The sequence below is a fragment of the Lactuca virosa genome, chromosome 5 (genome assembly GCF_052849685.1).
Source record: "Lactuca virosa cultivar CGN04683 chromosome 5, Lactuca_virosa_CGN04683_v6, whole genome shotgun sequence".
Lineage (NCBI taxonomy): Eukaryota > Viridiplantae > Streptophyta > Magnoliopsida > Asterales > Asteraceae > Lactuca > Lactuca virosa.
This window is the reverse complement of record NC_136430.1, coordinates 338,740,912-338,813,000: the sequence shown is the minus strand read 5'-3', so window position 1 is coordinate 338,813,000 and position 72,089 is coordinate 338,740,912. Positions and strand designations below refer to the sequence as shown.

The window sequence follows — 72,089 nt, the reverse complement described above, 5'->3', positions numbered from 1 at the left end:
TACGATCACTTATCTAAAACGGTACGTCTAAGTTCGACAAAGGCATTTAAGAGCCACGATTGCTAGTCGGATCCTGAGGTCATACTTGCAACTATAGTTACTAGGCTTATCCAAGTTTGAGAATGTTGGATAAGGTGTCTAAGTCCATAACTATATTTGGTATGTACTTGACCCGAGAGTAGCATCGTCTATTTAGGTTGCATTTCACTGGAACAATTTGTAAGGATGGACTTTTGAGAAGAGGTTATTTATGATTTATTAATATATTATAATTTCTAATATATTAATATGAAATCATATTATTTAATTAGTATTGATCAAGAACTAATTTGGAATTAATTTTGTGATCAAAAGAGACTAATTAAATATATGGGGATTGATTGTGTAAATCATTCATTCTTATAAAGTGGGCTAATGATCCATGATTACTTATGTTGGGCTAAACCCATGTGGTGACCCATGGATACTCCATGGAGGTTAAACCCATGGAGCATGAGGAATGTGGAAAGTCATGCACATTAGGGTTTGCATGGTGTAACCCTAATGTAGCCACACTATATAAGAAGCCCTCTATTGCATGAATACGACTACTAGAGCATATACAAGAGTGCTAGTCGAAATTAATGTGTGCAAATAACCTCTCTTTAGTTCTTCCAATTGTTGGTGGTGATTTGTGGTTCCATTTGAGGCATTCACATTATTGGTGCTAGGCTCTTAAAGCTTCAAGGTTTCAACCACACCAAAAGGTATGTCATCTAACTAGAATTTTGTAGTATAGACACTCCATTATATGCTAGTTAGGATGATGCTTTGGAATTTTGAAAGTTTGCATGTATATTAGAGAAAACATAGATCCAAAGCATCTAGGGTTGCATGTACAACATAGGAGTGTTAGAATGCTCAAAACCCTTCATTATATAGAATACGTAAGAGACAAGATAAGAATAAAGAGAGTAAGTATTTAATGTGTTAAGTACTAGATAGGTAGAAAAGATCTATTGATGAGATAAAGAGATAGAATGTCCATGGAACATGTGTAGAGAATGATCATGAGAAAAGTAGAAATATGATTCCTTCGGGAATAAGAGTATGATTCCTGCGGGAATGAGATTGTGGTTCCTTTGGGGACGTAGATAGATCATTCTTGCAGGAATGAGGTTGTGTTGTGGTTACAAAAGATAGAAGAAAGGTTCCATGAGTGGAACAAAGATAAGAGAGTTTTAGGGAACTTAGAGAAAATCCATGATGTATTAAGAGTAAGGAATTCATGAGGGGCGAGAGAAGAAGAAGAATGATAAGGGATCCATGAGGGATCAAGATGAGGGGTTATGTTCGGATGGTTATTCCCGGTAAAATTGGAGGTAGTTTGTCCCCATATGTGATAAATGTAGTTATTACATGTATTTACATCATTGGGGGTTTAGATGAGAAGTATGAGTTGAAGTAAGAAGAGTATGAGAAGGCATGCTAAGAGTAAGAGATATGAGAAGATCATAGTAAGAATATGAAAAGAGCATACATAGAGTATAGAGAAGGATGAGATGGGAAAGATGTAAGAGAAAATATATAAAGATAAAGTGAGAGAGTAGAGAAGAGATATAGGTAGAGACAGAGGTAAACTATATGCAGAGCATGAGATGAGCCTGAGAAATGACTAAGAGAAAGTAAGAGAAGAGGTTGAGAAAGAGTAAGAGATGAGAAGAAAATAATAGAGAATAATAGTAGAAGAAAGAGTATGAGAATGAAAGAATATAATTCTAAGGCATGAGAAGAGATAAGAGAAAAGAAATAGATTAGATGAGAATGAAAAGAAAAGTAGAGATGAGAATAGATGAGAAAAGTAAAGAAGAGATAGATAAGATGAGAAAGAAAGAGAATAGAAAGATTTATAAGAAAAGATAACAGCAAGATAGAATATGTGGAATAAAGAAAAAGTTAGAAAAAGAGTAAATAAACATAAAATAGAAAGAATATAACTCACATGACATTGTTGTCTGATTTTGTAGAGATGTTTCATGTTTTGCAAGTTCAGGTAGCAACTGATGTATAAGAGTAGGAACACATGGACTTTGACTAAAAGAATAATTTTTATTCTTTTTATTTCCTTGTTGTTCAAATTTATGTGTATGTTTTTTTGTTCTAAACCAAAATGTAACCGTGGGATGTAACGTGTTTTAAAAATAATAGAATTCCGCATTTCGTAGAAAACTCATATATATATATATATATATATATATATATATATATATATATATATATATATATATATATATATCCCTTAGATGTATGTGTAGAAAAATTTAGGTCGTTACAGCAAAAACATTAGTGATCTTTCCGGAGAAAGAGATAGAAGGAGAAGATAAGAGGTAGAGAGAGATATACTCGTCGATCTAGTATTAGAGAACGTATAGAGAGACGACCTTTTTTATTTGTTGTAGTTTGACTTAAGGTTTGAAAGGGTATTAGATGCATTTAAAACTATTTATATTAACGGTATATTAGTCTAACTAATTTATTATATATATTAAATAGAAAGTGCTTGTGAATAGATTATTTTTATGTTTTTATATTTTGGCGACATATGTTTTTTATTTCATTTAGCCACAAAAATTCATATTTCTTTTATATATTTGGTCCATAAACCATAGTTTTACGGTTTCATACTTTGCCTACAAAACTTTTTTATTTCACACTTTGACCATAAAAGTTTTTTTTGGTCATAGATTTGATTCCTACATTTTCATATGTTGACACTTTCCATCCTTACTTTGTACAATGTAACTTTCGACTACTCTACTTTGTAAAATATTACTTTTAGATATAATAAATAGAAAGTGTTTGTGAATAGTTTATTTTTATGCTTTTATACTATGACAACATATGTTTTTATTTAATACTTTAGACACAATTTTTTTTGACATATTTGGTCTTTAAACGGTAATTTTGTGGTTTCATACTTTGGCTACAAAACTTTCTTATTTCACATTATGACCATAAAAGTTTTTTTTATTGATAGATTTGATCCCTACACTTTTGTATGTTGACACTTTCCACCCCTACTTTGTAGAATGTCACTTTTAACTACTCTACTTTGTAAAATATCACTTTTATCTCCTCAAATTTAAACATCAGCATTTTCCGCCCTTTGAACTTTCATATATTGGCAAGTTTGTAGGATTTGTCCCTAAATTTTTGCATGTTGCAAGTTTGGTCCCACTGCAAATAAACCGTTGTTTTGTATAAATTAATACCCCCCCCCCCAGCACACACAAATCGTGCATATGAAACAAACCATAGTAAGCAAAACCTCGGCTCGCGAACAATTTCTAGTTAAAATAAAGATTAAAAGTGATTATAAAATATTTAAAAATATAAAAATAAGGATTTGAGTAAATATGATATTTTTAAATTTTATAAATGATAAATACGATATTTAGAAATAAAGTTGGATAAATATGATATTTTGATATTTAAGAAATGTATATACGAAATTCTCCCTAAAAATATTAGGGTTATCATGTCTTCTAAAACTTGAAGCTTCACATTATCAATACGGGGGTCTTTAGGAGTGTTTTTTGAAATCCAAAAGTGTTTTTTTTTTGGCAAATATACTATTGACTTATGGTAGTTGTAAAATGAGTTTTCCATAAAAAAATGTTTAGATTAGCTTTTGTGGTGAAAAAAAGTCAATACATCAATAAGTTCAAAAAATGTTTGGTTTACAATCTCTTTTTGATGCTATTATGGTTTAAAAAACTAAAAGGGGTTTTTAAAAATCAAGTTTTACATACTTTTTAAATCTCAATTTTGAAGGTTTTTTAAAGCTAATGATAAAGTTGTTTTGAAAAATTATTTAAGATTGTCAAACACTTGTTTTGACTTATTGACTTTTCAAAAAGTCAATAAATTAATACGCAGCGACGGAACAAAGCAAAAAATCCAAAATGCACCACATGTGATTTTAGGGTACCACGTTGGAAAATTTCCCAAATGTTTACCTTTCGGAAATTTTAAGAGGTGGCACCAAATGCAACCCCTTGGTTCTGCCTCTATCAATAAGTTGTTTTGAAAGCGATCCAAACACGTTTCCTATACGTAAAATAAAAATCATAACAAATTACTGAAATCGTACATGTGGTTTGGTCAAATTTGTGTTTTTGGTCCCTATGTTATTTTTTTTACACTCGGGTCATCCCTGTTGTTTCATTTGGTTCCATTTTTCATCCCTCGCAAACATGAAAATACTATATTACCCCTGACCATTTTTTTGATGAATTTTTTATTTGTATTAAAAGTAAAAATGTGGCTCCTTCACCCCATTATCTCTTCCCCGTCATCACTCATCACCCTCATTTGCCTAACAGTACTCTCTCAACATCGTTCTCTCCTCTTCTCACCAGAAGCCACAATCCACTATGAAGACCATAATCACCATCGCTGGAAACATCACTGGAAACACCATCAGAAAACACTAGTCGCCACTGTAACTACCAGGAAACGTCATCGGAATATACCAGGAAACGTCATCGGAATATACCAGGAAACCAGACACCATCAATCTGCACCATTAACCACCGGTCTACACCACCAAACGCGTTGGAAGCCTCCAACAACCAATACTGTCACATTCTCCATCGTTGGAAGGAGATCTGAAGTAATAAAGGAAAGAGATCTGGTTCATCCTGATGGATTTTATACAAACAATCTTATGTGTGCATGCAACCCTAGCTTGGATCTTTGTTTTCTCTATTAGACATACAATCATTGAACACAAAAGGAAAACCCTAATATGCATCTAATAATTCGAAATCTACATATGAAAGGTTAGATCACGTACCTTTGTTGCTATATAGTAATAACAACCAAAAATTTGAAGATCCTTGCTTTTGAGAACAAGTACCACAAGTGTAGTACCTCTAATGGCTCACAAACACACTAGGGCAAGAGGACGAATATGAGAGAGAGGAGAGAGGAGTCACTTGCTCAAAGTTTTAGCTCTTCTAGGGTATCAAGAGGGTGCCCAAATTCAAGAGGCTAAGGGGTCTATTTATACTTGAGCTAGCTAGGGTTTTGAGGCAGAAACCCTAATTCCTTAGCTTAGGGCCTAAGCAAGTCCATAGACTCCCTTACCTTAGGGCTTGGACGAAAATCTCTAGAACCTTCTAGGGATTTTCGGCCCTCCCTAATAAGGGTGATCCAATGGCCCAAAACCTCAACTATCAAATATTTACAAAACAGCCCTTACACTTTCAATCCGTTCCTTTAATCCCAAAATTAATTCCAAATTAATTTTTGATTAAATACTAATTAATAATATGATTTCTAATTAATATAGTATTCTTATAATATATTAATAAATCATTTTTATGCACTAATTTATTATCCAAATAATAAACTCAGTCTCTCTCTCAAATAGTCATCTTGTCTAGTTTCCAGTGTGAAGGCAACCCAAAAGGACCATGATACTATCAAATCAAGTACATACCAATTATAGTTATGAGCTTAGACACCTAATCTAACAGTCTCCCTCTTGAGTAAGTCTAATAACTATAATTGCAAGTATGACTTCAGAATCTGATTAGCAATCGTAGCTCTCAAAAGCCGCTCTCGAACTCTGACTTAGTCAATGATGCGTCCTTTAGATAAGGGATCATATAATCCTCCGTTCTGCAAGATATCGTGTGGACAAAGACATGGAACATAATCATTCTCATTGTCCAACAATTTGTTTCCCGATTTCTGATTTGTTTGACAACGAACTTAATTGAACACATCAATTCAGTCCTGACCGGGCCCGACACATAAGTCAACACAAAATCATCGAGTGGCCTAAGATATCGCTTTTCCCGTTAGGGAAAAAGGAATAAATAAACTTTGACTTATATGCTTGTACTATTTACTCATTAAATCGTACACAACAATACATTTTATAACATCAAGTTACGGATGCGTTCACGCATTATCAATGCACAACCAACTCATAAACAACAAGTCATATATCTCGGTTTAAATATTATACAATATTATCGTCTCACAATTACTCGTGATAAATTCCATGAAGTAATTCAAATGAGCATGGGTTAAAGCCAATACTCAAATCCTATTTCAGGAGTACTCATGAACGTCGCAACAAACTTTTGCTATTTCTAAGCACTTAGAAAATCTACAAGCCAATTCATGAGAGTCTTACCTCATTATTTACTTCCAAAGTATGATCGACTGTGGATAATTTGAATAATCCAATTATTCAGGAAGTAAAACATGCAAAAGTGAAACAAAAAATAAACAATTGACAAAAGATAGTAAACTTTACTCATAAATAAATCTTCCATTACTTAATCATCAAATGTAAATTACATTTATAATGTTACAAGTTTCTAAAGTATCTATCTAATCACTAAAACTAATATCGTACTTCAGACCAATGCTCCTCGCATGCTAAACGTGCTTAATCCTACTCAAACCCTTTGTGATGGGATCTGTAGGATTTTCTTCTGACGATACCCTCTTGACAACGAGGAGTCATTCTTCTACCCGATATCTGATGAAGTGGTATTTTCTGTCGATATTTCTAGATCTGCCATGATCCCTTGGTTTCTTGGTTAAGGAAACCGCTCCTTCATTATCGCAAAAAATCTCCATGGGCTCCTTTATGGCTGGTACAACTCCAAGGTCTCCAATGAAGCTCTTCAACCATATAGCCTCCTTTGACGCTTCACTCGCAGCTATATACTCAAATTCGCACGTTGAATCAGCTACGGTCTCCTGCTTGGAACTTTTCCAAGTAACTGCTCCTCCATTGAGGGTAAACACCCAACCTGACTGAGAACGGAAGTTGGCTAGGTCGGTCTGAAAGTTGGCGTCACTATACCCTGTCACTCTCAAGTCATCACTACCACCAAGTACAAGGACCCTTAGTCCTTCGCAGATACTTAAGAATGTTCTTAACTGCTATCCAGTGAGCTTTACCCAGGTTCCCTTGATATAGAATTACCATGCTCAACGCAAAAGCCACATCAGGGCGAGTACATGTCATAGCATACATGATCGAGCCAACGGCGGAAGCATATGGCACTCGACTCATTTCCGCTATCTCTGTATCAGTACTCGGACTCTGAGTCTTACTCAATTTGGTATTGCTCTGGATAGGTAACCCCCATTTCTTGGAATTCTCCATGCTAAAACGTTTTAACACTTTATCCAAGTAAGTACTTTGACTAAGTCCAATTAGTCTTCTACTCCTATTTCTCAAGATCCTTATCCCCAGAATATAAGCAGCCTCTCCTAGATCCTTCATAGTGAAACACTTTCCAAGCCAGGACTTAACCTCCTGCAAGGTTGGAATGTCGTTTCCTATGAGCAGTATGTCATCGACATACAATACTAGAAAGTTAACTATACTCCCACTAGCTTTGACATATACACAAGACTCATCCTCACTCCTAAAGAAACCAAACTTTTTGACTTTCTCATCGAAGCAAAGATTCCATATGTGACATGCTTGCTTCAATCCATAAATGGATTTCTCAAGCTTGCACACTCTATTGGGGTATTTAGTATCCACAAAACCTCATGGATGACACATGTAAACATCTTCAGCCAGCTTCCCATTAAGGAAACCAGTTTTGACATCCATCTGCCAGATTTTATAATCATGAAACGCAACGATGGCTAACATAACCCTAATAGACTTGATCTTGGCCACTGGTGAGAAGGTCTCATCATAGTCATGTTGGGTTTTGAGCACTATAACACTCATATGGTGCACATGCAACCCTAGATGCTTTGGATCTATGTTTTCTCTAATTATACATACATTTTTTCAATTTTCCAAAGCATACACCCTAACTAGCATACAATTGAAGCTATATAACATAAAAACTAGTTTACATGATTACCTCTTATATGTATGGTGTAGTTCTTCACCTTTGAACGCTTGAGCACCTCAAGTGTGATGCCTCTAATGTGTCACAAACACCAAATGCAAGAGGAGGATTGAGAGAATAAGTTACTTAGCACAAAATCAATATCACTCTCCTAGAATGAATGGTGTAACCGATTTTGGCTCTAGGGGTGTGCTTTTATAATGTGGCAAATGCTAGGGTTACATCCATGCAAACCCTAATGCACCATGACCTTTCATATTACTTAGGCTCCATGGGTTAAACCTCCTTTGACTATCTCATTGGTTTAGCCCATCCTAAATAACCATGGATCATTAGCCCACACTATAAGAATCATTTATTTACATAATCAATCCTCATATATTTAATTAGTCTTTTTTGATCACAAAATTAATTCCAAATTAATTATTGATCAATACTAATTAAATAATATGATTTCTCAATTAATATATTATACTTATAATATATTAATAAATCATAAATAACCTTATTCTCAAAAGTCCATCCTATCAAATTGCACTGGTGAAGGCAACCCAAAAGGACCATGCTACTATCGGGTCAAGTACATCCCAATTATAGCTATGGGCTTAGACACCTAATCCAACAGTCTCCCACTTGGATAAGTCTAATCACTATAACTGCCAATGCAACTTCAAAATCCGATTAGCAATCGTAGCTCTCAAAATCCATTGTCGAACTCTGACCCAGTCAGTGATGCATACTTTAGATAAGGGATCATATATTCCTCTGTTCTCAAGATATCTATGCGGACAAATACATGGAACATAGCCATACTTATTGTCCTGCAATTTGTTTCCTGATTTCTGATTCGTCTGACATAGAACATAACTGAACACATCAATTTAGTTCTGACCAGACCCGACACATAGTCAAAACATAATCATCGAGGGGCCCAAGATATCGCTTTTAATCCTCTTAGGATTAAAGGAACATATAAACTTCTACATTATATGCTTGTACTAACTACTCATCAAATGGTGAACAACGACACGTTTTATAACATCAAGTTACTGATGCGTTTTCATGTCATCAATGCACAACCAACTTGTAGTCAACAACTCATACATCTTGGTTTGAAGATTATATGATATTATCGTCTCACAATTACTCGTGATAAATTCCATGAAGTAATTCAGGTGAGCGCGGGTTGAATCCAATACTCAAATCTTATTTCAGGGGTACTCATGAATGGTGTAGCAAAATTTTGCTATGTCTAACGCCTTAGACAATCTACAAGCCAACTCATGACAGACTAGCCTCATTACCTACTTCCAAAGTATGATCGACTGTGGATGGTTTGAATAATCTTATTATTCTGGAAGTCAAAACATGTAAAGTGAAACAATAGTAAATAATTGACACAAGACAGTAACTTTACTTATAAATAAAACTCCTTTTATTTGATCATCAAATGTCAATTACAATTTAGCTATTACAAGTTTCTATTTATCTAAACACTAAAACTAATATCGTCGGTTAGCCCAATGCCCCTTGCATGCTGCAAGTGCTTAACCATAGTCAGTGCCTTCGTAAGGGGATCTGCTGGGTTGTCCTCTGACGATATCCTCTTCACCACGAGGTGTCCTTCTTCTACTTGATGTATCATGAAGTGGTACTTTCTATCGATATGCCTGGATCTACCATGATCTCTCGGTTCCTTGGTTAAGGCAACCGCCCCTTCATTATCGTAGAAAATCTCCACAGGCTCCCTTATGGATGGTATGACTCCAAGGTCTCTGATGAAGTTTTTCAACCATATCGCCTCCTTCGATGCTTCACTTGCTGCTATGTACTCTGATTCGCATGTTGAATCAACTACAACCTTCTACTTGGAACTCTTCCATGTTACTGCTCCTCCATTCAGGGTAAACACCCAACCCGACTGAGAGCAGAAATTATCTGTCGGTTTGAAAGCTGGCGTCACTATACCCTATCACTCTCAAGTCATCACTCCCACTGGGGTTAAGGACCCAATCCTTAGTCCTCCACAGGTACTTAAGAATGTTCTTAACCGCAGTCCAATGAGCTTTACCAAGATTTCTTTGATATTTGCTGACCATGCTCAAAGAAAAGGCCACATCAGGGCGAGTACAAGTCATAGCATACATGATCGAGCCAACTGCGGAAGCATATGGTATTCAACTCATCTCTGCTATCTCGGCCTCTGTACTCGGACTCTGAGTCTTACTCAGTTTGGCATTGCCTTAGATAGGTAAGTCACCTTTCTTGGAGTTCTCCATGCTAAAAAGCTTCAACACCTTGTCCAAGTAGGTACTTTGACTAAGACCTATTAGTTTTTTACTCATGTTTCTCAATATCCTTATCCCTAGGATGTAAGCAGCTTCCCCAAGGTCCTTCATAGCAACACACTTCCCAAGCCAGGACTTAACCTCCTGCAAGGTTGGGATGTCGTTTCCTATGAGCAGTATGCCATCTACATACAATATCAAAAAGCTTACTATACTCCCACTAGCTTTGACATATACACATGACTCATCCTCGCTTCTCGAAAATCCAAACTCTTTGACTTTCTCATCAAAACAAAGATTCCATTTGCGAGATGCTTGTTTCAATCCATAGATGGATTTTTCAAGCTTACACACTCTATTAGGGTAGTTTTCATTGACAAAACCCTCTGGCTGACTCATGTAAACATCTTCAGCCAACTTTCCATTAAGGAAAGCGGTTTTGACATCCATTTTCCATATTTCATAGTCATGAAATGCAGTTATGGCTAGCATAACTCTTATAAATTTAATCTTCGCTACTGGTGAGAGGGTCTCATCATAGTCAACTCCATGAGTTTGAGTAAAGCCCTCCGCAACCAGTCGCGCCTTATATGTGTGTACTTTCCCATCCATGTCGGTCTTCTTCTTGAAGATCCATTTGCACCCGACTGTCTAACGACCCGATATATTGTCAACCAAGTTCCAAACTTGATTGTCATACATGGACTGAATCTCGCTTTCCATAGCCTGTTTCCATTTTGTAGACTCGGGGCCTGTCATGGCTACCTTGTAGTTGTTAGGTTCATCCAGATTTACCAGTGTGCTATCAATGATAAATGTATCATCTTCAGTTGTTATATGAAAACCATATAACACAGGTGGAACACTAACTCTACTGGAACGCCTCAGAGGTACGGACTCGTCAATTAGCTCAACCGTAGTTTCTTCCTCGGGTTGAGTGCTAGTGTTTGGGTTTCCTTCATCACTTAACTCTTGAAGCTCTTCAAGGTCAATTTGCCTCCCACTGTCCTCTTGGCGTATGAGTTCTCTCTCGCGAAAGACTCCTCTCCTCGCAAAGAAGACAACATCGTTACTCGTTCTATATAAGAGATATCCAAAGGACTTCTGTGGGTAGCCGATGAAAATACATCGCTCACTCCGAGGTTCGAGCTTGTCGTGAGTCTCGCATCTCACGAAAGCCTCGCAACCCCAAACTTTGATGTGCTCTAACGAGGGAACCTTTCATGTCCACATCTCGTGAGGTGTTTTGGAAACCTTTTTGGTAGGGACTAGATTAAGGATATGGGCGACAGTCTCTAAGGCATACCCCCAGAATGAGATAGGTAACGAAGCTCGACTCATCATGGAACGAACCATGTCTAGCAAGGTTCGATTGTGCCTTTCAGCCACACCATTAAGCTGTGGTGTCTTAGGTGGCGTTAATTGTGAAACAATTCCACATTCCTTAAGATAGTTTAGGAACTCGATACTAAGATACTCTCCTCCTCGATCGGATCGCAACATCTTTATCTTCCTGCCCAATTGATTCTCCACTTCTTGCTTAAAGTCTTTGAACTTTTCAAAGGTTTCTGACTTATGCTTGATTAAGTAGATATAGCCATGCCTACTGTAATCATCAGTGAAAGTCACATAAAAGCGGTTAGCATCCCTTGTGGCGGTTCTGAATGGTCCACACACATCAGTGTGTATGAGATCCAACATACCTTCACCCCTTTCATAAGTACTAGTGAAGGATGACTTGGTCATCTTTCCAAGTAAACAAAATTCGCAAGTTTCATCCGACTTCAAGTCGAATGACTCCAAGACTCCATCCTTTTGGAGTTGGGCTATGCGCTTCTTGTTGACATGTCTAAGACGACAATGCTACAAGCATGCCTTGTCCAAAACATTGGACAAATCAATAGTCAACACATTATTTCCTAGGTTATCTACAACCATCACAGTTTCATATATACCATTGCAAGGTAATGCTTCAAAATAAAATACACCATTATAATAAACATTAATACTACCAACTTCATTATTAAAAGAAAAGTTAAAACCTTGTTTATACAAACTATGAAAGGAAATAGTGTTTCTCGCCATATCGGCCGAGTAAGAACAATTATTCAAATCTAAATTCAAACCATTACTAAGCAATAAAGAATAAACTCCAATCTTGGTTACAGGCGACATTTTCCTATTTCCCATGATTAAGTTTATCTTCCTATGCTCCACATCCCTACTTCTTTTTAGTCCCTGCAAATCAGAACAAATGTGAAATCCACAACCTATATCAAGGACCCAAGAATTAGCATGTGATGAGTTATTAGATTGAATAGTTAAAATACCTACAAATGAGGGCCTGATCTTGCCATCCTTTATGTCCTACAAGTACTTGGGGCAGCTTCATTTCCAGTGCCCTTTTTCATGACAGTGGAAGCACTCTGCATCCTTCGGATTGGAAGATGGATTTTCATAACCAACTTTCGTCCCACTGGAAGAGGATCCATCAAGAGACTTTCCCTTGCGGCTCTTGTAGGGAGCCTTCCTCTTCTTTCCCTTCCCATGTCCAATTGCCAAAACAGGGGCAAAAGTAGTAGTAGTAGGAGTAGACACAACCGACTTGCCTTTCAAGTTGCTTTATGTAGTTCTTAGAAGGCCTTGAAACTTGCTATGAGAGACCTCCTCCTTGTTCATATGATAGCTCATACGAAACTGATCATAACAAGAAGGTAAAGAGTGTAGAATAATATCTATGGCCAACTCTTCATCAAAATTGACATTCAATTTAAGCAAGCGGTCCACATATCTCTGCATCTTTTGCAAGTGGGCCGTGATGGGTTCTCTATCCTTCATTTTGGTTTTGATCATGGAGGCAATGATCTCATACCTCTCCTTCCGAGCACTTTGATGGTATCTTTCCATCAAATCTTGATACATTTCAAAAGGATAGTAGTCCTCATAGGACTTCTGCAGCTCAGCAGTCATGGTAGCAATCATTAGACATGACACCTTTGTCGCATCCCTCTCATGAGTAGTATGTTCAGCGATCTGTTCGGGAGTAGCAGTGGTAACATCAATCTCCTTAAGCTCTTTATCTAGGACACATTCTTTGTCCTCATAGCAAATAGCCATTCGGATGTTTCGAATCCAGTCATTGAAGTTCGAGCCATCGAAAATGACCCTCCCACATAGGTGCATGAGGGAGAAAGAGCCTGAAGGGATTGGGTTGGAAGCATTGTTTGGGATAGACATCTGAAAAAGAAGAAGAACAAAGTTTAGATTAGATGATAATCCTTAATATTACACCCAAATGACATATTAAGGCTAGGACCCAACACAATATTCTGCAATTGCGAAAAGGGATGTCGTAATCCAATTGTAAAATATTTGAAGGTAGGTAAATGACGATTTACCAATTTCCACCATGAAAAACGAAATAGATTATTAAGTTTTAATTGGATTGAAATTCTTAGATCCTTTGAGATTCATTGAACTTTTCAATGGCATGTTTAAATCTCAATTGTGCCCTTCAAGTTTATGACTGGGATGCCGAGGATCACAAACAAGGTGTGAATAACCATGCAAATTAGCTTCGTACACTCAATGTTACAAATCACCTAATCAATGTGTCGGTTAACCACGCGCGCTCCATTGATCTATGATTAACATCAAGCTACCCTTTGCCACACATTGTCAGTCCCAGATTAGTATGTCGGCTAACCACACATGCTCCACTAACGACTTAACAAGGTGCAAAGTGTAATTTCATGGATTAGCACAAAATTCACATTTTTCTAAAGTAACTAGATTGGGAATTTAATAAAAGTTTAGTTACTTTATATTTATCATTATACTTTTAGTGAGAATTAATGTCCTATCCTACCCATTCGGCTAACGACCCTCCACCAGTCAAGGAAGCGGTGGGTGAGAGTGGACACCCATTAAACCACCATTTTATAGGCAATAACCTTATACCCCCTTATAGATCGGCTTCGTGAATGAAGCCTACTAACGGTAAGACTGACTTGTCTTATATATATATATATATATATATATATATATATATATATATATATATATATATATATATATATGTATATATATATATATATATATTATTAAACTTATAATATTATAAAGTATAAGGGTTGAATTTTAACTTTTGAAACTCTAGGGTTTGGAATTAAAGTTTCATTAGTGAGACTTTACAAATTCCAAAACTTGAGGGCAAGTTTTGAAACTTGTCAAAACTCTTCATTTCTATATCTTATGAGTTTAATTGCATTTTAATAGATGAGACCTTTCATTTTCCATAACTTGAAGACAAGTTATGGAGGTCATTAAAAGCATTAAGATCAACATTTTAACTTTAAAAAAATAATCAAATAATTTATCTATGATCTAGTTAAACTCATAAGTCAAGACAATTCATATCAACAATTTGCAAGAAATTAGCCTAATCATATAAACTAATACAAATCTTGAAATTTTGACAATTATCTTTTAATTGGATGAGCATGATCACTACCATATCAAGAAAACAGATTTAATGCTTCAAAAAAGAGTTTGTGGTAATGATCCTAATCCAATTCTGGCCAAAAACTCGAAATTCTGCACCCAGATCCATCAACTCGGTGAGTGCATGAACCTGACTCGTCGAGTTGGTCATTTACTGAGTGGACTCGTCGATTCAGCCAGTGGACTCGGCGAGTTTATCAGTCAGAAGCCAGAAAATCGATTTTTTCAACTTGGAAAACTAACAAGCATCAAGTATAACAAAAAACAGTCCTAGGCTCTGATACCACTGTTGGGTTTTGAGAACTATAACACTCCTATGGTGCACATACAACCCTAGATGCTTTGGATCTATGTTTTCTCTAATTATACATGCATTTATTCAATTTTCCAAAGCATACACCCTAACTAGCATACAATTGAAGCTATATAACATAAAAACTAGTTTAGATGATTACCTCTTATATGTAGGGTGTAGTTCTTGACCTTTGAAATCTTGAGCACCTCAAGTGTGATGCCTCTAATGTGTCACAAACACCAAATGCAATAGGAGACTTGAGAGAATAAGTTACTTAGCACAAAATCAATATCACTCTCCTAGAATGAATGGTGTAACCGATTTTGGCTCTAGGGGTGTGCTTTTATAGTGTGACAAATGTTAGGATTACATCCATGCAAACCCTAATGCACCATGACCTTTCATATTACTTAGGCTCCATGGGTTAGACCTCCATGGACTATCCATAGATTATCGCATTGGTTTAGCCCATCATAAATAACCATGGATCATTAGCCCACACTATAAGAATCATTGATTTACATAATCAATCCCCATATATTTAATTAGTCTTTTTTGATCACAAAATTAATTATTGATCAATACTAATTAAATAATATGATTTCTCAATTAATATATTATACTTATAATATATTAATAAATCATAAATAACCTTATTCTCAAAAGTCCATCCTATCAAATTGCACTGGTGAAGGCAACCCAAAAGGATCATGCTACTATCAGTTCAAGTACATCCTTATTATAGTTATGGGCTTAGACACCTAATCCAACAGGTCAACCCCCGGGGTTTGAGTAAATCCCTTCACAACCAGTCGTGCCTTGAACGTGTGCACCTTTCCATCCATGTCGGTCTTCTTCTTGAAGATCCATTTGCACCCAACTGTCTTTCGACCTGGTACATTGTCAACCAAGTTCCAAACTTGATTGTCATACATGGACTGGATCTCGCTGTCCATTGCCTCTTTCCATTTGGCAGACTCAGGGCCCGCCATGGCTTCCTTGTAGTTATTAGTTTCATCCAAATCTATCAGTGTACTATCACTGATAAACGTATCACCTTCTGCAGTTATATGGAAACCATATAATACAGGTGGAACACTAACTCTACTGGAACATCTAAGATGTAACGACTCGTCAACTGGTTCAACAGGAATCTCTTCCTCAGGTTGAGCGCTAGTTTTAGAGGTTCCTTCACAACTTGATTCTTGAATTTCTTCAAGATCAATTGTCCTCCCACTGTCCTCTTGGCATATGAGTTCCCTCTTGCGGAAAACTCCTCTCCTTGATATGAAGACCACGTTATCAATAGGTCTGTAGAATAGATATCCAAAGGATTTATGTGGATAGCCGATGAAAATACACCGCTCACTTCGAGGTTCAAGCTTGTCGTGAGTCTCTCGTCTAACGAAAGCTTCACAACCTCAAACCTTAATATGTACCAACGAGGGAACCTTCCCTGTCCACATCTCGTGAGGTGTTTTGGCAACCTTCTTTGTCGGGACTAGATTAAGGATATGAGTGGCAGTCTCTAAGGCATAGCCCCATAATGATATAGGAAGCAAAGCTCGACTCATCATGGAATGAACCATGTCCAACAAGGTCCGATTACGCCTCTCATTCACACCATTGAGTTGTGGTGTCCTAGGTGGCGTCAATTGTGAAACAATTCCACATTCCTTAAGATAGTCGTGGAACTCGATACTATGATACTCACCACCCCTATCGAATCTGATCATGTTGATCTTCCTGCCCAATTGATTCTCGACTTCATGTTTGAACTCTTTGAACTTTTCAAAGGTTTCTGAATTATGCTTGATTAAGTAGATATATCCATATCTGCTATAATCATCAGTAAAAGTCACATAAAATCAATTTGCATCCCTTGTGGCGGATCTGAAGGGACCACACACATCGGTGTGTATGAGATCCAAAAATCCCTCACCTCTTTCACAAGTACCAGTGAAAGGTGATTTGGTCATCTTTCCAAGTAAGCAAGATCTGCATGTATCATCCGACCTAAGGTCAAATGACTCCAACACTCCATCCTTTTGGAGTTAGGCAATGCGCTTCTTGTTGACATGTCCAAGACGACAACGCCACAAGCATGCTTTGTCTAAACCATTAGACGAATCAATATGTAACACATTATTTCCTAAGTTATCTACAACCATCACAGTTTCATATACACCATTACAAGGCATTACTTCAAAATAAAATAAACCATTATAATAAGCATTAATAGAAGCAATTTCATTATTAAACGAAAATCTTAAGCCTTGTTTGTACAAACCATGAAAGGAAATAATATTCCTCGTCATTTCTGACGAGTAGCAACAATTATTTAAGTCTAAACAAAATCCACTAGTAAGCTCTAAAGAATAAACGCCGATATTGGTAACAGGTTGCGATCTCCTATTGCCCATTATCGGGTTCATCTTCCCAAGCTCCACATTCCTACTTTCTTTTAGCCCCTGCAAGTCAGAGCAAATGTGAAAACCACATCATGTATCAAGGACCCAAGAATTAGAATGCGATGAAATTTTAGACAAAATAATGTAAATACCTGCTGAGGTCGGCTTGATATCGCCGTCCTTGATATCCTGCAAGTATTTCGGGCAGCTTTTTTCCAATGCCCCTTTTCATGGCAGTAGAAACATGTTGCTTCTTTCAGATCAGAGGAAGGAGGGGTAGAACCGATTTTTCCTTTGGATCCACTTGAAGAAGATCCATCATGAGACTTTCCCTTCCAGTTCTTTGAGGGAGCTTTCCTCTTTTTCCCTTTTCCTTGTCCAATAGCCAGGACTGGAGCAGCAGCAGGAGTGGGAGTGGATTCAACACTTTTCCCTTTTAATCCACTCTCAGTAGTTCTTAGCAGGCCTTGAAGCTTGCTCAATGTGACTTCCTCATTGCTCATATGATAAGTCATTTTGAACTGATCATAGCAAGGAGGCAAAGAGTGTAGGACTATATCAATAGCCAACTCTTCATCGAAGTTCACATTCAACTTCAAAAGACGATCCACATATCTCTGCATGCGTGGCAGGTGGGTCGTGATGGACTCTATATCCCTCATCTTGGTGGTGATGAACGAGGTGACTATTTCATACCTCTCTTGACGCGCTCTTTGATGGTACTTTTCCATCAAGTCCTTACACATCTCATAAGGTCAATAGTCCTCGTAGAACCGTTGTAGCTCAGAGTCATAGTGGCTACCATAATGCAAGACACTTTAGTAGCATCCTTGCAATGAGCCCTATACTCAGCTATCTCTTCGGGAGTTGCTTTGGTTTCGTCTATCTCGTTCAACTCCTTGTCGATGACGTATTCCTTGTCCTCGTAACGCAAGGCCATTCGGATGTTTCGGATCCAATCATTGAAATTGGAACCATCGAACGTGACCCTCGCGTAAATGTTCAAGAGCCAGAAAGAGTTAGCAGAGTTGTTAGAGGAACCGAAAGCGTTATTGGAAGCTGACATCTGCAAAAGAAGGACAAGTTTTTGATTAGATAATGAATCCTTAATATAACACCCAAAATGAAATATTAAGGCTAAGACCCAACACAATAATCCACAATTCGGAAAAGGGATATTGTAATCCAATTGTAAATTATTTGAAGGTAGGTAAATGACGATTTACCAATTACACCACGAAAAACGAAATTAAAAGAATTAGGTTTTAAATGAAATGAAATTCCTAGATTCTTTGAGATTCATTGAACTATTCAATGACATGTTTAATCTCGATTATGCCCTTCAAGTTTGTGACTGGGATACCGAGTATCACAAACAAGGTGTGAATAACCATGCAAATTGGATTGGTATTCTCGATGTCATTTACCACCTAATCAATGTGTCGGTTAACCACACACGCTCCATTGATCAATGATAATTTACGATTTACCCATTGCCACCCTTATTAGTCCAAGTTAGTGTGCCAGTTAACCACACATGCTCCACTAATGACTTGACAAAGTGCAATGTGCAATTTCATGGACTAGCATCAAATTCACATTTTCCTAAAGTAACTAAGATTGAGAATTTATAAAAAAATTTAGTTACTTTATATTTATCATTACACTTATTAATGAGAGAATTAATGTCTTATCCTACCCGTTCGGCTAACGACCCTCCACCAATCAAGGAAGCGGTGGGTGAGAGTAGACACTCATTCAACCGCCATTTTATAGGCAATTTTCTTATACCCCCCTTATAGATCGGCTTCGTGAATGAGGCCTACTAACGGTAAGACTGACTTTTCTTATACATATATATTATTAAACTTTTAATTATATATAGTATAAGGGTGTATTTTAAACATTTCAAAATACTAGGGTTTTTAATCTAATTTAAATTTTTTGAAATTAATACATTTTAATTTAAAATCTTAAATATTAAAAACCTTGATTTAATAATTATCCAAAATTAAACAATTAATTTAAATTATTAAATCTCATAGGATTATCCATTAAATTAAATAAATAATTTAACCTAATCCCTTTATCCCCTAGATTTCGAAATTTTGTGAAGGGATATATCAAAATCATCAATTATCCATTTAAACAATTAAAAGATAATACCTACCCAAAACCCTAGATTTTCGAAATTTAATATTGGGGAAGTATTTTTGAAATTTCTAGGGTTAGCAAACCCTAAAAATCGAAATCATGAGGGTCAAAGGAAAGGGTTCAAAAAACCCATAATCAAATTTCGAACCTAGGGTTTTGAAACCCTAATTTCGAAAAATCCAAGCCCTAGGGTTTAATTGCCATAAACCCTAATTTTTCAAGTTCAATCTATTGTATCAAATCTAATTGAAAACAAAACCAAATGCTCTGATACCACTGATGGGTTTTATATAAACAATCTTATGTATGCATGCAACCCTAGATTAGATCTATGTTTTTCTCTATTAGACATACAATCATTGAACACAAAAGGAAAAACCTAATACGCATCTAATAATTCGATATCTACATATGAAAGATTAGTTCACATACCTTTTTTGCTATATAGTAATAACAACCAAAAATTTGAAGATCCTTGCTTTTGAGAACAAGTACCATAAGTGTAGTACCTCTAATGGCTCACAAACACACTAGGGCAAGAGGATGAATATGAGAGAGAGGAGAGAAGAGTCACTTGCTCAAAAATACGGCTCTTCTAGGGTTTCAAGAGGGTGCCCGAATTCAAGAGGCCAGAGGGTCTATTTATACTTGAGGCTAGCTAGGGTTTTGAGGCAGAAACCCTAATTCCTTAGCTTAGGGCCTAAGCAAGTCCATGGACTCCCTTACCTTACGGCTTGGACGAAAATCTCTAGAACCTTCTAGGGATTTTCGGCCCTCCCTAATAAGGGTGATCCAATGGCCCAAAACCTCAACTATCAAATATTTACAAAACAACCCCTGTACTTTCAATTCGTTCCTTTAATCCCAAAATTAATTCCAAATTAATTTCTGATTAAATACTTAATTAATAATAAGAATTTCTAAATAATATATTATTCTTATAATATATTAATAAATCGTTTTTATGCACCAATTTATTATTCCAAATAATAAACTCAACCTCTCTCTCCAATAGTCATCTTGTCTAGTTTTCAGTATGAAGGCAACCTAAAAGGATCATGATACTATTAAGTCAAGCACATACCAATTATAGTTATGAGCTTAGACATTTAATCCAACACATCCGTCCCTTCTCTTCTTCTTGCCGCCCTCATCAGCTCCCTCATCGCTCCTTTCTCCTCATCCCTGTAATGGTGGTGCAGGTGGTCGTCACCGGCATCGGTTATGTAAAGGGCTCGCCGTTGATTTCCCTCTACTCCCCTCGATTTCTCTTTACTCCATCGATTTCTCTCTATGTCGTTGCTTCTCTCTACCCTTCACCAGCTTCATCTTCTTCGGAGGTGGGTCTGCTCGAAGGAGACGAATCTGAAGACGATAGAGAAGGTAACGTCCCCGACAACGTCTCTTATTCACGTCACGCGGTGGTGACCTTCGATTCAGCTTCAATTACAACGGTAAATTAATATTTTCGCCGAAGAAGGAAGTGAATAAGCAAAGGGGATGGTTCAAGCAGTGGATAGACAAAAATAGGTGGTTTAGGCAGCTGAGAGGCAGACGCATGTGGTTCTAGAAAGAGGACAAACAAATGGAAATCATTTTCTAGCAGTGGTGGGTGATGACAGGTGGCCGATGGTGGGTGGTGGTCAGTAACTGGTGGTCGGAGTGGTCGGAGTGAGAGTGCAAGTGGGTCCCACTAGTCAACTAATCAATTAATTCATTTCTTTAATTGAAAAAAAAACTGAAAAAAAAATGTTAAGGGCATTATAGTTCTTTTCTATTAGGTAGAGAGTTACACCGTAACAAAATCAAAACCTAAGAACGGTCCGAATGTAAAAAAAAATAAAAAAAAAACATAGAGACTAAACACGTAAATTTGACCAAACCACAAAGACGATTTTAATAATTTGTTCTTAAAAAAACAATTGATTTTAAAAAAATAAAAAAGTAAAAATAAAAAACAAAAATAAAAATAAAAATGAAGTAACCCGAACACCTACCAAAGCTTACCTTTCCCATTATCAATACATATCTACACACTTCCCAGTTCCCTTCCCACACACTGCCACACAAACAGTATCAACTAAGAACTAAGAACCCTTACCCAACAATGGCGAACCAATTAGAAGAGTTGATTCTGCTGGATTTCTGGCCGAGCATGTTTGGGATGAGGGTCAGGATCGCACTTGCTGAGAAGGGTGTTTCATACGAATACAGAGAAGAGGATTTGAGGAATAAGAGTCAGCTTCTCTTGAAGATGAACCCGGTTCACAAGAAGATTCCGGTTCTCATACACAAGGGCAAACCAATCCGCGAGTCTAGCATCATCGTTGAATATATCGATGACGTCTGGAAAGACAAATCTCCATTGTTTCCTTCTGATACATACGACAAAGCTCGTGCGAGGTTTTGGGCTGACTTTATTGATAAGAAGGTAACTTTGACCTTTCTTGATTCTTTTTATCTACTAGTAATAGTCTAATATTATATTTACCAGGGTTTATAGTTGACGTTTTGATTCCCCTTCAAGACAATTACAAATTACTTAATTTTGCTTAAATTATTTCTTAACATAAAAGACTCTAAATTCCATCCGTGTAGAACAATTGGGTTTAACTTTGCATCTGGGATTCTTGTATCAAGCAAGGTTCTTTCTTTCTAAAAAACGCAAGGGGAAAAGATGAGTACCCTTTTGGATTATATTCGCGAAATACTTTGTGCTCTTAGATTATGAAATCTTTTGTGTAAATTATTGTATGAAAATGCAGTTATACCAAAACGGGAGGACTTTGGTGTTCACAGCAGAAGGGGAAGAACATAAGGCAGCCAAGAAAGAGTTCATCGATTGCCTTAAACTGTTTGAAGAAGAGCTTGGAGACAAACCTTACTTTGGAGGTGACAGTTTTGGCTACGTTGATGTGTCTTTGATCCCATTTTATTCATGGTTTCATTCCTATGAAATCTATGGAAAATTCAACATAGAACAAGAGTCCCCAAAACTGATCGCATGGGCCAAAAGATGCATTCAGAACAACCAAAGCGTGTCTAACACCCTTCCAGACTCGCTAAAGATCCTTGGCTTTGTTCAGATTGTAAGGAACGCATTTGGACTCTGCGACTAGAACTTTGAAGCTATCAAAGCCAATATGTTGTTGAACTAGTTTCACTTTCTTGATGGAAAACACTTGGATGTGTTTTTCTTGTATTAATAAATGACGTTATATTTACATTTTGATTGTTACAATGTGTATCTTTACATATTTGTGCTTTTTGAATCTACTAAACAGAAGCTGATGTAGGGGGTGATATAGTTCTTGTAGTCGAAAGCTTGGAACCAGCAGAAGTTTCATCACATGCTTCTTTTTTTAACTTGTGGTTATTGTATGCAGCTACACCACCAATGGCTGCACCAACAACATTGTTTCCAATCGTTAGTATTTTCTTGTGTGTAAGATTTAAATAGATAGACTAGTCATAAATTTTCAATCCAAAAGAGCCTTTAGTGAGAGAAAACAAACCCCAACATACTAGAGTCAGATGAGATTATGTTTAGCTGACATCTGTCCTAGATTTTTTCTCCAAAAACCAAAGGAAGAATGTGTAAACCTCAACATATATAGAGGTAGATGAGACTGTGTTTAGACGATGTAGGACATTAATGTGTCCCTATGCTAATCAACAATCAACTAACTGACATATGTTTTAGATTTTCTCTCCAAAAGCCTAATGAATAGTGGATAAACCTCAACATATATATAAGCAGATGAGATTGTGTTTAGCTGATGTCTAGATGATGTGTCCTTATGCTAATCAACTGACACATGTCCTAGATTTTCTCTCCAAGAGTCTAATGAGGAGTAGGTAAACCTCAACACATATAGAGGCAGATGAGACTGTGTTTAGCTGATGTGTAGATGATATAGGACACTAATGCACCCCTATGCTGCTAATCAACTGACACATGTCCTAGATTTTCTCTCCAAGAGTCTAATGAAGAGTAGGTAAACCTCAACATATATAGAGGCAGATGAGAATGTGTCTAGTCATTGTGAGAATAAATGTAATCAATTTTTAATAACCAAAGAATTACCTATAGCATAACCGAAGAGATTGACCATGGAGAGCTTTGTATCGGCAAAAAGGATGGCAGACAACAAGACAACCACCCAATCTTTAACAACTCCAGCAACACGAATAGTTAAAGCACTTGTATGTTGTATCACAAGAAAAACCGATAAATTGAGAGCAAAAGTAGAAAGGGAATTGAAAGCTAGCACCAAAGGCCGAAAGCTCCATGACTCCATCTTTGGCATCTCCAAGAAGATCCATGGAACAAACAAGCATACAGCGCTGCACAGCGAACCAAAATTCTGCTCACATGGGCAGAATTTCTCTATATATAAACATATAGACAAGATGTATATAAAAACAACATACTATATTTGGTAACTTTAGAAGTTAAAAGATATATACATGCCTGCATGGGCTGACGTAAAACATCATGGAAATGGGGTTTAGTCTAACACCCTTTCTTTTCACCAAAATCTCCATGAATATGAGCCTCAATGCTTCACCAACAACACCTCCCATTTGATAAACAACACCAACCCAATTGATGTTGATTTCTCCATAAGATGCCACTAAAACTCCAAAGCTTATTACAGACATTATAAGAAGCATGCTGCAACTCATTGCTTCAAGTCCAACTGCTACACCAAGAGCAAAAACGACTACGGGCACTGTGTATCAAAAAGATTTTTGGATGTATATACGATTCATTAGATCTTGTATATATGATAAGATTAAACGTTTTATGTATACTTACTTATTGCTTTTAACATTTGGGCAAATGATACGGATATATAGAGGTATGCAGTGTTTCCAAGCCAAAGAGTCACTGCAAACATTGCACCAATTGGAAAGACTGACGTGGTGTATCTGCATGCAAATTAAGTAGTGTTATATATTCCTTTTAACATTTGGGCATATGATACGTATATATAGAGATTGTTTCTTGTTTGTTGCTCACATTTCGAGAGTCATTCCTTTTTGGACTTCCATAATCTGACAAGATACAAGATAGTGTTATAGATTGTAAGAATGTAGAGTAAGTGCAAAAAATGGTCATTTTTTTGGTTCTGAAATGAAAATGGTCCTTACTCATTGCCCAAAACGAGAATAAAATTACACTCCAATAAGGACTATCGATAGGATAAGATTTTATCATAGATCATTTTTGCAGTTTACTGAGAAATGTATAAATGTGTACATTATTAAGGTTTCATTACCTTGGTAACTTTGGTGAGTACAAAACATATCACAGAGGAGAATACCATATGAAGTAGCGTTAGGCCGAGAGGATATGGAAAGTTAATCTCTTTCGATGACAAAACCCACTGCATTCCAATTGTTTCCATGAAAAATAAGGTCAAAATTTTATCCAAGTAAAACAAATACATATACAACCGATCATGCAAATGAATGAAACTTTATTTATCGATAACTGATAAAATGATTGTATAAATATAATATATATTCTTGCTTTAATCTTTAAAAGAATAACCAAACAAAGCAAACATTTTGTCGTATTTCTTGATTAATTTATACGACCCTGTTGTCATAAGAACATTTAAGACGCCATAATGGCATTACAGGTTCGTAATTCTATGCTTCTTTCTGCAACATTACCAAAAAAACGAAATGGAACAACAATCAATGGAAAAAAGCAAGCGAAATTAATGTCTGTTACAGGATATACATCACATATCCAAATGTAATAAAAAATATCTTCATAGAGATGAGAAAACCTTGTTAAAGAAAATTTGACCGCTAGAGAGGGAAATGTAAATAAGAAGATATGAATATGTTAGCATTTCTTTCCTAGATGAATTTCTTATTTGATCTGCCATTGACGGTGATATATTTCTTTTCTTGTTTCTTTTGAAAAACCTGTATGGAGTATGGTATATACATGTACAAAATTTGGGGTGGAGGGGAAGAGAAGGAAGGAACGAAGGTTTTTTTTGGCTAGATCACACCACTGATATTAAGGAAATAAAAAGGGGTAAAATTAGATTTGATTTAGTACGTTGGTTTTTTTTTCCGTAATAAGTGGATTTATATGTGAATTATGCGTTTGAAAAAGAGATATACACAGAGCAACTAGATTTTAAAAAAGCTTTTAGCTTTTATCGGCAAAGGTATGCAACTCGCTTTACCATCGGCAAATGCAATGACATCAAAATGGCATGGCATGGTGGAGCCTAGGTGGCGACTATGATGCACAAAAAGTTGGGGCTTGGAATGTCACTACTCTCTTTAGTCTAACTTTATGTAATTTTGTAATTTTAAAAGCTAACAACTAGTTTACTGAACACTTCTATACAAATAAAAACTATAGTTTTTAAATTCCATATTCCAAGTACCAACTAGTTTTACCAAACACATTGCATTTTAGTGATCATATAGTGTTTTGTTGAAATCATCCTCATATTTAAGAAATCAAATGAAGGGGTTATTGGCTCATGATAAAAAGGTTCAAAATCATGAATATGCTGTACTATTTTTAAACAGCGATTTTTTTTCATACACAATAATTTGTGTTTTATAGTGTTGTACTACAATACAACATTTTAGCACAATTTGTTGTTTGTAGAAAAAAATTATTGTATACGAATCAGTTTCCATGGTTAAATCAATTTAATTAGTTTTAAATTAGGATAGTCATAATATATCAATAAATATAGGGGTTGCAGTATTACAAAATAATCATCTTTTACATGTTGATCACCAGATATATGTTCATTTTGAGAAGATGGTTTAACATAATTACTTTATTAATGAATCAACTTTTCTATCATAATGTAATATCGCGATTAGTAATAGTAAGTGGTAACAATATTTTCCCTAGAATATCTTTCTATGTATTGATTTGAATATATACATATACGTAAAAGGCTTGGGCCCAAAGACACATGAATACAAAATGCTTATTGTACAACATAAAAGTTTAACAACGATTTCGTTTTAAAACAAATATAAAATTTGGGGGTTACAATCTACAAATCACACCATCATAGTAAATTCAAAAGTAGTGTTAATTCCCATAACCCTTGTATTTAAATCCTCATTCGATAATATTTGGGCTTTATACTTTGTCTTCGGCTAATAACTTGAGGACTTCGAATGCCTTTTAATATATATTGTTTTAAATATTATGTTAAAACTCTTGTACTACACGAGATGAACAAATAAATAGCAAAAATGAAGAATTAAGTATGTACTATAAATAATAAAGTAATGATATAAGACTTTCGATACTATTTAGGATGAAGACTTTTCAACACTATTTAAGAAGAAGACGCAAGTTAGATATAATAATCTAAAATCAAACTATGCAAAGACTTTTCAACTTGATTATGGTTTGCTAAACTGAATGAAGCAAATAAATAATCTTCCATTGATAATTGTTTGTGTCCTTGGACTCGTGTTATAAAGCTATTTTTGTGTATCTTTGTTTGTTTCCTCATTTCTATTAAAATTATAGTTTAGAACTTTAGATCCCTAGTTGACCACCACTAATTTCATATAATAGTCCCATAGAAATAATAGAACATGGGAGATAGGATATTATGGATATAAAATAAAAGAAGCCTAAATGATTTATAAACTATGAGATAGTTTTTGCATGCTGAGTAGGGATAAAGGTTGTTGAATATCTCTAGTTTACTCCAAGTTGTCATATTTTAGGTTACCAATTAACTTTGTCATCGTATTCTAGTTCAAATACACACAAAATACATAATCATAAGAAACGATGTAAAATGGATAGATATACCAAAGTAAAACCAAATAGAAAAAAAAATAGTATTAGAAAAAAATGTCGACAGTGAAAATCATTGTTTATCATTTTTAAAACTGATTCATTTTTATAAAATCATTTTATAAATATATCAACTGCAAAAGTTATGTTGGAGTGATAATTTGTCAATTGCAATGTGTGGACCATGTATTTTGTAAGGGAAATGGTCAGATTGATGAAAGAAAAACGTTTACCTGCTGCATAATTTCCACAAATGTAATTCAATATGTTGTGACAATCTTCATTATAAAAGGTACAAAATAAGGTAACATTCACACACACATACACAAACAAACATGGACATTTATATTATTACACATACACACACAAACATGGCAACAAAAATGTTGGGGGGCAAAAAAAATATAAGGACATAAAACATGCAAGGGTAATCAGTTTAGCCTGTATACAAATACATATACATATGTACATATACATACATGCATATGTATATGTGTTTTTTTTTCAACGAAGAACAAACAAAAATGTAGGGGGACAAAAAAATGCAGGGGCATAAAACAGAAAATCCAAACAATGCAGGGCTAATCAGTCTAGTCTGTATACAAATACATATAATATGTACATGTACATACATGCATATATATACGCAGTGTTGTAAAACTCACCGAGTTGGCCGATTACTCGTCCGAGTACTCCCTACTCGGCCTCTTACCAAGACGAGTTACAGAATCCGAGTACTCCTCGATCAGCCCCTTACTGATGCGAGCAGTGTTGTAAAACTCGGCCAACACGGTGATTAATATGTATAATATACTTAATGATTATTATTTAACACACACACATATGATTATTACTACATATATATATATATATATATATATATATATATATATATATATATTAACTTTTCAGTAATTATTTACGAAGCGAGACCATTGTGTGTTTTTTCATTTTTTTGTGTATTCATATGTATCTAATTTTGTTATATATTTCAACCAACTTATGGTTTTAACTTATGATTTTGACATATATAAATTTCATAAAAATATTTCTACATTAATTACCAAATCCGTGTACTCCCCAAGTACTCCCGAGTACTCGCTACTTGGTAGTCGGCCGAAGAGGTACCGAGTAGTGAGTTCTACAACCATGTATATACATGGTTTTTTTTAGTTGAGAGCAAGAAATGGCAAAAAAAATGCAGGGGGACAAAAAAAATGCAGGGGCATAAAATAGAAATTTTTTGTATGCAGGGGTAAAGGAGTGATAACGTCTATTTTATGCATATATTTATGACGTTTTCTTATTATTTTATACTATGTTTTTATGTTATTTAGAACTAAAATATACTTAATATGCTATGAAATGTTAAATTATAGTTAAAATGAGAGCTGGAAAGCAAAAGGATGAGAAAGGAGCTAAAAGACGTAAAAAGGATGTTGTTGGACAGCTTGACCCCTCGTCAGTGTTTTGGTCATATCTCATGACTCGTAACTCCGATTGACGTGATTCAAAATGTTCTGAAAACTAGACACAATTTCGGACGACTTTCATGTTTTAAGAAAATGGTGACTCCCAAGGAACTCATCGAGTTCAACACAAATTCGTCGAGTTGATCAGAAGCTTCGCGATTCTTGACGCTGACTTGGGGAATACGGGATTTCAACGAAGATATATCTTCAACCCTAGATTGATTCCTGCGATTATAAACCCACAAGAAGCGGTTTTGAGGGTCTAGAAGGCGGTCGGAAGGCCGTTAAGCTGATATGGAGCGAATATCTGAAGGATTGGAGAGCTGATTCATGTTGGTAATCATGTAGTTTGTTAACGTGAAACATGTTTAGCATTCCATTATGATTCTATATGCAATTACTTTCTGATTTAGGTGTTAGAACCATTTTCTTTGTGTTTATGATTAGATGAAACATTGATTTATGGATTAATTGCTATTTGGATTGTTTTATTCGTGTTTAATTTATCTTGTTGAGCTTGTTAAAAGATCCTTATGTGTTAATGATAATTATTTTCTGTTAATAATCAAATTTATTGAGTTGTATGTGTTTAAATCAAACTAATAGACACGCAAAGAAACCGACAAATAATATTGAGAATTATATGTCGATTAGGTGCGAATAATAGATCCAATTATTGTTATTATATTTACCAAGTTTCGTCCAAAACCAGATTAATCCTTCTCGATTAGATCTGATTATAAGAAAGGTAGAAGAAGACTGTCCTGTTGTTGGACGAAATTAAACTCAAGACAGAAAGTAAAACCAACCTGTTGATGGCTGATCTTGAACTTCAGATAACTGCACGGATCGGACTCCTGTCCTTAAAGGTTTTTACTTCGCTTCTACTGGCTGTAAGCAACAGAGTAAAACCCCAGGATTTAATGCAGATCTATCGATTTTCCAACAGCACTGGAGATCGATAAACACAAAGCGAATATTCGGAAACGGGAAGAAAAAACGCAGAGAGTGGGAGAGAGCTCTGATTTTTGTGAGAGTATCAAATGGCTCATAGGGAGCAGTATTTATAGGTATCAAAACCCTAGAAGGCATAAAACGGGCCCCAGAAACCCTAGGGCGACGAATTGCTCTCCAAGCAAGTCGTTTCCTGATCCTTCTAGAATGCCCCGATGACTTATCCTCCACGAACTCAACGCCGGTCAACCATTTGACCGGATCGGTCAAACCGGCTTGACCCGAACTCGTCAAAAAATAAAAGCTCCTCAGCTCCCAGCGACCGATGCGTCGTGCGCCTAAATTGCGCACTCGCGGCGTCGGCTAGTGCTAGGCTAGGCTAGGCGCGCACGTGGGCTTGGCCCATTCCTTTGATCCACTAAAGCCTTTGAAGGCCTATCAAGGGAATAAGCTTATAAACCCACAAAAGTTTCTTCCCCCCACCAATGTGGGATACAAAGGAAATTGCCAACTTGCAATTCCTTTATATATATAAAGTTCCAACAGTATGAACATTTTCTTAATTGCTTGAATCATATAGTTTTGTGAAAACAAGATTGTATGCTTAGTATTAGTGAACATAAACCTAAGGTTAATTAGAAAATAAGTAAGTTAATGTGTGAGCATGTGTGATGACCAATCATACAAGAGTTAATTAAATTAACAAAATTGATTAACTATTATTACAAGTCTTGATTGATACAAACTGAACACTAGGAAACTTGTTAGTTTAATCAATTGGCCACTGTTTGAATTGACTTGTTTGCTAAAGGATTAGTAATAGTGAACATGAACCTAATCATTTTAGAAATCGGTGAACATGAATAAATAAATCTGTGTGTGCAATTGTCTATGATTTCAAGATGTAATTTGTCTAAACCAAAGTACCTAAAGAGATTTGTCTTCGGTCAACTTATCGAGATTTGTTATTTATTTGTTTGTTTGAGATTTAATTCCATAAAACCTTTCTTCACTGCTTTTGTATGTTTTGTGTAACCTATAATCAAACATTTTAAATTAATTCACTACCGTTCCCCTTGTGTTCGACACCCTTGCTTATCAAAGCTATACTATACTCGATCGGGTTCACTGCCTGTAAGGTGTGGTTTAGATGCGATAAACTAGGAATTATAAATAAAAAACTAGTACATTAAAAATACACATCAAGGAGCAATGCATTAATAAGAGGAAATCAAAGTAAAATGTTATAACTGATAGTACTTTAACATTTTATAACAATTTATCATGAACGTGTTAGATGAAGATGCAAACTAAACAAAATTATAAATTCTATTATAATATCATATAGTAACACATACAGAAATTTGTAAATGGCATGTTCAATCATAAAAGAGAAAGTGTTTATCTACATCATTATCATTTTAATTATGATTTTTTCCTTTTTCCTTATTAAGATTTACTAATCATCACTTTGGGATAAGCAATGATTGTATATGTAGTCTATATGTGTTAGATGTCATTTTATGTATCTTTGATATTTGTTTTTATTAGTGTTTTGAAACATATTTTATGTTTTTCATATGCATTAGTTTAAATAATGTTTGGCCCATGTTTTTTGTTAGATATTACTCATGTTTTTATGTCATTTTCAGGTATTTCGAGTGGAGCAGTAATTTGGAAGCAGCTTGAATGCATTTTTTGGAGCTTAATGGAGCTAAAACACATGATGGAAGTTCCCTAAAATGTGCCCTAGACCAAGCTTCAGGATTTATATTTCGTAAGTATTCCCATATTGGTTCTTTTTTTCCTTTTCATTCTGTCTATGACAACATTAAAACCATCAACTATATAGGCTCTACAAGCCTCCCAAAAAATTGCTTTAACTGTCTTAATCTGCCCGTATCTAGCTACTATGTTGAAATACAAATTGACACCACATATTTTGTGATGAGCGTGAGGAAAAATGTTGGCAACAGATGTCGCTATAGATGGAGACCTATCAGATATAATTGTAAGATCCTCCATATTGCCAATGAATCACATAGTTTTTTAAAAACCATGTCCAAGAATCTGTACACTCATTTTTGCATATACCATATGCAACCAGTGATATTTGGTTTTGTCCATCCTTAGTAACTGCAAGTAACATGGTGCCTTTAAACTCGACATTTAGGTGGGCTTCATCTACTACAAGGGTTGGCTTACAACAATTGACAAAACAGCGTACCTACAATACATTGTATATCTATTTAAATATACTGATTATAGTTAAGTACATCAAAATAAAAATAACAATAATAATAATAATAGTAATACTAACCGAGCAACCAAGTGCGACATACAAGAACTCAAACCGATCATCAACATCTGTTTAAATATGTGTCACCGATCATCAACATCTGTTTGAGGTACAATAGGAGTCATGAAAGTATGTATTGAGTTTTTGCTCCCTTTATCGTTGGATAAATTAGCAACCGACTCATTTCCTCTCCCGCCACCCTCCGTAACCGCATCACCTTCATCAGCCACCACAAAACACTTTCACAACCCTTCCTCCAACCAATTTGATTATGTTGATCAACATTCTAACCTAAATGTCTTCAACTATGGCTATATAATAATTCAATTCAGGATGACGAAAACGAAGACTAATTTTATATCTATCTAACAATTCGGTTTTCATTTTCACCAAAGATATAAAATCACTATAACTAATATACTCGGAAAATATCAAAGTAAATTCAGAAATATCTCCATGTGGACATACATATTCCAGATTTGTCTGTATAACTTCCCACCTCCCACCAGTTACAACAAAATATTTACTTATTTTATTAGAGAGGTTTCAAACAAAATTTCAAAGAAATAACAGCTAAAATGATAATTTTTGTTGCAAGACTTTATATATAATATGGTTGTTCCGTAGTCGAACCTATCATTTTAATAGTCAAACTAAAAAAAAATTAAAAATTGCGTAAAATTGCAGATGAAACATCAGAGGAAATCGCAGATGAACTTAGTTCATCTGCGATGGTCAGTGGTGTGAGGGGGTATTTATACCGAAAAAAATTAAAAAAAATAAAAAAAAACATCCAAAAACATACAACTGCCAATGCATGCCCACACTTTAAACACTTGTACATTCGCATATCAAAATGCAAAACCGCAGATGACACTAATCCATCTGTGACTTTAGTGGTTATTTTTGTAATTCTTGATTTTTTTTTGACTATTTTATGGAAAGAGATTAATTTTTTTTTTGGTTATTTTATGCAAAAAGATTAAGAAAAATAGTTATATTTATAATTTTCTCTTTATTCATTTATTAATTGCAAAGAGTATATATAAATTCGGGTTTCGCAACCGGAGCTCAACCCCCCCCCCCCCCCCCCCCCCCCCCCCCCCGATCAACAAGCTGACCCCCTCTCTTCTCCGTTGCGAATATGGCACAACATATCTTGTAATTCACTGGAGCTGTATACCAACTTATCAATGGCCCTCGTCTCAGACCTCGTGACCTTATCCTTATCAATGGCCTTTGACCTTTGCCCTACCAATCGTCTGCCAGAAAAAGAAAAGGTGGCGACTTTTGCGTTTAAAGCCTCCAAAATCTTTCATTTCCTATTTGTTCTTTCAACTTCGGGGAAGAAATAGAATGTGGATAATGGAGAAAAACTATGAAACACACGATCAATTATGTGGAGGAGAGCCACCCAGTTGCCTCCCCTCGATTGGATTTGGTTTTCATTCCTTACCTTCAATTACCCATCCCCTATTTTTGTCTTCATCCCATTTTCTTCATACATTTCTTTAAATTTATCTGGTACACACATGACCCATGATCTCTCTCTACTTTATCTTTAAGCTGTTTTTGTCTTTTAGTTCCTCCATTTTTTACAATTTTTGTTGCTTATCTATACCTGTTCTCCACTTGGGTTTTGCTCACTCTTTTCAATAGAAACGGAAATACCCAACTGCCCAAAAGGTTTGCTTCTGGTTCTCTCTCACCAAAACCCATACCCCTTATTCCATTTATATTACTGAGTTGAGTAATTATTCGTATATTTATTTCAAACTGATGTGTATCAGAGTTAAGTTGAGTAGACATTCATCTCATCATTGCTTGCGTATTCATCTTTAAGCTGTTGATTTGCAATCTTTACCTCTAAAATCTGTTGTGGGCATCTTTAATTTCTAATTTTGGTATGTTTTGTTCAAAGTGTTCTTCATATTTACTTTATTTAACATGTTAATTACGTTTCGATTAGCATTTTGGATCAAGAAACAAAAAAAGAACACTTTAGGTGTTATTAAACAATAAAAAACACCTCAAGTTCATCGTGGATCATAGTTTTACAACTTAAAGTTGTCATTTTTGTTGATATGAAACGAGTTTACAAAAGAAAGATGAAAGATTCACCATGGGTTATGAATATAAGAATCAGTTTCTTTTGAATCAAGGTTTCTTGGAGGAAGCATTGGGGTAGATAAGAAAGATGGAGGTCACAAATGTTGAAGAGTATCAAGCAATTGCCAAAGAAAAGTTGCCTAAGATGATCTATGACTACTATGCTTCAGGTGCTGAGGACCAATGGACACTAGGAGAAAACAGAAACGCCTTTTCAAGAATCTTGTAAGCCCTCTATATGTTTTGAGATTAAATACATTTAAATCTGTGATGTTTTGTGTCTGAGTGCTTTTTATTTGTTAATTAAACAGGTTTAGGCCACGTATTCTAATTGATGTGAGCAAAATAGACATGACCACAACAATTTTGGGATTCAAATTATCTATGCCTATAATGATTGCCCCAACAGCTATGCAGAAAATGGCTCATCCTGAAGGTGAAAAACACATATTTCACCAAGATTTGTGTCATTCAAGTCTTATATTTCTTTGATTATGATGTTAGGACATTTCTGTTTCTGTAAAGCTTCATATCTAACACCATTGTTGAATGCAGGCGAGTATGCAACAGCTAGAGCTGCATCTGCAGCTGGAACCATCATGGTTGACTTTTTGACCTGGTTAATTTGAATTCTCACATGGGAAATTTGTATGATAAATAATTATTTTGTATTGATTGTAGACATTGTCATCATGGGCAACATCTAGTGTTGAGGAAGTTGCTTCAACTGGACCTGGAATCCGCTTCTTCCAGCTTTATGTAAGCAACCATTTTCTATTTTCTAAATCTTAAATCTTCAAGTATCAATAATTTTCAGGTTTATGTAAGAAATTTGTATGATGTATTATATTTATCAGGTGTACAAGGACAGGAATGTTGTTGCTCAGCTTGTGAGGAGAGCTGAAAAAGCTGGATTCAAGGCCATTGCTCTTACAGTTGATACACCAAGGCTTGGAAGAAGAGAAGCAGACATCAAAAACCGATTTACTCTGCCTCCATTTTTGACATTGAAGAACTTTGAGGGTTTAGACCTTGGAAAAATGGATGAAGTAAGTAAACTAAATTCATCACATTTTGACCAAGTCAAAGTCAAAGTCAAAGTCAAAGCACCTCTAGTTTAAAGTCTAATGACATAATGTACATTATTACAATGCAGGCTAATGACTCTGGTTTAGCTTCTTATGTTGCTGGTCAAATTGACCGCACACTGAGCTGGAAGGATGTGAAGTGGCTCCAGACCATCACCAGCATGCCAATTCTGGTCAAGGGTGTCATCACTGCTGAAGACAGTAAGAATAAAATTAATTTACAACAAATTTTTAATTTTATAAAAATAATTAATAAATATCGTGTTTGTTAAAAAATTTGCAGCAAGGTTGGCGATTCAAGCTGGTGCAGCGGGTATTATTGTATCTAATCATGGAGCTCGCCAGCTGGACTATGTACCTGCCACTATCATGGCTTTGGAAGAGGTATTCAATTTCTCCATATATTTTATTATTATTATTATTTACAGTCTTATTTTTTATATAATGATTAACGAGGTGTGGTAACTTTTGCATTAGGTTGTGAAAGCTGCACAAGGCCGTGTCCCCGTGTTTTTGGATGGTGGGGTCCGCCGTGGGACTGATGTTTTCAAGGCTTTGGCTCTTGGAGCTTCCGGCATATTTGTAAGTACAATGCTGACATACTGTCATGTCAGCTGGTCCCTGTATGCTTGCTTGGCCTATAGCATGTGGGGACCAGCTGAAACTGACCTTATAAAAAGGCTAAAGTTTAATAAACTGGCCTCACAATCCTAAATAGGACCATATAAAAGAAAAATAAAAAGAGCAACTTACATTTTTGGTCCATAAGTATACTTGATTTTTGCAATTTTGGTCTGCATTTGAGGTTCTTGTAACGTTTTGGTCTCTGTTCAAAGTAAAATGACTACATTTGGTCTCTAGGTATAGCTGATTTTTGCAGTTTAGGTCCCAAAAGTATAGTAATTTTCTTGGAACATGGACCAAAAACATACAAAGGACCAAAATTGCAAAAATCAGCTACAATCAGGGACCAAAATAGTGATTTACTCAAATAAAAAACCGGGGACCTGTTTTTTTCCTATTACAAAAGGTTAGGACTTGGGAGTTTAATAATGGGGAAAACCTTGTTTTCCTAAGTAAAAAATCAAACAAACACCCACATACAACTTACCAGATCAAGTCCATTAAGTAAAAAAGAAACAACTTCTAAATTAATTTATGAAATTCTAGATTGGACGACCGGTGGTGTTTTCCTTAGCTGCTGAAGGAGAACTTGGAGTGAGAAAAGTACTTCAAATGTTACGCGAAGAATTTGAGCTAACAATGGCTTTGAGTGGTTGCACTTCACTCAAACAGATCACACGTGATCACATTGTGACCGAGTGGGATGCACCTCGAGCTCGCCCCTCACCAAGATTGTAGATATGATAATTTATCATCTCTAAACAAGGAATGTGCAAAGTAAAAGGTATAGCATGTGTTATAATTGCAACATTGTGCCAAAATACCTTTTTGGAACTTGTAATATTTGGAATTTATTTGTTCGGTGTACTTGAAATTTCTCGTTTTGGAATAATAAGTTGCGTGGATATACACATCACCTCAATGCTTTGTTATAACATTATTGTTGTATATTATTTTCCGAGACATGTTTCTTTTTTTGGAACGCCCTGAAGTGTATTAAAGAAGCAGCAAAACTCTAGCAAGGAGCTACAAACTGATCACGTGAATTTCGGGAGATGTTTGTAATAATGAAAACATAGCTTTTTTTGGAGAGCTATTAATAATCATTAGTTTCAGGACCCTGAAAATCTGGAAATAGTTGTACTTTGAAAATTATCGAAATACCATATAAAAGTTGTTAATCATCACTTACACTCCGCTCCCGAGTTTCATTTAACAAGAAAAAGGAAAGGAAGTGAGAAGATTTGGAAAGATCTTTGCTCCCGAGTTTCATTTAATGAACTAGCAGAGTGTTATACTCTATATGTTGTGAAATAATGGCTCTGCGATCACCTAGTGATAGACATGTGCTATATGCAATAAAAAACACACATAATAGCACACACGATCAAATAAAAAAATCGTAATTTGGTAAGAAGTGTGAAAAACAATATGCTTCATCAATCGAGAAAAAAGTATAATCACCATTTACTTAATGAAATGTCTTTTGGTAATTGATTTCATGAGAAACAATTTGGTTAGACAATGTGATGACTTTTAGTATCTAAAAAAATGTCAGATTATACAATGAATTTCTAAATGTAGTTACAATCTGCAAGGGTGATGATGGAAAGTTTGGAGATTTTGGGTGTGTTTGGTTTTATAAAATATCGAATTAAAGTAAAAAAAAAACTTTGTTTGTGAGTACGAACTTAAAACTTTTATTTAATTATAACAAAAAACTCATAATCCAAAGCTACTTCAGATAGCTTTTGAGAGATTTTAACATTTTTTAGCTTTTAACCTTACATAACCTTTATGTTTTATGTAATTATATATACACATTTTCAAAAACTTATAATTACTTTTGCGAGCACAAAGAAAAACTACAACTTTCAAGCTTCAACTATCTTTGCTAAACATACCTTGTGTTCTCAACTTTAAGACAATGGAGATACAAATAGAAGAAGCATGATGGAGAATCCTTTAATTGTAGAAGAATTTTAATTGTAGTAAGAATAAAAATCCAGTAATATATATATATATATATATATATATATATATATATATATATATATATATATATATATATATATATATATATATATATATGATAAAATGATCATATCGAGTTGTTGTTCTTTGCTCATTGTCTATCGAGGTTCGTTTGCAGTGACTTCAAGGCTTGAGTCATAACCTCCTACTCAAACTAAGGATTAGTCATAATGTACGTAAGCTGACCTGGACATCCTCGTTAGGAGAGACCCTTCTTTCCGAAAAAAAAATCATATTAGTAATATGATAAAATGATCATATCCATTTGTTGTCCTTTGCTCAATGGCGATCGATGTTCGTTTGCAGTGACTTCAACCATTCTTTCCGGAAAAATAATCATATTAAAAGTAATATGATAAAATGATCATATCCATTTGTTGTCCTTTACAGTGACTTCAGGGCTTGGGTCATAACATCCTGCTCGCACATGTGATCGTAGTGTCCTGACCTGGACACCCTTGTTAGGAGAGACCATTCTTTTCGAAAATAATATATATATATATATATATATATATATATATATATATATATATATATATATATATATATATATATATACACTGAAAGAGCATATTATTTATAATCATATTATAAGTAATATGATAAAATGATCATATCTCGTTGTTGTCCTTTGCTCATTGGCCATCAATGTAAGTGATTCAAGGCTTGGGACATCGCACATATGATTAGGCGTAGTGTACGTAAGCTGATGTGAACATCCTTGTTAAAAGACATTTTTTTTTCGAAAAAAATAATCATATTAAACGAGATTAACAAAAGTTAATATAACGATATATATTTGAATGAGAAGAAAAATGATAAAAATATCATCACCATCTATACAAATCTACCTATTAGGAAAAAAAATTTAAACTACTAATTAATAGGCTTAAAAAAAATAAAATGTATTTTATTATACATATATAGGGTACCATAGGGGTGTTGTAGTGCAGGGCGGTGTTAATAACTCAATATCGGAAGTCATATAAAATCGTACAAGTCTCTGTTTTGCTAGGGTTTTCTCTCGTTTCTCCATTTTTATGTCTACTTAAATTATCATCGATTTTGGTGGAATTGCAGCTTGCTTCAGCAAAAAAACAAATTGAAGAACAGACGAAGCCGGAACCCTAATACAATTTTGCTCTCGAAGAACGAATTATACAAACGCAAGTAGATGAACATGTTGACAACTATGCTGGATTCTCTGATAATCATACCCGGTTTGCTGGTCATGAGGTCTTGTCGAACTACATTTCTTGATTGAAAGTTCTTTAATTTTCTATTTCTTGTCTTAGTGTAAAACTAAAACCCACTAGACTGCATCTTTTGAAATGACATTGGGCCACTTTGTAGCTTAAATCTTTAAAATTGGCAAAATAGGATGCCATTATTAATCAAACTACATGAAACCTAGATCGTAGGCAGAAAACCTTCGGATTATAATGTCAGATATTGTCAATGCCCTGTTGCACCTCTTTAATTGTTGAAATTATTTGGTTTTGACCAAAAATGCAGGAGGAAATTGATCGGAAGTTAATGGAAGCCTTCTTCTTCAGGGATGCTCTTCCACATCACAAATTGGCTGACATTATATCTGGTAAGATTAAATAAAATTATCAAGGCCCTTCACTGTTTTTGTGAGGTCTGTTTATTACTGCTTACAATAACATAAAGTTGATATCTTTTGAACACTTTGAGCCATGGGGCCTTTGAATTTTGGCATATAAAAACCTGAGGTTATTAGGTAATGATGTTTCACCAAGGGCATATCACATCACATAGAAAACATTTACCCTTTTCTACCAAACAAATCATCTTACTTAACTTTTCTACCAACAATAGCAACCAAGTTGCATTTTTTAGCAATATAGGCAATTTGTAACAAGGAAGAGTTAGGCAAGTTCAATTCGTAAGTGGTGGTCAATAAATGATCATGTGGCAAATACTAAACGTCTAAACGTATCGATCATGTTTAATAAATAATAAGGGTTTAATTAAAAAAGGTTTCTCATTTATTGCAGGGGGAAGAAATACATTTTAGGAAAAGAAGAAGGCGAGCAATTTCAGTGACTAAAAACAAGCGATTTCAGAAAAGTTATTGAGGGATCGTTGAAGTCAAAATCAGGTACATATTCTTGCATAGTTTGAAATTGTGGGTTATGTAGTTGGAATCTGTATGAAAGTGTGAACACATAGTTTTTTTTTTACAGGGTTTTGATAATGGTCTCCTTGTTTTTATTGTTTATTTGAATGTTACTTACTTAGGGTTCTTTATTTTTGGTTTTTTAACAGTATGACATCTTCAAAAGCAAGAAAATCTTCAATTGAGATAAACTTCAATGGCATGTTTGTGACGAGTCCATTTGCTTATGAAGGAGGTGAAATCAAAGCACTTGATAATCTTGATTTCACAACCATGGAATACTCTGAGTTTTCTGATTTCTTGAAGAAGGAAACAGATGCAGACTGCTCAGGTATATATTATGTTATTCCTGGCAAGGAATTGCATAATGGATTAAGGCTTATAAAAAGTGATGTGGATTTCAAAATTTTTGTTGATTATGGACATAGAAGTAAGCGTAGAATTGCATTATACCTTGAACATTTCGATGAAGATTTGACAGAGTACCTTGAAGGGGTTGAAGATGTAGTAAACCACAAGATGGATGAGAGTGAAAATGAAACAGACAGCATGAGTGATGATGATGATGATGATGATGATGTTGATGATGACGACGACGATGATGACGATGAGAGTGAAGACACTGCTTCCATAGATCATTTGTCAGCAGATGAAGTAGAACTCAGTGAACTTAGAAAGAAGAAAAGAGCACGCATCATTGAACCAATCATGTTTGGTTCAGGGCGAAATAGTCTTTTTGATGCTGATGTTGATGAACTGTCGAAAGAAGATACTATGGTAATCGAACATGAAAGCTTTTTGAATGAACTTTCAATGTCTTTACAAAAACAGACACATAATAACATGAAGAATGATGGAGTAAAGTATCCTAGACATAATCCTAGTATATATTGGAAACTGATGAAACCTATACTTGGTGAGAGATATGAAAGTCCCCAACAACTGAAAGAATGTATCACAAATTATGCAGTTGCCAATGGTTATCAGATTTGGTTTGAAAGAAATGATCACATGAGACTTCTTGCAAGATGTTCCAAAAGAGCACATGATGATGAAACAAAATGTCCTTGGAGACTATGGGCTACATGGATGGGAAATGAGAAATCTTTTCAGGTAAAGTCACTTGTAGATGAGCATAAATGTGCAAGACACTTCAAATCTGCTTCACTTGTGAATTACAAATGGATTGCAAACAAATTTGCAACCAAAATAACACAAGATCCTGAAATCAAGCTAGTTGATTTACAAGCTGCTGTGTTGAAAAAATACAAGTGTCAGGTGAGTATAAGACTATGTCATAAAGCAAGAGCATATGCATTAAGTGAATATGAGCAAGGTGGAAAACTACATTATGGTAAATTATGGGAGTATGCTGAAGAGATTAAGAGAAGTAACCCTGGTAGCACAGTCAAGATGAATGTAAAAGTCAACCCTGATGATGGGAAGACTTATTTTCAAGGTTTCTATGTGTGTTTTCAAGGTTTGAAAGAAGGGTGGAAACATGGGTGTAGAAGAGTGTTGGGATTGGGTGAATGCTGTTTAAAAAGTGTTTATAAAGGTGTATTGTTATCTGCTGTAGGTAGGGATGCAAATAATCAAATATATCCAGTAGCATGGGCTGTAGTTAATGTTGAAAATAAAGAGAATTGGAGTTGGTTTCTTAAATTGATTAAAAAAGACCTCAATCTTGATGATGGGACAGGTGTCACTCTAATATCTAACGAACACATGGTATTGCTTCATACTTTTTTTTTTTTTTCATTATTCTTCAACACTTGCTATAACAAATATTAACAATGTCTTTTGTTACAATATAGGGAGTAATTGAAGCAGTGAATGATGTGTTGCCACAAGCAGAACACAGACAATGTGCCAGACATATTTATGATGATTTTACCGAAAAGTTTACTGGAGGGCAGTTTCGGCGTCTTTTTTGGGAAGCTTGCAAAGCATCGTTTCCTCAACAATTTGATAAGGTAATGGAAGAGATCAGAGTGGAAAATCCTGATGCATATCAATACTTAATGGATAAAGACCCCTCTACATGGTCAAGGGTCTTCTTTCAAACTAATGTAGGGTGTGATGCTGTTGAAAACGGGATTAGTGAGTGTTTTAACTCACTAATCTTTGATTTAAGGAGAAAGCCCATTGTCACCTTACTTGAATCCATCAGAGTTATAGTAATGGATAGAATGTCAAAAATGAGAGTTGAAGCTGAAAACTGGGATGATGATATTTGTCCCACCATTCGAAAGAAACTTGAACACACAAAAGAGTTAGAAAGGTAATAAAACGTTACTACTCCCAAATATTCATATGCAATTTATTTGATGTTATGTTTTTGTGAAGGTTTTGGCGTGTGATACCATGTGGTGGATCTTTGTTTGAGGTAAAACATGGAGCTGATGTTTTCATGGTGGATGAAATTGGGAAAACATGTAGTTGCAGGACATGGCAATTGTCTGGTTTACCTTGTCCTCATGCGATTGCTGCTATATTCTACATCAACAAGCTTCCGGAAACTTATGTTTCAGATTGGTTCCGGATGAAGATGTTGAATGAGGCGTACAGTCATCATGTGAAGCCATTGAATGGAATCAAAATGTGGCCTGAAACAAAGGGGGTTACCCCTTTAGCACAAAAGCCAGCTGTAAACATGCCTAGAAAAAGGGGGAAGTTGAGAAAAAGGAAAAGGGATGCAATGGAAGTGTATGTGTCTAGTGGAAGTGGGGCCATGGTGGCACATGTGTCTGGTGGTGGTGTGGTGGTGCATAGCTCTGGTGGAGGGACAGTGGATAGGGAAGGAAGAAGGATGACTTGTAAGAAGTGTTTACAGGTGGGGCATAATGTGAGATCATGTAAGAATGAAAAGAGGGATTCACCAAGAAAGGAGGCTAGACAGGCTGGAAGGAAGAAGGTGATTATTGTTAGTGAGGGGGGAGGAGGACGTACAGGTGGCAGAGGTGGAAGAAGGGGGAGAGGAGGTGGGAGAAAGGGTTTGTTTGGATCAGATCATATGACGGAAGATGATGTGATAGGGGTAAGATGGTCTTTTTTTTTTTTTGAATTTTGATGTATGATTAGATTAGATTGGCAATTAATGTGTTTGATTTTTGATATTGACATTGACAGTGTGGTGATGACATTCCTCTTGCTGTTTGGCCACCGCTTGGAGTACCACTTCTTTTGGACAAACAACATGTGGAGGTTGCAAAACAAGAAGAAACCGGAATGGAATTGACATCACAAAATCAAGAGGAAAGTGGAATGGAATTGACATCACAAAATAAAGAAGATGGAGTAGAAGTCAAAGACAAAGAGGCTAGCCCAAATAAAGATGAAGGGCTTATCTCACATGGTGTTGAAGACCCTATCCCCATTAAGGTTGAAGGTTCTCCTCCTCCTATACCACATGAAGAAGATAAAGGGCCTATTCCAATTCAAGTTGAAGACCCTATCCCACATAAACATCAAGATACTCCCTCAAATAAAGATCAAGAGCCTACCCCAATTAAAGAACAAGACCCCTCTATCATAAGTGAAGATCAAGGGCCTATTCCAATTGAGGTTGAGGGCCCTGAAGATCAAGAACCTATCCCAACTAAAGATCAAGAGGCTCCTATCATACATGAAGATGAAGGGCCTATTCCAATTGAGGTTGAAGTTGAAGTTGCGGACCCCATATCACATGAAGATCACGAAGAATCTATCCCAACTAAAGATCAAAAGCCTATTTCAAATGGAGAACATGAACATCAAGAGTTTATACCAAATGAAGCTAAAGAGTCTATCCCAAGTAGAATGAAGATAAAAAACCTATCCTAGATAAAGGGCAAGAGCCCATGCCACATGAAGATGAAAAGCCCATTACTCCACATGAAGATAAAGAGTCTATTCCTATTCTACCTCAGAAAGAAATGAGATCACAAGTTTCAACAAGTGAAAGGATAGTTAAGAACAAGTCAAGGAAAGGTAGTGTGGAGAAAGATGGGGAAGGAAGCAGCAGTATGGAGAAAGCAAAAGCAGTGATGTTAGATAATTAAAAGTTTTAGGATGTTATTTTTTGTTTAAATAGGGATTTTTTGTTTTTTCTGATCATGTGAACATGTTTGGGTGGGTGGGTGCCTTTGAATTGCTATTGTGGTTGTGGTGCCTTTTGAACATATGTGTATGGGACTTGGGACTTTTATTGCACTTGCAAAACCCTAGTACGATTTCACTTGATTGGTTAGGACAAAAATATGAGATTAAGCACTATAATTGAAAAGGATACATTTCATTCATTGATTTCCACATTAACTCAAAACTATCAAAACAAATTAAAATACATAATATCAAAACCAACACTCTCATCAGTCATCGCTAGGATAAGCCTATTGTACATTTGACTTGATCCATTAAGCATCTCCTGGCTTATTGAAAAAAAATAATATTATTTTAATAAGTTTTTTACATTCGTGATGGAATGACTTTTTCAGATTGGAGTCCAAGAAACAGCGTTTCACAATTTCAGCCGGTGAGGTTACTGGTTTACTGGTGGGGGCGATTCTTCAAAATCTCTGCAGTCTCTCAAATAGATGAAGAAATCAAGCACAAGATTGCCGATCAGTAAAATTTCTTATACTTTAAAATGCATCATCATATACGCATTAAACCAGACGATTCTTTTAAAAGCATTCCTCAATACCTGGAAAATGCACTAAAACTCCACATATATAACAAATATGTACACATAAAGAATAAAAGAAACATGAATCTAGCCCTAAATCCTAACTTTTATGTTTTACACTGAAAACCCTAATTCCATCATACACCCAACAATGCTGTTCCGTTTCGTACAAAATCTCAAAACCCTAACAAAGATGATGGAAATACTAGGTCCACAGCGAGGGTTTGTGTTGAAGCTGAAGCATTATAAGTATGGTTCTAAAATCCATGGTATATGAAAAGAATCAGTCCATAGTTCTGAATAACTTTTTCATTTACATATATCTGTTTAGTTCTAATGTACCCCACTGTCTTAATTATGGTGATTATCATGAATGGCATAGATAAAGCTTTTTGTTTCATGTGTACTTTGCTGTCTATGCCTTTTTCACTGGTAATAGTTTAGTTCATCAATTGTAAACCTTGCATGCTATTTTACAATTCATTGATCACCAAATTTAAGGTTGTTTACATTAAGAAAAATCTAGTCAATTCATACAGCATCTAATTTACTTATGCACAACTGACATCTAATGTTGCTTGCATGTGCTTCTTGAGTCTGCTTTTCTACCAATATTCTAAACATGCCTTTTGTATATACTCTATAGCAGTATTTGAGGAATATTCTCTCACAAAAAATCTTGTATGTCTCCTAATAGGTCATGTGTTTGCATTAAGTATATATTTTCATGGTAATAAATCTGATGTATATGATAAGATTTATATCATCTTGTTATTGCTCAAACTGAAAGTACTTTTATCCCTGTCTGTAGGTAAGGTTACAGACTTACAGTTACATACATGCAGGAAGCATCAAAGACCATGGTGTCTACCAAGATAACAAAAATGTAGGCTTTTGAGCATGTGTAAGAAGAAGAGAACTCAAAATCAAGGTACTTTCACTTTCCTATGTCATCATGAATTGTGGCCCAAAAATGTCTTTCAATTTTCGACAACGTGTAGCCTCATTATCTATTTATCTTTTGTCTTTAGGTTATTTCATGACAAAAGCAACTCAATTTTGTTTGTTTCTTGCATCTTATATAAAATATGAGAATATTTTGGGGATGTTGAATGGGCATTGTGCTATGTACCCTGGAGAAGTTGAAAGGGCACCATTTTTATCTCTTTTTTACAAAATTTTATCCCAAACAAGTTGCTTTTTTCGGTTCAAGTGCTCAAATCCCCATGCTTTGATAAATAGAAAAATCCATTTGATTGATTGAACAACTAGTTTGCTTAATTTCGTATGCACAAGCAACATGTTGCATGTTGCCTTTTTAAAAAAAAAGCTTGCATGCTATGCAGAATGTTGATTGTAACTGTCAAATCATCTATATATATATATATATATATATATATATATATATATATATATATATATATATATATATATATGTTGTATTTTATTTTTATTTTGTATTGTACTACTATTCTATCATGATGATTTTGGTATTTGGTTGAAGTGCGGCTTAATCTGTTGGACAGATGTTGTCAGGTATCACTGGACACCTGGTAGGGGGGGGGGTATATAAATAGGCATAGTATTAAATAATGTTTTCTCCCAAGGCCAACACATAGTATGATACTAATAAATGAATTATTTCAGAAATAATGTTGGGTGTATAACAATTAAAGAAACGTATGATGTTTTGTTTCCGATTTCTATGATTTTGTGATTCTTTCAAAATTCAAATCCTGGGATTGAACTGACTTTTACTTGTGCTTCCTATTTTTAGAAAGGATCTGATTCCATGCGATAGCCTTTGAATACTTCACATGGGGTACACATGACCTTCCATCTAAACATGATGTTTGCTACAAAAATATCTGTAACAAAAAAAACAATATAAGAATAATCAAATATTTAACAACTCAATCCCCCATGCCAGCTTACATGGATGACTAAGCAGAGGCATAAGCTGTTCGTTTTAATATAAAATCAAATTATGATAATTTCTAGATTATGTAAGCATGTGGATTAAAAAGAAACAATACTTAATATTATTTTGATACAGATACAGAGACTCTAAATTATGAAGGATTCGTGTAATTATACCTAATTGATCTCAATATCTTTGGTTGAAGAGCAGCTTGATTGTAACACCATAATCTAGTTAGGATTAATACTTTAAGCCCAATTTCATGCAATAACTGATATATACATATTACTTCACAAACATATTGCGCCACAAATCGGATAAAATCTATCTAGTTTGCCTGTGGATTAGCAAACACGATTACTCTGATTGTGTGAACCATGTGTTCTTAATTTTTCTTCGCAGATTTATTGTTGTGTTTATTGCATCTCTATTCTCTAATCCTATCAATAACCTTCTATTGATCACATCACCAAAACATATAATGTTATTATATCGATGATTGCTATACAATATGTCACATCATGGAGCTATTTTTAAGTAACATAAGATCTGTTATAATGTGATGAGTTACTATAAGATAATTTAGCTCCCTAACCAATCTTCTATATGCTTTAGGATCATCCAACAATTCACTATCATTTTTCAGTTGTGAATTAGGAACCATTGGAGTGTTGTTTGGCTCTCAATTTTCATGTACCTGCTTTTTAATAAAGTTTGCTGTTTGAAGTTGAAGAAAGAATTAAATTGCCAAAGTGCTCTATCTCTGTAAATTGCAATATAAAATAAAAAAGAATTTGTATAGACTAAGAGTAGGACTCCCACTCTATCAGACAAAGCTAAGCATGAGACAGGCTTCAAAGGCTTTGACCACATGAGAAAAAGTGTCGGAATAATCTACACACACACACACACACACACTTTTCATTTTGGTGGTTGGTTATAACTAACTAAACTACCATAACTAACTTCTATATAACCGACATTCTAAAAGTCTAGATTACCCTTCAACATCAAGAGATTCCACAAAAGAACAAGATGAATAAGACAAATGGCATAAGAAAATGAGATGATGGAATAGTTAGGGTAAGTACATTGTCTTTTACCTTTGTAACTGCAATATTAAGAAGATCATGATTACTGGTGTGCTACCAATAATGAATCTTCTGATTTCTGAGACTGTCATCCAGATTTTGAGTTACTCAGATCTGACATGCCACCAACATTGTATAGTATGACTATGAAATTCTTGTGTTTTGTAAGATTCACAATTATGAAACTTTATGACATTGTCATTCTCACATGCGACTCTAACTCACCTCAACATCTGAATTTGCAATGGTAAAACCAAGTCATATTTGTTTGTTTATTACTTTAAAATCATAGTTTCATATATATATATATATATATATATATATATATATATATATATATATATATATATATATATATATATATTAACATGTGATATTGGATGAGTATGAAATGTACCCTGGAGAAGTCGAAAGGGCATTGTTATCATTTAACACATTTTATATATAATGCCACTTAAATCAAGGGATCTCCTGACTCCTATATTGTTTTTAACTAAAAAAATAAAACCTGGTTGCATCATGAAAAAGGAACTCAAATTCTGCATTTTTCTTGGCATGTGTCTGTTTTTCTTTCGGCTTAATTTCATGATAGTATGAGGCAAATTTTGTATCTGAGTTATTGTATGAGAAGTTTTTGGGCATATTGGATGGGTGGGAGTGGGACACTATTTAATGTGCCCTGTAATCGTTTTTTACATAATATAAAATGAGGTTATTTACAAATATAAAAAAGTAACATATGGTTGATTCATGGAACTAGTTTGCTTATATACATACATATGCATTAGACCATTGTTTATTTCTGAATGGTTGCATGTTCTTCTAAAAATGGCTATTTATATAGATTCTAGTATTTGAGGAATATTCCCTCACATTCTTGTATCATCACACAATTGTTCTCTTTCATAGTTCATAAAATTAATGTTGGGGGACACTACGTTGTGGGCATGGTAGGTTTTTTTTTTTGGTAGAAGCCTCCAAAAGAGCTGCATAGGTAGGTGATCATATAAATCATATATATGTAGTTATACTATTCATTTAAGATTAAGACTATGTTTGGCTTGCCAAAGCTAGCTTGTTTTTCAAGCTTTTTTAGGTTATCATATTTGGGCAAGTCAAAAAGTAGCTTATAAGTTAGCATTTTAAAAACTACTTAGATTAGCATTTCAATGGACTTTTTGAATTTCTCTTGAATTTTTCCAAATATTCTGATTAAAACCATTAATCCAATTTTTGATGATTATACTAAACCTCATAATTTTATTTACATGTATTTTGTCTTATGAAAATTAGTTATTTAACTTTGATCTTAACTTCATAATAACTCTTGTAGGGCACCTTAAAAAAACACATAAATTGATAGGAAACAAACGTAAATAATCAAAGAACTGTTATTTATTACTTGCTTTAATTTAATAAAATATATTACTGTGTTTGTCTTATAATATTATATCATTTTTTAATAATAATAAGCCCTTTTTTGTCCTTATGTATTTCCCAGCTAGTTTTTATCAAACTTCATTTTTTACTTTTTACCAGCTAGTTTGCCAAACATAACCTAAAATAATCTCTTATATAGATAGACAACAACAATAAATTATATTTTTCCGCTAGACATGTTTTTTTAAATAAATGATCATGGGTGGTTATTAAATAAAGCAATTAATGTGGTGTGGCTTGTGCTTCCCATGATATATATATATATATATATATATATATATATATATATATATATATATATATGATTCTGTAGTCTCCCAAATCCTGGGAATGAAAACTACTTTTGACTTGTTTTTCTATTTCTAGAAAAAAGACGCTATTTTTTAGGTGTTCACATGAGCTACAGGTGGATGTGGGCCCCATGTCTCCTGCTAGCCGCAGCAAAACCCATCCATGTTTGACTCTGTCCATATCTCATGGTGAATATAACATTAACAAGAATATGTTTAAAACATAAAATCTTTCTTTCCTTGTTACTCATGAAAAAGTTGTTTTGAATTTGATTTTCATTAATGCCTCATTTCTTGCATCTTCAGATGCAAATATTCTGTTTATTGTTTGAACTTATCATCTTGCCCCTTAAGTTGCAAGGGAACATAGCAAGCAACTTGAATGATTCAACTTAATTAGTGATTACCAATATGAACCAACACTAATTCTTTTTTTTTTTTTAGTTTGACAATATATGCTATGGGATTTGCAGAAAATGGGGTTGATTCTTGACTTCTGTATTATTATTATTATTATTTATTTATTTATTACCTCCACTGTTGTCTGGTCTAATTCGTGGCCCTGGACATGCCACAAGGTACGAGGTGGTATTTCTGAGTTTGTGGCTCATATTTGGTCAATCAACACTTTTCATTTTTTAATTGCAAAGTTTCTCTCTTATTTAATTATTTTATCATATGAAGATGTGAATCATGTGGTTGATGTTTGCATTATATTATGGCAGGAAGCTGAGGTGGACAAAGTCAGGCCAACACATGAAAAAGGGACCACAAAATCCGGGTAATTAATTTGAATTTCTCTTTCCATGTCATCATTAATTTTGCTGTTTCATCTTGATACGTGTATAGCCTTGCTTAAACCATTTCATTTCATTACAAAACTAAGAGAATTTTGCTTCTTTATTATATCTTATTTATCTGAATTAGGTTATCAAACTTTTTTATATTTTAAGTCATTGACACTTAGGCAATTCTTTGACCAAGTCTATATATTTTTTTCACAAGTACTTTTAGTTAAATTCAAGTATTACAATGTATTTTTTTCTTACATAACCAGCTCATAATATTAATAGGTTTCATCACAAACATTTTCTCTTCCCCAGCTTGATATTTGGTGACTCAAACTTTTTCTAGTGGATTCAACTTTAACTTATCTAAATCAAAATGACTGAATGCGTTAGTCTCATTCTGTGATATTTTTGGAATTCAAATTAAAAACAAATATGCATCAACAAACACATGTTATATTGCGCAAAATGAGGCTCTTTACAGATATAAAAAAAATGTAACATCTGCTTGATTCATAGAACTAGTTTCATTATATACATATAACGTATAAAATAATAATGAGTTGACGCCTGTCATCTGCATTGTTTTTATACATATACATATATTAAATTAGGAATTGTGATGATTCTGTAGTCTGCAAAATCCTGGGAATGAAGTAATGAGTGACTATTGACTTGTTTTTTTTTCTAAATATGGAAAAGAAAGTATTTTTTAGGTGTTCACATCACATCACATGGGCTACATATGGCCCCCATGCGGCCATGTCCCTCCTGCTAGCCGCAAAAAGAAATTTATGGTCATGTTTGACTCTGTCTCAAAGTGAATATTACAATAATATTAAACTTACTGGAAACAAATAATATTAAGTTATTAACCACTGAATCATATGCAAAATATAAAATCTTTCCTTCCTTCCTTGTTACTTGTTACTTATCACTTATTAGTGATGAAGAAGTTGTTTTGATTGATTAATTAATGGTTCTTAATTTTCTGTTTATTGTTTGAAGTTACCATCATCCCCCTTAAAGCTGCTCCAGGAAAACATGATTTTGACCCTGAAGATGTGAGTCATGTCATGTGGTGGGTGATGTTTGCTAAGGGTGTTGATTGGATAATTTTTTCGGGTTTCGGGTTTTTCATGTTAAAAAAAATACCCATTATCCGACCCAAATTAAATTCGGGTAGTGGGTCGGGTTTGGGTAATTTAGGTATTACCCGTAATACATAATTTTTTTTTGAATGTCACCTGAAAATAAATTTAATGAAATAAATATGTCGTGCTCTATTAGTCTTGTTTATATAAACAAACGAGACATAAACGAAGTTACTTAAACTTTGAACATTGAGATTTTTTAGTCAATAATATTTGAGATAGCTTAATCTAATCTAATAAGATGTTAAAAAAACAAATACTTAAAGATCTTAGTTTAAAAGTTTAAAATGTTTAAGATAATTGTAGCCATAAGTTTTTAAGTTTCGTCGAGATAATGAGTTTGTTAGTTGCAATAAAAAGTTTAAAAACTATAATCTAGAAAACAGTTAAGTTTTAAAGAACATGGCGACATATAAACAATTGATTTTAATATTGTTGGTGCTATACTGCAATATCAAAAGAGATTCATATTTTACAATAATGATAGTTAGTTTAAGCGTGACCAAATACCTGCTACAGAGTACAAGCTATGCAATTTTTTTTTTTTTTAAATAATTCGGGTAATTCGGGTATACCCAAAACCCAACAAACATACCCGACCTGAAAAAAATCAGGTTACCTGAGTACCCGGAAAAATTAACCCGATACTCGAAAAAATCGGGCGGGTAATTCGGGTATCGAATATTTTTGACAGGGCTAATGTTAAGTACAACTCAACCCACCAACCCAACCCAAAATTAGTAGGTTGGGTTGAAATTTTCAACCCATTTAAGTTAAATGGGTCAACCTTTCTAACCCATTTAATTAAATAGGTTGGATCGTGTAAAAATTATCAACCCGTTTTCAACCCACCAACTCATTTAACGTTAATTTATATTTAATTTAATAATTATTTAAATTACAATGTTCGTATTATTATTATTTATGTTTTAAAAAAATGGAACCCTAATTTTTATCTTTTTTTTCTTGGCACCGACAATACTAGCCTCTCTCCAAAACCACTTACAAATTACATATCTTTAATGTTATTTGAACAATTTCTTTGTATATGTGAATTGAGATTGTGTTTTTTTCGTACTTTGAAATTTTATTTAAGTCTATAACTAATTTAAGTGATGTAATCTTTAGTTAATTTATTTATTTAGTTATATTTTACATGGGTCGACCCAAGTTTAACCTATTTATTTAATAACTTGGGTTAGAAACTATATAAATAGGTCAATCCGGTGACAACTCATTTATTGGAAAGGTTGGATTGGGTTGAAATTATCAACTCATCTAAATAAACAGGTTCAACCCAATTAATAAATGAGTTGAACTCGAAACCAACCTAAGTCGATCCATTGTCAGCCCTAACCACAGGGTATGATCAAGAATCATCTTTTATTTTTTGAGTGTCACGTCAGTTTTTCCTTACTCTTTTTTCACTCATTAAAATGCAGAAAATAGTCACATTTCACTATTTTTCACTTTTTTTTTAAATAAAAATAATTGTTTTTTTAAGATTTATAATTCAAAAAATAAATATAATATTTTTAAAAATGATTAATAAACACAAAAGTTAATTAAAATAAAAATACTTCATTACTTAAAATAAAAGTTACATAAAAACAAACCAAGATTAAAAAAAACCAAGATTTAAGAAAACACAACCTAGATTTAAAAAAAAAAACAAAACAATCTACGAGACATATTTTTTCATGATCTTGTCTTCTTCAAAACTAGCTCGATGGTTGGTCTCGAAAGATGACTGGTGTTTTCCATAAAAAACTTTATATCCTCAATTTTTTTTCCTTTTCGCACGCTCTTTTTTTGGCTTCTTTTTCTTTGTCGAATGACAAACGTTTAGCGAAATGCAGATTGTATTGGTCAAATGTCACCGTCATTTTCCGTATTTCGTCTGCATCCACGTTGAAATCCAATGCATCGGAAGAAGTGCCCTTCCCCTTCTGTTTTGCTTTGTCCCTACCCATCGGTCGGACAATTTCTTCTAGCTCGAGTTCATCTCCCTCATTTAAATCTATCACGGTACGAGCATCAGAAGAAGTTGTGTATCCATTGAGCCCGTTTTTGTTCTTTTTGATTGTCCTCCTTTTAGTATATTGTGTCGTTTGTATTTTTTTCACCTTGGACTAAGAATTAACAATTTCCAACACTTGTGCGACTTGAATGTCTTTTCCGTTTCCTCGTGAAAAAATGCAAAGCCTCTTGAAGAATTTCTTCATCTCCTTGACCTCCTTTAGGTATTTAGGTTGTTGTACAACCCGTTTATTTTTTAAACGACTTTTGCTATTTCTCGAAACTTTGAATTAAGTTGGTGTTTGGTACGATACTCTTTATCTCCTTTACCCAACTCCGTGCAAAATCTCTCAAGAATGTGAATCCAATAATGATCTCCCGGTTGTGCATTTCCCTTCGTTGAATCCTCCGAAATGTCAACCTAAGCTTTTGTCAACCCAAGCTCTTCTTGGGGAGTCCATGCTATCGGCCTCTACCTTGTAGTCTCTTGCACCGATTGTTTTCCTTTGCGGCGTGGTGGGGGTGGGGGTGTGAGTTTCTCGTACAATTTCGTCCTCTGACTCATCGAGGCTTTAGTATTTTGGTTGAGAGTGAAAAGGTGGTGTTTGACTTTGGTTTTGAGATTGATGGAGTGGGGTTTGACTTTAGGGTTGATTTGGTGTAAGTTGATCGGGAAAAACGACAAAGTTGGTGAACATATTTGGAGTAACATTTGACACTTGCACGAGGTAGAATTACCTAACATTTTGGTATTTAAATTGTGAAGGAGATTGAATGGGGGCATCAAGTTGAGACGATAAACCCATTGAGATGAATCGATGGTGAAAATGTTTCGAATTGGGGTACTTGAACTAGAAACATTGTTTTTTTCCCCTTTCGATTAGAGTTTGTAGTTGGATTGTTGGGATTCATTTTTTTTTTAAGAAAATAGAGAGAAATTGATAGAATGTATGAATATGAAGGTGAAAGTAATGAGATATTTATAGATGTGTAAAATGGTAAAAAAAACATATATATACATATTTTTCAAAATCTAGCATTTATTAGGGAAAAAAAGTAAATATTTGAAAAACAATTGTTGCCAACGGACATTAGAAAAAAAAGCCGACGAATCAAATGAAGAGAGAGGAGGAGGGGAAGCCTCCCCTCACTCGATCCCCGCATTGCAATTCCCGCACCCTCGATATTGTGTTCCGAGGTGCGGGAAAGGTTCCTGCTCATCCTTCTCACTACAATCCATGTGGTCTTATGGGATGTAGCCGACGTGGCCAACATGAAGTGCACACGTGAAAAAGGGTCCTCAAAATCGGGGCGTTTTTTTTTTCAATGACTTAATACATATGAAAAAGCAATTCAATGATTTATATTATTTAGTATAGTATAAACAGAAAAACACATTGATATTCTATGATTTTAACCATGTCTAGATTATTTATTGTATGAATAATGTCTGAGGATATTGAATGGATGTGCTATGTACCCTAGAGAGGTCGAAAGGGCATATCATTGTGAGCTTATAAATAGTTTATTTCTCAAGTTGTTTCTGCTGAAATTGAGGTGCTATGCAATCACATGTAGGATTGTAGGTGTCTGACTATTTGATTGTTTTAATGTTTTGCATACATTGTAATTCAAAAATGTTTAGCTGCTTACTTATATAGTAAGAAATTGACCGTCTAACATGTCCTACATGTCCTACGGTAATGGCAATTAACATTTTAGAGACGATGATTGTAGAAACTACTTAACTATTATGAAAATGTTGTTCAAGAAGTTCAAATTTACTTAAATTAAAAAAATATCCTCTAACTAAGCAATTGAGTTTATTTACATCAAAACCCCACAAATAAAGTGAAGATTTAAAAGAAAAATACATTTGATTATATTTGTTTGATGGTCAAAAAAATTCAACAGAAAATGACAATCATATTGACAATTTTTTCTAAAAACAATCAACTTTAGTTCAATCATCAAAATAACCATCAATTTTGCATATGATATCTGTGAAATTGGGAGTCATGCAAAATGATAATGTTATCAGCAAAAAAACAATTTTTCAGATGTTATCTGCAAACTGAAGTGATAGTGGCTGGTGACATGTGAAATGATCAATAAACGTGACATCCTTTTTTAGTTCAATTACTATATAAAGTGCTTTAATTTTAATGTTTTTGTATTCATTGTAAAATGACCTCGTTTGAAGTTGGTGTTTGATATTATGAAGAGGAAGGTTGTTATATTTGTTATGATATAAACTCATTTCATGGTGGCACGAATGAACCTCAATTAGCTAAAGATATTTGGTTAATGTTATCGTTTTTCAATAAAATGTATAATTTTATACATTAATATCGTATATAGTTCATATTTATTATGTTTGTTTATTTTTTTTTTATATTCAAGTAAAAAAAAAAATTTTACTTGAAATTCTGAAATTATTCATCGGATTTCAGATTAGTTTTTGAAATTTCGGAGTTTTAATTTTTCAAAATCCGAAAATTCAGTCTAGAATCCGAAATATGTATTTTTATATTAGAAAGGTGTTTTTTTTTTCCGGAATTAGTTAATTTTTCAAAATCCGAAAATTCAGTCTAGAATCCGAAATATGTATTTTTTATATCAGAAAGGTGTTTTTTTTTTTCCGGAATTAGCAATTCATACAAAATGATTATTTTTTGTTAAAAACAAATTTGTTGTGTTATTTCTTAACCTTAACCTTTATTTTTATTAAATAATTTAAAACCAAATAAGAGAAATTGTTATCACGTCATTTTCTGAAAACGACCTTTCAGAATTCAGAACCCTAAGAATGTTTTTGGGATGTTTGGGGATCTATTACGATTTACGATTGAAAGCGAGGAATTCACTCAGGGATATATCCAGATTCTAGGGCATACCAAGTAGAATAATGTGAGTGCCTTGTTTAAACTCCAAGCAGTTGATAGTGCATTAGTACTCCTTGAATAAAAGCACGATTCGGAGATACAAGAAATCTAGGGCACCAAATGAGATGATTCGACTTTTTCTCCTTTGAAGCGGACCACCCAAGGTTGGAGCGTCGAATCGTGGGGCAACTCAATTTCGGAGTGCTCAAATCCTAATTCATCACCACTCGTCAGTGAACTGGAGCCAACATGATTCCTCTGGTGGCAATCGCAATGCAACAGTATAGCAGAAGCAGTGAACTGCAAAACCTAAACGATCATGATTCACGAGAGACAGAATAAATTAACCATTGAAGCGGCTGTTAAACGAGACACGAAGCAGAGAGGTACAAACGTGATTTCTCTTGTTTATTTCATATTTTTTGTCTTAGGATTTGTATATGAGTGATAGAAGAGGCAACATAAAAGCTTCCAGGTAGTTTTTCTGTCCATGTCATCATGAACTGTAGGCCCCACATGCCTTTTTCTTTACCCACGCATGAATCTGTTTGGTGCTACAGTCGTATAGTAGATGCATATAGTTCCTTATACTAGTAAGGAGTTAAAAGTTTTATTTTATACTCCAATGTTTCATGAATTAGAAACGTAATTATATTACCTGATCTTGGACATGCAACAGGTACAAAGTCATTCTATGCTTTTGCGTGCATTATTTCATTGCTTTTTATAATTTATATATATGAAATGTTTTTGCATGTTGGTTAAATCAAACTTGTCAAGATCGGGATCTTAACCAGGATCGTTTTATGTTTTGCAAGATCGTGATCGTAAGATCGGATCGAGATCTTAAGATCCTACCAAAATGAACTCATCTGCAAATTTGCTTGTAAGGTATTGAGTGTGCAACATATATAATAGTTTGATGTTGATTAAGACGTCAATATGAAGTTAACTTTAACTTTTTGAACATGAACCACAATTTTTGTTGTTTTAAAGCCTAAAATTAGGAAGAAAACATATTAATTGCAAAAAGAAATAAGATAATTATGATCATATACAACTAAAGGCTTAACATCACAAAAGGAGTATCATGAATGTGACATATCAATGAAACTCTATGAGGCTTCTTCAAACCTACAATATTCGATTTTAAGATGAAAGACGAATTTTTGAGTGTCAACTATATAATAAAACTCGAGAGGTGGGATCGGATCGTGCTAAGATCTTAAGATCCTAGCCGGGATCTTAAGATCCCACTATAGATTTTGCTTCAGATAGATTCTACTGAGATCGGGATCGTTTTTGGCTTGTAGGATCTTAAAATCTTAAGATCTTAAGATCAAGATCGGGATCTTAACAACCATGGGTTAAATGGGTGGGGGCTGACCCTGGAGAAGTGGAAAGGGCACCAATATATGCTATCATTTTGTACATAATTTAATGAGGATGAGTGGGTCAATATTTCAGGTAATTCTGTTATGTTTTAAAAAATAAAATATGTTTGTCCCTTTTTATAGGTAGGTTAGTTACATGCATGCATCAATGCATAAAGCATCTAACAACATGCTGTCTACCAAGAGTATAAACATGTAGAATCAAAATCCAGGTAATGTCATTACTCATCATGATTCATGCATGTATTGTGAGAGACTATAGCCTCAATATCCGTTTGTCTTTCCCCTTGAGGCAATCAAGCAAGGTATTTCATGACAAAAGCAAATCAATTTGTTTGTTTATTTTTTTGTATTTAATGTATAGTATGAGGAACTTTTGGGGTTGTTGAATGGGTATTATGCTATGTACCCTAGAGAAGTTGAAAGGGCACCATTCGTTGTTATGATGTTATCTCTTTTCACATAATATAATCCCAACTCCCAAGTTGAAGTAGGTGTTGTGTCGCCTTATCTGGTTGAAGTGCTCAAATCTCAATGCTTTTAATAAACAGAAAAAATCCGGTCAATTGATTGAACAGCAATTAGTTTGCTTATTTAGGTATGCACAAGTCATGACATGTTGCATGTTGCACTTTTATCCAAAGTCTGCATGTTATGCTGTAAATGGTTTCATATAACACTTTACCCATCTATTGTCTATATATATATATTATTTCCCAAACAATGCCTACTTTATATGTGGCACATCGTATTCATATGTGGGGAATTGTCCATGTACTAATGAGTGTCATTGTCACATCTTCAAATAATGTTTATCATGGGAGGGTGATATGTAATTGTGTATATATATATATATATATATATATATATATATATATATATATATATATATATATATATATATATATATATATATATATATATAGGGCTGAGTTATGGTGCTAACCAAAAGATTTGTGAGAACTTGCAAAGTCATAATCAACTCATCATTTTTCAACACCAAAAACACCAATCTTCTCCAGATGGTGCGTCTAAGCCATATCTTGGCTAAAAAAAGATTTGACAAGGTTTTTTTTTATTTATTTTTGAAATTTGCATGTATGCACAATCAGCAGTCCATATGACTGCTATATGACTGCTGATGAGCACAATCAGCAGTCATATGGACTGCCGATGAGCACAATCAGCAGTCATATGACTGCCGATTGTGCTCATCAGCATTCCGTACAACTGTTGATTTTGCTCATCAGCAGTCATACAAAAAACCAAAAAAAAAAAAATCGTCAAATCTTTTTTTAAGCCTAGATATGGTTTAGACGCACAATTTGGAGAAGATTGGTGTTTTTGGTGTTGAAAAATGATGAACTGATTATGAGTTCGCAAGTTCTCAAAAATCTTTTGGTTCTCAACAGAACCCGACTTATATATATATATATATATATATATATATATATATATATATATATATATAAGATTATTTATTATTAAACTCTTCACAACTTATTAGGCTAGAGGGAGTGGTAGCATGTCAATTTCATTGTTAGGCTATTTCACGTCAAGAAAGCGTTTTTTGGGCCATTCTCTTGAATAAAAGTGTAATTTTGAGCCTAAACCAAGAAAATGATTAAGATTTGGGTCCGACCTAATTAGGAAAACGTTCAATCGATTTTTTTTCTGTATACCATGACATGATGCGTTTGTCTTCCCTGCGAAGTTCCAAAATCTCGATCTTTCTAAATCGACGACTTCTGATTTCCCTCCCTGCATAACAACTTCGGACTTGCACTCACTCCTCAACTCACCATCGACTTTCACAGCCCAATCCACTCATAATTGATTTTTTTTCGTATACAAAGACATTGCAACTTCCATTGAAAATAGCTATGTGTATTCTTGCTAATTGCATTGAAGACTTGAAGTATTGTAGTATGATTAACTAGAGCTGGCAATTGGTCGATCTGGGTTGGGTTCGGGTTCAACCCAACCCAACTTGTTTATTTAAATGAGTTGATATTTCCAACCCAATCCAACCTTTCAGATAAATGGGTTGTCACCGGGTTGACCTGTTAATGTAGTTTCCAACCCAATCTATTAAATAAATGAGTTAAACTTGGGTTGACCCATTTAAAATAAATATAAATTAATTAATTAACTAAAGATTACGCCACTTAAATAGTTGTAGACTTAAATAAAATTTCAAAGTATGTCAAAAGCATAATCCCAATTCAAGTATATAAAGAAATTGTTCAAATAACATTAAAGATATGTAAATTATAAGTGATTTTGGAGAGTGACTAGTGTTGTGGAAGCCAAGAAAAAAAGATAGGAATTAGGATTCCATTTTTTAAAACATAAATAATAATACGAACATTGTAATTTATAAACTAATACTCAGATTAATATATGATAGTATTTAAATAATTATTAAATTAAATATAAATTAAAGTTAAATAGGTTGGTGGGTTGAAAATGGGTTGATAATTTTTACCCGACCCAACCTGTTTAATTAAACGGGTTAGACGGGTTGACCAATTTAACTTAAATGGGTTGAAAATCTCAACCCAACCTGCTAATTTTGGGTTGGGTTCGGGTTGGATCGGTTTTTGCCAACTCTATGATTAACTGACATTGCTTAAACTAGGTATGATTAACTGTCACATTGCTTAATCACTTTATCTGTTAACTGTGATTGTGCTGAAGTATAATTAACAGGGCTAAGTATTTCTTATGTTGCCTTGTTGATTATGTTGAATTATGATTAACTGTGACATTAGTAACATGCCTAAGTTTATGATATGTGAATATGATTAACTGATTATGATATGTCAAGTGTGATTAGTTGTAGGTATTGTAATTTATGTTATGTTTTTATATAATTTATGATATTAATTCTATATAGTATATAATACTTTAATATATAAATTCTACACAATCTAAAAAACCGATATACCATCGCAAGAACACCGCGAGAACCGCAATTTCAGATTGCGACCGATGGCTGCTATTAGATTTTTAATCGTGATAAGTGCATAGATAATTACTCACAACTTGGCTTCCCTCAAAGTTGTCCATAGTGAAAAGTCAATTCATTACTTTAAACAAAGGTTTTTCATTTGAGTTTTTGGTAAGCTCATTTCTTTCCATTGAGGATAATATATGGGGTTGAAGAATTACCATATTTGGGTTTAAAACTGTGAATTACAAGAGCTATAATTATTTATGAAGACTTGTCTTATTACTTAGTAACATGTACAAATATATATAGTTGTAACTATGAAAGATTCTTATGCTTACTTACCTAGTTGATCTCCTATAATTTCGTTAATTTTGACAACATCTACAAATGTAATTGTGATTAATTCATTACACCCCCTTAAGTTTGAGCATAGACATTGATTATACCCAACTTGTTACAAATGTACTTAATCTGGACCATTAAGAGCCTTAGTGAAGATATCTATAAGTTCTAAATTGAATCCTATCATGAACAAAGTGAATTAATTTATTCCATCATGTAAAACAAGATTTGCAGCTATTAGCAGAGTGACTTAATTGTAAAACCATGATTTAGTTGAAAGTAATTGGAAATAATACTATTTACGCCAAACTTCATGCAATAAAATATAAATGATATGCCATATCTTGGTATATTGATGATTGGCATACAATATTCTACGTTTGTGACAAGACATAAACAATGTTACAGATTATGTAATATATGGTCGAGTTACTCTAAGATAATTTATGGCTTGTTTGGTCGTGGGAAACTGTTTTAGTTACTCTGAGTTTTCATTTTTATTTCAGAAAAAAAATTGTTTGGATGTGTATTATTTTATCGGTTTTCATTTTTTATAGTTTTTGTTATTTTAAATAATACGATATTTAACATATTGACATAAAATGAAATACAAATTTAATATAAAAATCAACAGAAAATTCATCTTAACCGGTCATATCCAAATGTAAACCCTTCGGAACCACGTTCAAACCTTCTTCAAGGCTGTGAAGATTTTCATCGTCATATGTAGTGAATAAAGTGTCTGACCTATCCTCCATTCGTAATTCGTATGCAATTAAGCAATGCAAAACATGTATCCAGAATCAATATTTGATGCCTCAACAGATAGTTTGGTGATCCTTCAAAATGAGAATTAGGAACCATTGAAGTGTTGTGGGGTTTGGCTCCCAACTCCTATGTATCAACTAATAGATTGAGTACACATCCTTTTAAGAAAAATAAATACATTTCTTGCTTTGTATGACCACCACACTTAAGACGAAGAAAAGATGTTAATGCTTAAATGCCCGTAGTACTACTTCCTTCCTTCCTGTGATAACTACGTCATAATCAATATAAACCACAAGGGTCATAGCAATCATATATAAACCACAAGGGTCATACTAAAATTACATCTATGATATAATACCCATTGATTTGATTTACTCTTTATCATTCCAAAGATAATTAATATAAAGACTTACGAAGATTACATACTTGTCTATACTCCTCGTGAGCAACAAAAACATGTAATTGCTCTATATAGTTTTGTACTTGGAGATCACGATATGGGAAAACATCTTTTATAGAGACAATTAAATGGATAAGAGCTCTCCCCCTGTTAATTCATTTAAACTTGTTTTCTTTTGCCAAACCTTCTCCAATCATAAACTTTTTTAATAGTTTTTTTTTTCTTCTAAAAGTTAACTAATTTATCCTTATCTATATGGAATGCTTTATAAATCACCATCATCTAGCTTGTTGTTTTTTAGCATACATATATAGTTATATAAATACGATTCGGTAGACATTATCATGCATGTAGGTATAAAAAAATAAGAATATTATATGGTATTTGTGTTTTATTAGTATTTCATATTGATATCAATTTGATTGGTTTGAAAAATGTTTTTTTATTGGTATATTTGTACATAAAAGTTACTCAATTTTTTCAATAAAATAGATTAATTAGTAAAAAATTAAAAGATAAAAAATAAAAAATATTTTAATATGATTTGGGGGTAAAATAAAGTATTATTAAAGCAAAGGGGTCAAACTGTAAAATAGAAATCTAATGGGTTAACCATTTAATTTTTTATAAGTGGTTGAAGTAACCTTTAAAAACACAAGTTTCGAAATGGTAAAAACCTTTTCAATTGATTTTCCAAATATTGAAAGTTACCTTTAGAGATGCTTTTAAGTTAATTTGACATCAGTAGAAAAAGTATGGGAATTATCATGACTTTTACTGTGAATACCAATTTACATCCTTCTATCGTGCAAGTAAATCCACTAGATTTCATGTGTGATTAGTATCAAAAACATCCATTTCTTCTACCATTGAATCTCACCAACCGGGTTGTGAAAAGGCTTTAGAAACTATATTAGGAATAGTGGTAGAATCATGAGATTCCACAATAGAACAAGATGAAGAAGACATACAAGCATAAGAAATTACTAATGAAATATGATAGGTACATTCTATTTTACCTTTACAAGTGCAATATGAAGATAGTAATCATGATAGGATCAAGTAACCGGAGGAGACATGAAGGAAATTGATATGATGGCAATGAAGCAAGCTGCAGAAGACGTTCCTTTCCCCGAGTAAACTTTGTATTGGTGGTTTTGACAAACATGAAATTGAAAAAGCTGAAAAAGCATATGTTGTTGGTAGAACTGTGTAGAGAACAAGTGGTCATTCTCCATAGGATTATAAAGAGTAGTGTACAGACAAAGAAATGAATTTGCTCATGAAAGGTAGCATTTGCTAACACAATGTATTTTTTGAGATAATCTTTTGTAGCTTAGAGTATCCAAGAAAGACAAATGTCAATGACTTGGTGTCTAGCTTGGTGACACGAAGTCAAACATCATGAACAAAATAAGTGCTACCAAACATCATATGCTCAATATGAAAAAGTAACTTTGTTGGAAATCATATGATAAGGACTCTCTCCATTTAGAACATATAAGGGCATTTGGTTAATCACGAAACATGCTATGAAAGCTGCATCAACCACAATTGTTTTTAAGACGTTCATGTGAAAGAGAAGAGTTGTAGCAGTTTCAAGGAGATGCTTGTTTTTCCTTTCGGCTACCCCATTTTTGGAAAGGGTATCGACATAAGAGGATTCATGAAGATTAATGCCATTTGTTATTATATAAGTCTCCGAGAATAATTCTTTAGCATTATCGCAAAGTGTGGACACGAATATTAAACTAAGTGCTTTATTTCCACTCAAAAGGCAATAAATGGGTAAACAACTCGGAACGACTTTTCATCAAGTTAAGAGGTAGCTATAGAAAAGTTATAAACAATAGTAAAAAATATATAAAAATCCACGTGGAGACGTCACATGCATGACGAGGACCCCAAACATCAGAATGAGCTAACTCAAATGTAAAATTAATTTTTTTTATTAACTCTAGGAAAAGAATTCGAACAATGATGCTTGGCAAACTGGCACGACTCACAATCTATACAAGTAGAGAGGGATGACCATATTGGCAATGAACTTCAAAAGGAGCGAGAATGATTGAACAAGCAACATTGCCTCGATAGTGTGGTATATAGGGTCTTACATTCTTGCCAATAATCTTCTTCGTCAAAAGATCCTGAAAAACACAATAATAAAAAAAGAATGAGATAAAGAATCTAAAGGAACGAGTGATATATGACTCATAGACATGAGGTTAAATGCAATTAATTAGGTAGACTAAGGGCCAATGATAAATATATATAATGAAGGTGTTAGGTGTTGGTGTGACATTTTTCCTTACAAAGCATGAGAAGAGAACTCAAAATCTTGGGTAGCTTTATCCTTCACCGTGAATTATGAATCTTATGACATTGCCATTTTGAGTTTTTGACATGTGATGAGTTGCATGAACATACGAATTTATAATGGTTCATGGGTCATGGCAACTCAATCAAACCACTACAAGACAAATAACGTCATATTTGTTTGTCATTTATTTTAAATGATAGCTTAAGAAATATTTTGTCATGTTGAATGAGTATGCAATGTACCCTGAGGACACTGTTATCATTTTATACATATTGTAATGCCACACGATCATAAAACAACTAGACAAGGGTCAATTTTTTTTTATTTTTTTATTTTATATATTCTTGTGTTGGATTACCTGGGATTATGAAAACTGCATTATTGTCCTCCTAAAAATTTAACCACATATTTGATGAATTAAAACATATAATAATACATGGTCCTAGGCATGCCACAGGAACAAGCATCACACACTTTTATTATTATATTTAATCTTATCATGTGATTTAAATATGAAATGTCAGTCTTGTGGGTGAGGCTTTGCATTATATCAGGTCATAGCTGACGTGGACATGGACTTGCAATAAGAAGAACACACGTACTAAAAAGGGAACTCAAATTCTGAATTCTGGTGATTTCTCTTTCCTTGTCATCAAGAATTTGGGCATGTGTCTATTTTCAGGCGAATTTTGTTTGTTTATTGCATCTGAATTATAGTATAAGAAATTGAATAGGTGGGACGCTATGTACCTTGGATAAGTTGAAAGGGCAAAACGTATATTTTTTTTTTTTTTTCGTTTTTTTCCACATAATTTAATCACGACCACGTTAGTTTTTCATGTTATAATGCGCAAAATGAGGCTCTTTAGTAACATCCGGTTGATTCATAGAACTAGTTTGGTTATATACGTATGCACTAAACCGTTGTTGATTTCTGAATGGTTGCATGTTCTGCAGACAGTTTGACTGAAGCTGTTTTCCTGCCTATATTTAATTTAAGCATGTTTATTTATATAAATTGTAGCGTTTGAGGAATATTCCCTCACAATAATTCTTGTAGGTTCGATATGATAGTTCATCGTACTTGTCGCACCGCATATTCTACTAAATTATAGACAAATTTACTGAAATTCGTTTATAAAACACCCATAGGTTAGTATTGTTGTAAATATGATGACAAACAGAAGCACTCGACTTGTATATTAATAAAATCACCGACTTGTATTATAATAAAATCAATGAAAGAGAGGAAGATTTAGCATGATTGGAAGGAATAAACTAAGCCTATATTTATAAGCCTAAAACTAGAATCTTAAAAGAATAATTCAAAAGGAAAGGTTGTCTAAAAACTAGGAAAAGAAAAATAACAAAATAACTCCCTCTAAGAGTGATCGGTATGGGCCAAAACGAGTAACGATGCGGGTGACGTGGCCGTTCTCGACGCCGTCGTAACGGGGGGAACACCCCCCCCCCCCCAACTCGTTGCATCTCGTCGTCCACTTCTCGTTGCCATGGAAACGAAGTGTAACGCCAAAAAAATTAACCGTTGTGACTTTAGACCGTTTGAAAACGGTCAAATTTAAACCATTTTTTTTTTTTATTTTTACCTTTTTACCTATATATATATATATATATATATATATATATATATATATATATATATATATATATATATATATATATATATATACTTATTTTATTTCAAATTTTACATCTTTTTAAACATTCTATCTACACTTTTATAAACTTTCTTACTAAAAAAATAGAGCAAAACCCAAACACCTCCCCATCATCAAACCCAAACACACAACCAAACACAACCTCGTCTCTCGGATTTACGGGGTATGAAGGTTATTTCAACCTTTTATCGTCTCAAGGCTCACCATAAATCTCATACCAAGGCACAGCTTTCAATCCCGCTTCACCGCCACTACAGTTTCCCAACTCACCTTACCTTCAACAAAATCAATTTGGTCAAAACCCAAATTTACAACAAAATCTTTTCCCTTCTTTTGCTTCGATGCAACAACCAACCAACCACCCATCGCCTACGACACAACAATCGGGTGAAGTGGAAGCGGGAGGTAGTAGGAGAGGGAAAGGGAAAGGAAAAGGAAAATCGAAAGGGAAAGCAATAGCGGTAGAAACAGAAAATGCAGACGTTCCACAATGGTGGACACCGGAGGAGGAATACGCTTTGACGGCGGCTTGGTGTGCTACTTCAAAAAACGAACTTCGCGGAAATGGAATGAAAAAAGGAGCTTATTGGGGGGCGGTGCTCGACAAGTTTCACGCTATTTTAAAGAAAAATCCGTATCGCAACAATGACATGTTGAGCAGCAAATGGGGTATGATAACTAAGCGGTGCAGCAAATTCAACGGTATTTACAACCGGCTTGAGGCGCAACAACAAAGCGGAACCAACGACTTCGATTTGTTCAAATCTACTAAGGAACAATATCGGGTTGAAATGGGTCATGTTTTCGACTTTGAAAAATCATGGGAATTGTTGCGAGCGGATCCAAAGTGGAATAAAACGCCTACATCGTCGGAGGTTCAATCCAAAAGGTCTCGCAATTCTAGCTCGGTCAACGTGTCGGACGCACGGACTAACATCGACCTAAACGCCGACGACGATGAGATCCCGGATGATATCCAAGAGATATCCCCACCACGACGACCGCCCGGACGCGACAAAGCGAGGCGCGCTGCAAGACATGCGGAGGAGGTGGAGACGAGAGCAAAAGATGCGGCGGAAATGAGAGCGAAATTCGATGAGCACAATTTATTAATAAAAGAAAAAAATGAGTTGAAACGTCGTCATTTGGAGTTCCTGGAAAGGCAGACACGGGAGAAGCAGGAGCAAAAAGAGAGGGAACTAATGACACATCAGTTGTCAATTCTTCGGACGAGCGAGGAGGGTTTCGCTCCTGCTGATCTAGCGGTGCTACAAGCGATGAAGGAACAAATTAGGAAGAAATATTTGGGTTAATTATGATTGTTATGTGGTTTTAGTAGTAATCTGAATGATATTTTAGTTATAATATTAGGTTGAAAATTATGTTTTTTTTAATTGTAATCGTAATTTTAGATTTTAAATATTATGTCTTTTTTTTTGTTTTTAAAATTTTATTTTTTATAAAAAATATATTCATGTTAGTGATTAAAAAAATGCAAAAAGAAAAAAAAACGAAAAAGAAAAAAAAAGTAAAAAAAAAAAACCAAATTTCGGAAAAAAAAATAAAAAAGAAAACATATTTATTTTCAAAAAGTTGGTGTTGTATCTTGTTGCTCATTTCCCTACTTGGTGTTATAACACCACTTGCTTATGTGACATGTGAGGTGGCACAACTTGGTGTTGCACCTTGTTGCCCACATCTAATGCTCTAAGACCATCTCCAATGCATTGAACTCATATGAGTTCAATGGATTGACACATGTACATTTCACTCACTATACAACTTTACCCATTAAACTCTACACTCCATTAAACTCTATACAATTTAATGGATTGTCATATCATTTATCATTTTCTTTTTATTTATTGTTATTTTAAAAAAAATTAATTAGCAAGAAATTAAAAATTAAAAACTACAATTAAAATTAACATTAATTAAAATTTTAAAATTAAAAATAATATATATATATATATATATATATATATATATATATATATATATATATATATATATATATATATATATATATATATATATATATATATATGTGTGTGTGTGTGTGTGAGGAGAGAGAATATAGAGTTCAATGAGGATTGAACTCCCCATTTCATTGAATCCTAGTCATTTTCCCACAATGGGGATTTTGAGTTTAATGAGATTAAACTCCTCATTAAACCCTCCATTAAACTCCCTTTGGAGATGGCCTAAGGCTATGGAGTATCCGCTATTAACCACAAATGTCATGAGTGTCATGTCACTGTCATCTTATCACCACACACAACTACATTAAGTTGGTATACTCACCACTTCACGTCATTATGTTCCTTTTACTTTCTTGGTTATTTAAATATAAAAAAATAACTTAAAATTATTTAAAATGAAAAAAAAATAGAGAGAATATATATATATATATATATATATATATATATATATATATATATATATATATATATATGGTGGTGACCACAATCCACCACTCCATCTCATCATCACAATCCATCCGGTGGTGTTCACATTCTCACGACTATGGGATGAAAACAATTCTTTAAACATAACAATCGTAGAATAGTTATTTACTATTTATTTAAATTTAATGAAATGTATTATGTGTTTGTTTTAAAATATTGAATCATTCTTCTACATGCTATTTTATGTCATTTTATATTTTTTAGTTAACTTATCAGTTATATATTACCAAATGCCATTTTTATGATCTAGCAGATAGTTTTTCAGCTATCAGCTAACAACTAATTTTTCAGCTACCAACTATTTTTCAGCCGGCTTTGTTTTGAGATAACTCTCACAAATCTAAGTGAAAATAATTGAAAAAGTCTACAGGTGATGTGAACCGAAGTGTTGAATTTCACTCATTGGGAGTGCTTAATCTTGACGGTATCAAAAGTTGTTGATTTTGCATGTTTAACATTGAGAAATCTATTGAAGAAAATCGTTGTAGGTTTCAAAAAAATTGATAATAAGAAGATGGAAGATCAACAAATCCTTTGCAGGTTTCAGGAAAATCTTTGAAGGGGTTAAAAAAGCCATTTTCATAGTCTAAAGATTGAATATAGAGTATAAGGTAAATTGTTTGATGTGGTAAAAATATTTGTACGATATTATTTATAAAAGAAAAAAAGAGGTGACAAAAGGAATAAATTGAGGAAAGAAAGAAATGATCTTGGGATGTCGAGAGACAGTGGCGGACGCAAGATGTTTTCAGTAGTAGTGACACCGATAAAATAGTAGTTGCATTTATATATGTTTAGTCGTTGCAATTTAATAGAATTTTTTTTTTTTACATTGATGGGCTGAAGCTGAATAATGACCCGGGACCCCTTGAGAACCACATAGCTCCGCCACTGTTCGAGAGGGCATAAATTGTCAGCATGCTAGGACTAAAGACGGTGTTGCCGTGCCTCCGCAGCCATACCGAATCACTACTAACAACGCAAAAACTTGACACATGTTGTATGCGTTGTATATATCAATCAATATTAAACTATATTTTATCACAAAATATATATCAATAAATAATGAATATGACGTGTTTTCCCATTTTGATGATTCTGTAGTCTGTCAAATCCTGGGAATGAACTGAATCTGACTTTGTGAAGACTTTTTTTCTTTTTAAATTCTATTTCTAGAAACAATTCCATATATTATTAAGGTTTCATGTGGGCTACATATGGTCCCAGCGTCGCTCCTGCTGCTAGCCGCAAAAGGCCCTTCATATTTGACTTAATTACTGGAAATGTATATGTTCATACAATAATATCTTTCGTTTCTTGGCTTCATTTCCTGCATCTTCATATGTATATATGTTTGTTTCTTGTTATTTCATGGGTGATCAACCGGCAATATGATTCTATTTACAAACACTATGAGATTTGCATACGATATGGTTGATTATTGTTTGAAAATTTTATTATTATTTATTTCGTCCATTGTTGTTTGGCCACGTATCTGGTCTTATATATGGTCCTGGACATGCCACAACGTACGAGGTCTTACTCGTGAGTGTGGCTAAGATTTGGTCAATGAACACTTCATTTTTAATATTGCAAACTTGCTCTCTTATTTTATGATTTTATCATATGTTTTAATAAAATATGAAGGTGTCAGTCATGTGTGGGGGTAATGTTAGCGTTATGGCAGGTAGCGGAGGTGGAAAATGTTTGGCCAATGAGAAGAGTACACATGAAAAAGTTACCTAAAATTCCAGGTCAATAATTTATGTTTCCATTATCATACCATGAATTGTGGGCGGTGGGTGCCTCAAGTGTTTCGTTTTGACACGTGCTTAACTTAGTAAAATCCATAGCTTTTTTTTTAATCAGACTATATTGGCGGAACTGTTCATGCCTAGGGGTGCAAACGAGTCAAGCTACTCGTTAGCTACTCGAGATCGAATCGTTAAAAGCTCGACTCGAGATCAATTTTAAACGAGTCCGATCCGAGCTCGAGCTTCATATTAGGCTTGTTTATTAAACGAGTCCGAGCTCGAGCCTCTGTTACTTGGCTCACCCTAAACGAGCCTACATATAAATAATAAAAAAATTAGTTTTATTTTTATATATTAAAATAAATAATAATTTAATAAATACCATTTTAGGAAATTAGAGTATACCGTATACGAGCCGAGCCCAAACCGAGCCCGAGCCCGGGCCCATACAATTCTTAACGAGCCGATCTCGAGCTTTGTACCACAAGGCTCGAAACGAGTCAAGCTCGAGCTCAAGCCTTTAAATATTTAAATGAGTCGAGCCCGAGCCTGTTCATGCTCGAGCTCGGCCCGACTCGGCTCGTTTGCAGCCCTACTCATGCCTCTGGTTTACGTTGGTAAAAAAACAGTGTCAAATGAACCAGTTGAAACCGAACAGTTTAGAGAAAACCGGACCAAACAGCTTTGTTAAACCGTTAATAAACTAGTTATTATTAAAAAAAAGTTATAAGATCAGTACAAAGAAAGACCACACGAAGTTTAGAGGGCCACAAAAGAAGCCCATGATGTTCAATTGTCGTCTGTCGAGGTCGACGCCTTACTTTGCCTGAATTCTTAGCATTTCCTTTCATTTTATAGAAGTATAAATGCCCATCACTTTAGCGATGTGGTATGCTTTCCACATGTTTAAGGTGATATATAGGTTGAAGGGAGTTGTTCGCTAAGGGCCCTCGCTTAGGACTCGCTAAGCATAGAACACCATCCCCTAGCGTTCGTTAGGAGGCTCGCTAAGGCTGCCTCACTACTGGTTTAGCGAGACGAGAGAGAGAGAGAGAGAGAGAGAGAGAGAGAGAGAGAGAGTATGTGTGTGAGTAACGTCCATAAAAATCATGTCAAATTTAAACTTTTAAAACATTTCCAAATTCAGTTGTTTATTACAAAACTTGTTTTCAAAATATCCAATGTCAGAGTTTCCCAGAACCAAATCATAAACCCATAGGAGGTGTACGATCACGCCTTCGCCTTCCCGCGATCGTCAGAAGTACCTGAAACAAAATCAACAATTGTAAGCCCGAAGCTTAGTGAGTTCCCTTAAAATACCAACGCCATACAGATATAACCATATCTTATAACAAAACACAGCATGTATAATGAGCCATCAGTCTGACTGGACCGCCTCGCAGGCCTTCAGTCTATCTGGACTACTCTCCGAGCCATCGGCACGTCTGGACCGCCCTCTCAGGGCCTTCAGCCTATCCGGACCGTTCGTCGGGCCTTCGGCCCGACTAGTATGCCCTAACCGGGTATGCAGTTTATCCGGTCCGCCCTGGGTATCTTGGCCTACAGCACGAAGTAGGACCTGCCTCAAACCAATCCCCCAAACCAACAAACATGTACACATAAATATCATACGCTAGCATGCAATAACAGATAGTCATATAGATCTAAC

At 34.4% G+C, this 72,089-nt stretch overlaps 4 protein-coding genes and 2 long non-coding RNA genes across 7 annotated transcripts; 4 read left to right on the top strand and 2 right to left on the bottom strand.

Moving 5' to 3' along the window:
- Positions 1 to 21,545: 21,545 nt before the first annotated feature.
- Positions 21,546 to 22,778, top strand: LOC145115817 (putative glutathione S-transferase). The gene is made up of 2 exons (XM_079052171.1): positions 21,546 to 21,968; positions 22,303 to 22,778. The coding sequence occupies exons 1-2, from the start codon at positions 21,645 to 21,647 to the stop codon at positions 22,654 to 22,656; spliced, it is 678 nt and encodes a 225-aa protein (XP_078908297.1). The 5' UTR covers positions 21,546 to 21,644; the 3' UTR covers positions 22,657 to 22,778.
- A 1-nt stretch (position 22,779) lies between these two features.
- LOC145115818 (putative sugar phosphate/phosphate translocator At3g14410) lies at positions 22,780 to 25,454 on the bottom strand. Its single transcript, XM_079052172.1, has 7 exons — positions 25,342 to 25,454; positions 24,823 to 24,930; positions 24,564 to 24,598; positions 24,360 to 24,472; positions 24,012 to 24,273; positions 23,625 to 23,884; positions 22,780 to 22,938 (listed from the first exon to the last, which is right to left on the bottom strand). Exons 1-7 carry the CDS (start codon positions 25,441 to 25,443, stop codon positions 22,814 to 22,816), a joined length of 1,005 nt encoding a protein of 334 aa, XP_078908298.1. The 5' UTR covers positions 25,444 to 25,454; the 3' UTR covers positions 22,780 to 22,813.
- Positions 25,455 to 33,612: 8,158 nt separating this feature from the next.
- Positions 33,613 to 36,824, top strand: LOC145115812 (glycolate oxidase-like). 2 transcript variants are annotated; one of them, XM_079052164.1, is made up of 10 exons: positions 33,613 to 33,767; positions 34,244 to 34,415; positions 34,502 to 34,626; positions 34,746 to 34,792; positions 34,872 to 34,949; positions 35,048 to 35,239; positions 35,347 to 35,479; positions 35,562 to 35,662; positions 35,756 to 35,860; positions 36,449 to 36,824. In XM_079052164.1, exons 2-10 carry the CDS (start codon positions 34,279 to 34,281, stop codon positions 36,638 to 36,640), a joined length of 1,110 nt encoding a protein of 369 aa, XP_078908290.1. In that variant the 5' UTR covers positions 33,613 to 33,767; positions 34,244 to 34,278; the 3' UTR covers positions 36,641 to 36,824. The 2 variants fall into 2 exon arrangements, with proteins under 2 accessions (XP_078908290.1, XP_078908291.1); XM_079052165.1 differs by lacking the exon at positions 33,613 to 33,767 and adding an exon at positions 33,842 to 33,985.
- Positions 36,825 to 38,898: 2,074 nt separating this feature from the next.
- On the top strand, positions 38,899 to 44,273 carry LOC145115809 (uncharacterized). Its single transcript, XM_079052162.1, has 7 exons — positions 38,899 to 39,172; positions 39,452 to 39,533; positions 39,958 to 40,061; positions 40,229 to 41,810; positions 41,897 to 42,363; positions 42,429 to 43,119; positions 43,212 to 44,273. Exons 4-7 carry the CDS (start codon positions 40,230 to 40,232, stop codon positions 43,902 to 43,904), a joined length of 3,432 nt encoding a protein of 1,143 aa, XP_078908288.1. The 5' UTR covers positions 38,899 to 39,172; positions 39,452 to 39,533; positions 39,958 to 40,061; position 40,229; the 3' UTR covers positions 43,905 to 44,273.
- Positions 44,274 to 44,566: 293 nt separating this feature from the next.
- Positions 44,567 to 50,379, top strand: LOC145115813 (uncharacterized). Its single transcript, XR_013711713.1, has 3 exons — positions 44,567 to 44,687; positions 45,560 to 45,679; positions 50,216 to 50,379. It is a non-coding gene; the product is annotated as an uncharacterized LOC145115813 (long non-coding RNA).
- Positions 50,380 to 63,167: 12,788 nt separating this feature from the next.
- LOC145116212 (uncharacterized) lies at positions 63,168 to 64,602 on the bottom strand. The gene is made up of 2 exons (XR_013711923.1): positions 64,512 to 64,602; positions 63,168 to 64,346 (listed from the first exon to the last, which is right to left on the bottom strand). It is a non-coding gene; the product is annotated as an uncharacterized LOC145116212 (long non-coding RNA).
- Positions 64,603 to 72,089: the final 7,487 nt, after the last annotated feature.

Coding starts and splice junctions, on each gene's coding strand:
- LOC145115812 (XM_079052164.1), top strand. CDS start 34,279: ATGGAGGTCACAAATGTTGAAGAGTATCAAGCAATTGCCAAAGAAAAG. Junction 34,627..34,745: donor GAAAATGGCTCATCCTGAAG/GTGAAAAACACA, acceptor TGTTGAATGCAG/GCGAGTATGCAACAGCTAGA. Junction 34,793..34,871: donor CTGCAGCTGGAACCATCATG/GTTGACTTTTTG, acceptor TATTGATTGTAG/ACATTGTCATCATGGGCAAC.
- LOC145115817 (XM_079052171.1), top strand. CDS start 21,645: ATGGCGAACCAATTAGAAGAGTTGATTCTGCTGGATTTCTGGCCGAGC. Junction 21,969..22,302: donor CTGACTTTATTGATAAGAAG/GTAACTTTGACC, acceptor ATGAAAATGCAG/TTATACCAAAACGGGAGGAC.
- LOC145115818 (XM_079052172.1), bottom strand. CDS start 25,443: ATGGCAGATCAAATAAGAAATTCATCTAGGAAAGAAATGCTAACATAT. Junction 24,931..25,341: donor GTCAAATTTTCTTTAACAAG/GTTTTCTCATCT, acceptor ATTGGAATGCAG/TGGGTTTTGTCATCGAAAGA. Junction 24,274..24,359: donor CCAAATGTTAAAAGCAATAA/GTAAGTATACAT, acceptor TTTGATACACAG/TGCCCGTAGTCGTTTTTGCT.
- LOC145115809 (XM_079052162.1), top strand. CDS start 40,230: ATGACATCTTCAAAAGCAAGAAAATCTTCAATTGAGATAAACTTCAAT. Junction 42,364..42,428: donor CACACAAAAGAGTTAGAAAG/GTAATAAAACGT, acceptor GTTTTTGTGAAG/GTTTTGGCGTGTGATACCAT. Junction 43,120..43,211: donor CGGAAGATGATGTGATAGGG/GTAAGATGGTCT, acceptor TGACATTGACAG/TGTGGTGATGACATTCCTCT.